Source organism: Dasypus novemcinctus, chromosome 6 (assembly GCF_030445035.2).
Source record: "Dasypus novemcinctus isolate mDasNov1 chromosome 6, mDasNov1.1.hap2, whole genome shotgun sequence".
NCBI lineage: Eukaryota > Metazoa > Chordata > Mammalia > Cingulata > Dasypodidae > Dasypus > Dasypus novemcinctus.
In genome coordinates, this window is record NC_080678.1 from 8,155,589 (window position 1) to 8,227,677 (window position 72,089).

General features: G+C 42.2%; 1 non-coding gene across 1 annotated transcript; it reads left to right on the forward strand.

Annotated features, from left to right (window-relative positions):
• Window positions 1–32,135: 32,135 nt before the first annotated feature.
• LOC131279054 (U1 spliceosomal RNA) lies at window positions 32,136–32,296 on the forward strand. Its single transcript, XR_009186395.1, has one exon. It is a non-coding gene; the product is annotated as a U1 spliceosomal RNA (small nuclear RNA).
• The last annotated feature ends 39,793 nt before the right edge of the window (window positions 32,297–72,089 follow it).

Genomic DNA, 72,089 nt, shown 5'->3' on the forward strand with positions numbered 1-72,089 from the left:
TAAGTGGTCCAGTTAACTCAAGGGACCAGAGGGAGAAAGAAATGTCCTCTGCAGTGCGTTTTCTCCAGGGAAACATCTTGGTTTATCTGAAAGAGCCCTGGGGGCAGCGCTCCCACAGCTTCTTTTGAACACCTGTTCTGCCATCTAACAGAGTGTATTGTCAAATGCTTTGCTAAACTTTTAGTAGAATGCAAGTATTGCCCTCGGCATGGGCGAATCTTGAAATTCTGTCAGCGATGCCCAGTCAGATTGGTCTCCTGTGGCTTGTTCTGTGGTTGATGAGAAATGGGTTCCACCCCACGTCAGGTATTTTCCAGAATCCCCTTCCTTTCCCACCCTGCCAGCCTCTGGACCCGCGCAGTGCCCAACGGTGAGTGGAGGCTGGGAGAACAGGGCCTGTGATTCCATTTTCAGTGCGCACCATAGTGCTTTGTGGATTTCAACTTCAGTGCCAAGTGCATGCCTCACATTTTGCTCCAGAAATTCCTGATTTGGGGTGTTGCATCCCATCACCGGTGTTTAGCTCTTGCACCAGCTAATTCGGGCTGCGTCCCCCTTTGCAGATACTTGGTGTGGCTGTGTTTTTAAATGCTATCCCCCCTCCATCTGAGTTCGTTTCTAAACTGAGAAAGTTTTTACGTGAAAATGAAGAGCTACCTCCGATGCCCTCCCAGTGACCACGCCGCTTCGCCCAGACTCCTTTCTCTGGAAGCCCAGATGCCCTTTGGCTAATGAGGTGACCTTAAGAGAAGTCCTTGCCTGGCTGCTAGGTCTGGCAGCCGCAGTGGTGACAAGTGTGAATTGCATACAGAGCAAATGGGCTCCAGCAGTCGCGGCGGATGCCACTGCCTTGCTAGTGAGTCTGTCCTGCACGGCTCAGGACCCAAATAATTTATCCCACCACATATTAACAGGATTCAAGCTAAGCGTTAACTGCCCATTATCACTTGTCACCGCTATTAATAGTTACCAAATCCTGATGATTTTAGGTTACAGGTACCATATTGTTTCGGTAAAGAAAATAGAGTTCTGGAATTAAAGAATTTAAATTCTGTATCTTTGAGGCCAGTTCCTACCGATCTGCAGAAAAGGGTGTGCGACAAATAGGACCCACTGAAAACTATTCCCTAGAAGATTATTTATTAAACGAAAGATTTAAAGAAACACAAACACAGAGGGAGAAGATCATAGATTTTCTCTAAACACTAGAGTTCCTCCCAAGTCCCGTGCCTCCTTGACTCTGGGTGCTCAGCCCGTGGCCCGCCAGCATCAGCCTTAACTGGAACTCATCAGAAAAGCAGAATCTGCAGCTTCACCCAGTCCTAAAGTTAAGAGTCAAATCCATCCACCTTGAGTGTCCTCTGAAATCTCTTGCCAGGTCATGGCACAACCTCCGTGCTGTTCCTTCACCAGGATGGGATGACCTTGCAGATGGAGACTTCTCCAAGAAGGACTTGCCTTTGGCCTCAAAGGCTGTGCTGGCCAAGACCTTGTCCTTCTGTCTCTCACTTCCGTTTCCCTGCCTAGTGCAGAGGATTCAAGGTCACTCTCCCCCCAACCTTTGCTCATGCCTCCGGTACCCCTGGGGTTCATGATCCTAGCACCCCGAGGAGGAGAAGGAGCCAGAGGGCCTCCCAGGGGCCTGGCTGTGGAGGGCAAGGAGGACACCTGGGAGCCCCTGCCTGGTTCCTGAGGGCTGAGGAGTTTATTAGCAGTGGAAGCATCTTAAATATTTCCTTCAACCTGAGTACTTGGCTTAATTATGGCCCACTTTATTTCACACATTAGTATTCTGTAGGAATGATTGCTACCCCCTACTGGAGCTGCCTCCTCAAGTGCGTGGGTCATGATGAAACTTCTAGAATCGCTGCCCTCACTGGGGTCTATTGTCTTACTCCATAAATTTTATGAGAATCGCTAAGACCACTGCATATGAAGAATGTCACCGAGTGGCACCTTGGTGATCTACAATAATATATCACCTGGGTACCAATCATTTCCAGCGTTCTCCGTGGGCCATCAGCTGGGAGGGTCACAGCGTTTCTCACAAGACTGTACTATTACCTGCTCAGAACATCGGGGCTTTTAACAGTTTAAATATGTGATCAGTTTTTCCTGCGAAAGCGTGTCATTGTACATGATGGTGATACCTTGTGCATAGGAGAACATGTGTGTTGAGTTCATATTCTTTTTCATTTCTGTATCAAACAAGATATTTAGCACCCAGTCTGTTTAACTGATGGGATAAAGCTGGATTCAGTTTGCGATGATTTGCACATCATCCTTCTTTATTACTCCACAGGTTTTGCTCATCATACCATGTGCTTTCTCAAAGGACAGAGACAAATAGCTCCCTTCCACAAGGGCGCGGTGTGAGTTGAATGCATTTTAAATACTACGCTTTATGACTGCAGTCAATATTTTTACATATGGAGCAATTACACAGTAAAATGACACAAGAAATGCACTTTCCAGAAAAAGATAGCTACTGCATTTCTTTGGCAAGTGCAGTATTTAGAAGAAGACGTTCTTCCTGTAACTTTACAAATTTGTAAGCAAAATAAAATAATTGTTCTTCTAAAAATCACATCCTGGGTGTAGATCATCACACAAATATTGCTAGAAATTTTCTTCCAAATTGAGTATTAGCCTTGTTAGTAGTTTATAATTTATGACAGTTTTGCAATTTATTTTAATATTTTTTTCTGGCTGCAAAATTCTTTGTAATTCATGCCTCTCCTGGGAAATTCCCAAAGCAAAGAAAAATATGACGAAGGTGCTAATGTCCCTCAGTCTTACCTGTCGAAAGGTTGTATTTTTGGTTAACATGAGAAGCTTTTAAAGTTTCAAAAACTGCGTCTTAAACTAGTCCAGCTTTTATTCTCTCATCTTAAGATATTTGTAACTTTATTTTAAAAGCTTTCTATATGATCGATGAAGTGCACACAATTTGTTGGGAATACCTTTATTCATACATCTTTAAAATTCTCTGAAAGGCCTGAATTTAAGCTCTCCGTGAGAGCTGGCACCATTTCTTATTTCATCAGGAGCTGGTCTTTGTTTCGATTTTCCTGTACACGAGGCTTTTATATCAGGACCAGATGAAGTGAGGAGATGAGCTCAGCCCGAGCTGGCCGGGGAGGGCCTGAGGCCGACAGCACAGGGGACCCGCGTGATTGATCTCTTAGCCACAGCGCGAAACCTGTGGACAGATTTCCACGCCAAATCAGGTCACAGTTGTAGTTCATTAAGAGAGAACGCTCTGCCTGGCTGTTGATGTGACACCTCAACTTTCCCAGGCAAGGATTCCCCCTGTTGTGCGTGTTTCGGTTTCCAGGAAGCTCGGAAGAACTGTAGCTGGATTTTGGTAAAAAGTCATTGGTTTGTGTCTCAAGGATATTTACAGGAGCAACGTGGATGAAAAGATCTTCCTTAAAAACATTCTCATGTTCTCAATTAGCCAACTAAAGTCCTTTCTCCTAATACGCGGGCTTTTATGAAATCTAAGAATTCACAGTCAAGTTCAGAGGCGGGCTGCTGAAGCCGTGTGTGCACGATGATGTCAGGGGCTCAGAAGTGGAGTTCGAGCTGCCGCAGGGCCCACCTGGAGAGCTGCTCCCACGGGCAGTGCCTGCAGCTGCGGGGCTGGCTGCGGGGCCAGCGTGACCAGGTCGCCAGACCCCACGTAAGTGCACATCTGGAAACATCTGGGTGCCTTTCTGCTTTCCCTCTGGCTCCCTGGAGGGGAGTACAAATGGGCTCAGGATGGGCTGTAAGGAAGGACCCTCTGTTGGCAGTTCTCAGGGGTGGGTGAGGGACAGAGACGGGCCTGGGGCACCTCGTTCCAGGCCCAGGAGACCGGAGCCCCTCTTTGGAGCGCCATCTCCTGTGCCACGGAAGGTAAGGTCAGGGCCTCCAAGGTGAGCGAGCACGGCAGGAAGGACCCGGCCACGGCAGTGGCTGCGCCTCCTCCGAGATGCCACCGTGGGGTTCAAAATCGAGCATGAGCGGCCGGCGGTTAACAGGGCTGAGTGTGTGCATGCGGGGCAGCAGGACCAGTAAGCTGGGAGAGGGCCACAGAGGGGGCAGCAGGTGTGGGGGACCGCAGAGGGGAGGCCAAAGGGTATGGGGTGATTTAACCCAGTGAAGAAAGCTGAAGGGTGGACTCAGAGCAGTAGCTCAGGCAGGAGCTGTGGGCATCTGTGTGTTTTCCTGGAACATTCTCTGCAAAGAAATAGGGAAGTAAGAAAACTTAGACACCCGTTCTCACAATTTCTTCAAAACTGCAAAGAATATGTATGTTTCCTGCAATAACAGTGCCTAGTCAAAAGATGTTTATTAAAAATAAAATTATTTGTCCCCTCTCAGCCTCATATACTCTTATGCTTCCTTCTTTAGTGTGACTTATGAGTCTAAATTCTGTGACTCAGCTCACAGCCGTGTTAATAACCCGAGTTCGACACTCATAAACTCCCATCAAACCTTCTGGCCCAATTGTTTATGGTACCCAGGTTTAATTTTCTCAAAAGGAAAAACCAGTTCTAACAGGTAAAATGGACTTAATTCAGACCCTCGGACCGTGTCCTTCAGGTACCGCCTTCATGGAAAGTGATTTAGTCACTTAGAAAAGTTTATTGTGAAATTCTTGTATGGTTTCAGACTCTTGCCTCGTGCTTCTGTAGATAACATACGACTCCCTGCTGCAGCCCTGGCCTGTGCTTTCCCGGTTTTGAATTAGTTGTTGTGTCAACTTGGGTGGGCAGCCCTCCATTTCTCCATCCGCACTTTGTCCTACCAGCCACGGAGTGCCCGCTAGCTCTGTGGAGGACGCTTGGTCTTTTGGGGAAGTGATTAGGAATAAATCTGGCTAATCTGTCCTCCCAATCTTACTGTCCACCCAAACATTGAAACAATTTGTTTTCCCATCCCTACACCTTTGATCTCTGCAGGTCCCTGCTAGGACAGGCCACAGGCTTGCAGCTGTAATGTGCCCTCCTCCGGGCACTGCCCAGTTGGGAGGGGCCGCTGGCCCTTTCTTTCTTGAAACACTCTGATTTCCTCATTTGCTCTTCACTGTCCTACCTGGGGTTCACTTTTGGAAATTCAATGTGCTCCATGACCTGAGAAGCCCTGTCGTCTCCATTTCCCAATCTGGAACAGGCAGAGGGGACATTGTGAAATCCCCAATGTCCCTGCCAGTTCCAAAAATGTGGATTCTTTGGTTCAATGGTGTTCCCGTCACCAAAGAGCAAATTCTTCCTTAGAATGCACTCCTTTGAATGTCATTTTAACTTATGTTCTTTGCTTAAATCAGTCTTGAATCACAGTGTTTGTTCTGATAAAATTTGATTTACTTTTAATTTCAAATTTTTATGCATATAAATTTGATAAACTGTCATGAAAGATATCACCTTTTGTTATTTATAGTAAGATCACTGGGCTGAGTTCTCCCTTACTCTGTTTAAAAGAGAAATAGGATTTTTGCTGGTTTGTTTTTCTGTTTTGTGATTATTGCTGTAAATCAAGCAGGTGATTTTAAAAAGCAGGTGAATTAACTATTGGGTCCCTGAAATGTCTATGGAATTGTGAAGCAAGCTGGAGAGAAGGAAATGTTTGTGTGGGAGGCATTTTATCAGGATCCTTTTGGTTGCAGGTGCCTGAAAGCCAGTTAGAAATCCTTATGCAAAGGTAGGAACTTGATGGGATTGGCTAAGGAAATTGGCTGGATCGGAGATTTAACCCATGTCATCAGGAATTTATCTCATCTATCTTTTTTCAGCTCCAACCTCTGTTTTCTTCTACGTTGGCTTCCCTTGAGGGCAGCTTCCCACTCCCACCCACCCACCCACTTAACAGAAAACACGGCCGTTCACACCATCACCAAAGAACAAGAGTCTTAGGGGAAGGAGAGCTGACATCATAGATACAGCTGTGACTGGTCGGCTTGGCCACACCTACTGCAGGGCCAGATGGCTGGGAGACGTGGCACCCTGAAGGCCACGGTCATCTGGAACCCAAGGAATGGGTCCTTCTGACCTCAGAAGATGTGCTGATGGATTAGCTTGCTGGGCAGACTGCACCGTTAGCCATCCAGGAGAGGAGCCACCATGGCTTCAAAAAGCTGAGACGCGGGTGATACACAGGTGTTAACTCTTGGTCTTTCTTATTTTAGGTGAAAGTATTTAATGACCTTTTATTTTACTCTAATCTGTATCCCGTGACTTGGATTATATTTCCCTAAACCTGAAGACATTTGGCCGCATTATTACACACTTCACCTTGGCTAATAGCACCTATTCATTTGATCTAGTCAAGAATAATAGGATACATTGCAGCATACTTGAGAAGATCATGTTTTCCTTATAAAATCTTGGGAAATGACATTGGTTAGTTCTGCCATTACAGGGCACAACATAATCCTGTACTAACCCAGCAAACAAACCTCCCTGCTTTCTCTGCTTAATCTGATATTAAATCCGTAGCAAATCACGGGATTCCCAGCAACCGGTGCAAATCTTACTGGTGCAGGGGTGTTCCCTAGAGCCCATCCCCTTTCCAGGCCCCTGTGGGCCTGTGGGTGCGACACATACACACATTTTGGTGAGCTGCAGACTGCATTTGACAACGTTTATGCTTCCTAATACATTCAGCAAACCTATGATTCTTCCTCTCTTTTTACACTGAAGGGATGGGTTTTGGGTCCCCTACCTGTGAGCTGGATTAATAGTTAATGATAGCTTGGGAAGTGGCACAAAGTCTGTGGGGTATGATCAGAGATTAGTCTTTTAAAACACAGCTGAACATTTTGTCCTTGATTTCGCTGCTTGCCAATCTCCCACTGGGTCTCTTGCCAAGGTCTGTTGTTGCACAGCTCTGACTCTCCACCCTGAGGAGGGGGTCAGGATGCCAGGTGGCCATATGGCTATGGAAGGCCCCTAGGGTCGGGCAGCCACCCCTGCCAGAACTTTCCCCACTGGACCAATGGTCATGGGGCACGCTCTGGGGGCTGTGCTTTCCCTTTCCTTCCATGAGAAGGAAGCCATGTGCTCCACTAAAGCCAGACCAGCAAAGGAGGCCGTTTGAACTTCTTCAGGTGGCAAGGCCCTGGGAGGGACCTGGGGCAGGCTGAGAGGGAAGCCCGGGCCATTCCTGGGAAGGGAAGCCATTGTCCTCCCAGTAAGAAGCAACATGCAAGGGACCGGGGACCCGGGATCTAAATCAAGGCCAGTGAGGGCTTAGTGCTTGGTGTCGGCGTGGCGGTCGGCACGACCACGTTAACCGTGAGCCGGGTGTTCCTGGGACGCACTGTCCCTTCACTAGCGGATGCCTCCTTAAACCCTACTTGATCTCCAAATAAAGGCAATAACAAATTTACACTTCTGCCTAACATGATACAAATGTCTTTCATACAACCGAAAATGCATTAACCTTTTCCCCAGAAGATGGTGCAAAGCTCTTGGGGCAGGGTTCATTCTTCTCCTTCATTTACTGGAACTTTAATTCTAGGATGTTAAGTTAATACAACTTACGCTGACAGAAAGGGAGGAAAACATATATACATATATAAGATATACACACCCAAACATGCATTTAAAAAATTAGGAAGAAATACTCATACCAACTATTGTCCTCATCTCTGCACCTGGTCTTGTGTCCTGGCTGGCCTTTGTAAGGCTTTTCTTCCACTACCCTTTCCATTTCCCTTTGCCCTCAGCAAGCCCCTCGGCTGGTCGTGGCCCCTTGCCTGGTGGGGTAACAAGGGCTCTGCTAATGACGCTGGTGATTTTCCAGGGAGTTGAGCCTGATGTGGAATCTGGGATCTGTCTGTTCTTGCTGTGAAGTCCAGACACACCGAGTTCAGGGCTCCCTGAGGTCAGGGAGCTTGCGGTGGGGAAGGGACACTAAGAAAGCAAGGAGAAGGCTGCCACTCCTGCAGTTGTAAGAAAGAGGAACCGGGTTGGGCCGGTTTAAGGCAAAAAGGGATTTCCTGGCAGCATCTGTGGGGCTTAGGGAACTGGCAGGAAGGATGGAGAATCTAGCTGGAAATGGGCGGAAGAAGGACTTCCCAGGAACAGGAAGCCAGAAGGCTTTCTCCCAGCAGAGACTCTGGGCAGGATGCTGCGCTGGAAAAGCACCAACCCTGCTGATTTCAAGAGAAGACTCCCCAGCCTCCATTTTCACATTCCTGGGAAGGTGGGTATGGCTTTTATCCAGTAGGGAGGAGGTAATGATTTTAAAAGAGATCTGGGAGCTAGGAGAAAGGGAATGTGGAGACCCACAAATGTCTACCAGCTCCCCTTCGAAATAATTTTTGGTCAAGTCCTTCTGGAAGGAATTATTTTTTCTGGGAGTCTTTGTTATCATGTTTTCCCCTTGCCTTTTGCTTTGGAGTCGCGGTGGGAACACCTTGACGTGGAGCGCTGAGTCCTCAAGCACTAGGAACAAATCTGTCACCAAAAGACCTCACTGAGCCTTTCACAGGGCCAGCCCTGGGGCTGCTGCTGCGGACACTGCACTGGCCTGCCGTGGCCACCTGGCCTGTCCATGGGTGCCTCTGTGTTCTTGCTGTGCCATGACCATGCTAACTGGGGGGCAGGAAGATGTGTGGCCCAGACGCAAAACAAAGTAGGTTTCTGTGGTCTTCTGGGTGCAGGTAAATGTCCAGTATAACCCCTGTACACTTTCTGTGAAGGTCACTTTCTACTCCTTGTTAGTTTTCACCATAGTTCAAAGAGCAAAGCAGACCCCTAGAAGCTGGGTGGCTTTGGGTGAGTTTCTTCACCTCTCTGAACCTCTGTTTCCTCCTGTGTGAAGTGAAGGGACTTACAATTCCATGATCCCAGGGAATGATTTCAGGGAGTGGGGGGCAGAGGTTGTGCTCGCCTCCCTCTCTGGTCCTTTGTCTCCTGACTCTTCCTACAGCCCTGGGCCCCGTGAACAATGGCTGGGCTGAAGTAGGGGAAGTTGAAGGAATTATCAAGGCAACCAGTCCCACCAGAGAAAAAATATGAGGCTTTGTTTATGAACAAAAACCAAATATTTAACTCAGTCCAGTAATGCAGCAATAGGACAATCAAGTGACATAGTCACAGGATACGGATTGAAGCCAGCAGGCACAATTATCACACGGCATCATTTCATCTGAAACAAATACGAAAAGGTTTTATGCATGCAAACAGGTGATGGAAGTAGACAGACTTTAAATCACCGGCTGCTATTTGAACTTACAAATATATAGAGAAACACATTTTTAAGGTATTTAGACCAGCAAATTGAAGTTACAGCAGTTTGACAAAATATAGAAGTCACAAACCTGGACAAATATTTTCTTAATGGTTTTGCTTTTTCATTCCTTTAAATACCAAGTAATAGTATTTTTAATGTTTTTGTAAACATGAGATGTTTTAATACTTGAAAAATTGTATCTCATAAATAAGCTTTATTATCTGTCAAAAAGGATGAAAATATAACTTTACATTTCTGTTTTAAAGTAATTTTAGTGCCTATTAGCTATAAAGTAACAGTTATATATAATTTAGAGTATGTAGTCACTCGAAACAACTTGACATTTTCACACAAACACAGAACCATAATAATAGTCTTGGGATTTCATTGGAAGTATGCACCACTACAGGATATTAAAATAACTTATGGTGCACTGTAATTCTTGTTTTGTATTTGTCCAAGTAGTTGTGAAGCAGGCTATAAAGTAGTAAAATAAAAACCGAAGCTCCAACTCCAGCTCAGCTGTGTTCTTAAAGTTATAGTCGTCTTTTCACGTGAAGCATGTCCACCTGGTTGACATTCCTTGGCGTCACCCTTGGCATTTTCCTTCTTAATAATATTTTCTCTTTCATTGACAAATTCTGTTTATCTTTGTTTATTATTTGAGATGCTGTAATTACTTCTTTAGGATAAAAAGTGCTGATTGCATGTAGTTAGGGTGTCTGCTTTTAATGGACAAAGAGTAAATTATAATACTTGTTGCTTTTAAGTAGATGTGGGCACGAGGACATTTTTGCTCTGGCTAAAACAAGCAAACACACAGAAGCTGAACTGTTAGTGGTGGCTTTACCTATTGCTTTAATTTGAGTATACAAATAAAATTCTTTAAATAGTCGACCAAATATTTCTGAAAATATTTAAGAAAGTGAAATATATATAAAGGGTATGCATTTAAATGAAGTAGGAGGGCATTAAATCATATTCCATTAGGTTAAAAAGACAGTAGTTTGGACACAGTCTGGTCTCAAGCCTATCTTTGAGGAATCTGTGAGAGGAATATTTTGTTCATATTGTAAACCAGACGTAAGGGCAATATTTAACCTACTTAAGAGAGAAAACCATTTACCGCGCCATTTATAGAGCTGACATATAATTATGCCTGCCTCATTAAAGCACATCCAACGTTATCCTCTTCTTGGCAACACACATCGCCGTATGCCCTTGAATAGAATGAAAATGCATTTCTTTAAAATACTCCTTAATTGTACTTTTGCATTAATTTTGATTGGCCTTTTGCCCACTGGTAAGGGCTCACAGTATCATTTGGACCAACAACACAATAAAAGAAAATTCTTCCACGATAACTAACTCTACCCTTAAATTTTACTCCTGAGAGAAAGGCCAAGGAAAAAATAATTTTTTGTGTGGTTAAAGATGGGAGCCATTTATAATCTACATATTGCAATTAAAACCACTCAAGGATTTGACTTCCGTTAATTTTAATTGAAGTGGTATGAGGGTAGGGATTAGGTGAGCGCGCAGATGTGCACAAAATTTAATATGAACACCGAGAAATGTCTTTTCTCCATAAAAGGACCGGCCAAATGTTCACAGATGGAAGCTGAGAGCACCCTCATTGCCGGCGCAGGAGGGCTCACTTGGGTCGTTCCTGCAGCAAGCGCAGACCCTTTATGTCGGAAACGACGTGCCCCTTTCTTTTCCTTTATAAATTATTCTCTGGCCTGATTAGTTAATGTCTTTAATTTGCATTAGTACACCTTAATGAAAGTAAAAACAAATTAGTCCTATAAATGTACTTTACAGATGATGGTTTAAGGAGGTCGATTTTCAGCTAACAGATATTAATTAGGAATATTAGCCATAGAAGCCTCTGGCGTTGGCCAAGATGTTGGGGACAAAAGTGAAACAGAAAAGAGGAGAAGGAGAAACACTCTTAGGGGATGTGTAGTACTTTTTCCAGTGGAAGATGTAATGAATAGTATGGAACCCTGAGTCAAGAAAGCTCTGGAAAATATTTAAGAATTTCTTCCTAGTATTTCTGAAAACTAGTAGAGTGATTGCCTCCCAATAGGTAGGCAATATAAAAAATCTGAATAAGCAAAAAGATGAATTTATGTATTATGTTTTAAATTTTAATGAAAATTTAATACTTTAAAATATAATAAAGGTCAAGAACATGCCATCTTAAATTTCAATCATTGTTTACAATTTTAAAGCATCACATCTCGTTCTCTGCAGGCTTCCACATGAAGAAATGTGGGGAAAAAACCTGAATATTAAGTAAAATTCTCCAATGGCCAACGTGAAATGATTTTAATTCTTAAAGTAGATCTGACAGAATTTTGAAGGTAAGGAAATATGGCATCAAAGAAAAGCATGATAAAGGTTGTAATGAATGGCCTACAGGGCTAATGTACTTTTCGATCACCCCTTCCTTCTCAGTGTGGCTCATTCATTCTGTACTTGAAAGCTTCACTGCGGACAGAAGACCTTGGACTGGACAAACACCCAGGCCCAGCACTCACCATGACATCAGGTTTTGGGTCAGGCTTTCTGGTCTGCCCTTTCTTGCTATCAGGAGGGTACCCTGTGTTTGTCCCTTGAAAAGGCCATTCAACCCAGAAGTGGGTAGAGTTACCTTAGAGAGAGAATCTATGTTGTACCAATAACTTTAAAAAAAGTTTTCTTCCCAGATTTTAGACCCTTTTAGACCCAACTCTTAGCTGAGTTTAAGAAAGCACATTTGTACCCAGAAGTAACACTAATGTCTCAAAAGAAAAATAAGCCCACATCTTTACTGGCCACTGAGTCAGTCTTGCAGGCCTGGAAAGTGTAAAAGGCTGTGGTTATGTTTCAGTGACTTAGGCTGCTTGGGACAAGGAATTGGGCTAAACTTTTTGACTCCCTGGTCATTACTCAGGCTATTAGTCTAATTAACTTATCTGTTGAAGATTACCATTTCTCATTCCCAAAAAATTGGCAGGACTGATAAAGCTAGATATACTTGGCATAATTATGAGTTCAATATCTCTTTTATGAGTTTCATAATTCTCCCAAATTCTCAAGTTGAAATATTATTAACTTAGACACGGGGTTTGCCTTGGTATCTTTGACACTGGCAAAGAGGATGAATTGAATTCCAAAGGGATCAGAGAAGTCAGAGGAGTCCCCAAATGATTCACCATTTCTGCCCATCTATTTTACTAATTGGATGAATGTTTTAATTTGATTTTTTTCCCCCTGAAATTCTACCATATAAAAATGATCTGGTGGATCAGATTTTGACCTTCCTGCCCTCTTGCAGAACTTGGGTTGGTGTTTTTTTTCATAATTCTGGGACATGAATAAGCCAGATTCTACCAAGTAAGTAAGTGGACTCCAGATTTCTGGTAACTCCCTTGACGGGTCCTCCTCCCCTTAGCCATCTTATAAGAGCTGCGGCCAGGGTGCTTTCTCCTGCAGAGGCACACCAGGCTGAGGATGCCTCATTCTGGTTTCATAACTCTTGAACTGCAACACCACCGTTTCCCCTCAAGATAATATACGAGACTATGTGTCAGAGTCTGAATCACTACAGCTTTCAATCTGGTCTTGTTTGTATAAATAATCATATCACTTGAAAACTTCAGTAGTTAAGTAATTATTGATAATAACCAAACGTGCAGCTGTTCTTCCCTGACTGGCCACACACCTGGTCACTGAGACACCATGTAGATAGCAAGGACTGGTAATCAAGGATTGGCTAAAGCAAGCTAGCGGCCTGGAGATTTGCCAGCATCATCTGTAGTCTTTACCACAATTATGCAAGGGAGGTAATATTGTCTTAATTTCTTGATAAAAATACTGAGGAGCAGAAGGAGTCCCCTTTCTGTAAAAACTTTATGATGTTCCCCATTACTCCCTATTTAAAATTCAGGCCAGGCAATCCTTCTGAGATTTAGCACTAATTGCGAATAGATTGGTGCATTTTCTTTTACCAGGAAAGAAGAGACTCACATAGTTACATAAGACCCCACCCTCTTCCTTGAATGTTGGAATCTTAGAGTAAATTTTATTGCTTAGTAACAGTGCAACAGTTAAGATTAAGTTACATTGTGCTGCTGAAACAAAGAATCCCCCAAATCTCAGAGGCTTAAAACAGCTAAGGTGTATTTCCTTCTTTCTTCTCCCCACCTCAGATATATTACTTGTTCATGGTTTTATATATCCAAGGTGGCCTGGTGTCTATAAGTGCTTGCTATCTTGAACATCACCAGCTCTCATGGCAGAGAGAAAGAGAAGGTGGTGAGGCATACACTTACTCTGAAAGCATTTGCTATGTCACTTCTAATATTCATTGGTCAAAGCAAACCATAAGGCCACAACTAACTTCAAGTGAGAAAAGAAGTGAAATTCTACCATATGTCTGCAAGGAGAGAGAGCAAGAGTATCTGTCAACAGCCCCAATGTCTATGATAGGCAAGAAAGTACTCACCCAGCGGGGATGTTAAATATCTTCCTTCTAGGCACAGAGGCTGCACATAGCACTTTCCTCTGAAAAGCTTCCAACTTAGTTACACTTTCCAAAATTCTGTTTAGGTTAGGGATATTTGGAAATTTGATAACAAAAAGTGCCACACAAAATGTTTACACACACACAAACATGTTCCTTATAAAACTTCTGGAAGTCAAAGGTAAGACACTAATCCCACCACCTGAGATAAACTTGAAATTGTTTGACTTGTGTCATCCTAGTCTTTCTTCAGTGCATAAACATGGCTACCAAATCCAAATTCGATTCAATCATTTATTTCATTTTGAAACCTGCCATTTGCACTTAATAAATTATGACCATTTCTCCATGGGAGTAAATATTCTTAACATATAGCCAAAAGGCAGAATAGATGCTAGTCTACCAGAGAGAAGTGACAAAATTCATTTAACCAGCCCCAATTGGATATTTAGGTTATTTAAAACATTTCTCCCTTATAGATATCATTGTGATGAATACTAACAGACATAATTATTTGCAATTGCATCTGCCTGTTCCTTGAGGATGGATTCTTTGAAGTAGAATTCTTTGTTCAAAGGGTGTTCCCATTTCAGAAGCTTTTATAATATTTTGTAAAATTCTATTTCAGAAAGAGTATACGTAAATGAATACTCCTATCAGTAGTTGTGGAGCGAATTGTGTCCTTCACAAGGACATATTCAAGGTCTAAGCCATTGTCCCGTGAGGTGAACTCATTTGTGAATAAGCCTTCTGAAGATCCTGCTTGGACGAGGCACATTGACTTGGCATGGGCCTTAAACCAATATGGTTGCAGTCCTTAGAAGCAGAGGAAAATTCAGACGCAGTCAGTTAGGAGGAACCAGAGGAGAGAGGAAGATGCAGATGCCACGTGTTGGAGGCAGAGAGGGAGCCCCCACCAGAACTCTGTGGCCCCCAGAAGAACTCATGGCCTTGACCACACCTTGATGTTGGTCTTCTAGCCTCAAAACTGTGAGCCAATAAATTCCTGCTGTTTAAGCCGACCAGTTTGTGCTATTTGCCACAGCAGCCTGGCAAACGCAGGCAATAGTGTGTGCAAGCGCCCATTTTCCCTGACTACCACCCACGCAGGGCATTTTGTGTCCTTTAATTTTTATACAGTTGATATAGGAATGATGATTTGTAGTAATCTGAATTTGCACTCCTTTGATTATGAAAAGGGAGAAGATTTTATTACTATACATTATTGCCTATTTGGCTTTCTTTTTTTGTGAATTATTTGTTTAGGACCCTGATCTATCTATTAATTTGTAGGAGTCTTTTCTGGATTAATGATATATTCTTGTCATATATCTTGCAAGCATTTCCCCCTTGTTTATTTTTTATCTCTTGCTAGTACTATCTATTACTCATAAAATTTGAGTACTATCACCAATTTTATGGTGTTCTTTTGCATTTGTGTTCACAAGTACTATCTCCCACTGCCAGGTTCAGATATCCACCTGTATTTTCTTCTTCTTTTGTGGTTTTATTTCTTATATTTTACTTAAAAACATCCATCAGGAATTAATTTTAATGTTTTCTAAAATGAGATTTAACTTAATTTTTTCTCATTCATCATTGGAACTTAAGCCATTTATTAAATTAGGCTTTATCCTCTGCTTTAATATGCTACCTTTATCATATTAAATTCCTAGGCATTCGTGGCTAAGTTTTTTATGTTGGCACTGTGAATGATCTATTATCCTGCTGTTGCCTCATAGTTTTAGCTGTTGCAGCTTTAGAGTTGATTTTAACAGCAAAAAATATAGTCAATCTCATTTTATTGCAAACATTTTCTTATTATTCCATCTCACTTATTTTCTAGGTTAATTTTAGCATCATTTTTTAATGAGGAAACAAATCTCAGAGTACAAAGGGAATTCAAATAAGTTTGAAATTAATTGGGGCAGATGTAATATAATATGTAATATCAACATATTTACATTATTAATTTTTCCTATCATGAACATAATATCCTTCTTAATTTGCTGAAGCCTTCTTCTCTGGTCCTCAATAGATTTTGCAATTTGAGTTCATACATTTTTGTTAAAAATCATTCTTTGGTATTCTGGATTATTTTTTTTTTCTATTGTGAGTGCACCCTTTTTTGTTATTTGTTCTTTTAATTCTTCTTATATTGGAAAAGGAACAACTTTTGCCTCATCTTTTACAATTTTAATTCCTATTTTTTCTAGACTTATTGAATCGGCTAGAATGCCAACAGCATGTCTGATTTTGTTGGATATTTTGTTAGGGTTTTGTCATTAAGTGCATTCATGCATACTTTTTATTATGTTAAGGAACTATCCTTTCATTTCTGTTTTATTCATTACATCTTAAAGCCATTTATTGAAATAAATACTAAAATTTTGTCTTGATTTGTTGATAACATTAAGTATATTATCAGAAGATCTGGACTAACCCATCCTTGCCTTCCTGGTCAATGATGTATAAAGTTTCTAAAGAGTTGCTCATTTTTCATTTCCTTCAGATTTTCAAAGCTATTATCATATATTTCTGGTCTCTGCTTGTTCTGACAAAGCCTTGTGGTCATCTCCTTTTTCCTTCTAAAATAATATACTTGTGTTATTAGATTAGAATAAGTAAAACAGCTTAAAATTGTCTAAATTATCTGAAGAAAAAATTAACAGCTCTCCCTACTACAACTCCACATGCCCCACCCTCCCCTTAGGTCATGGGTGGCATTGAGCAGTCTGGGCTGCATCCTTCTCTAGCTTTCGTCATAGGTACACAGGGACAGATAGAGAACGATAGAGGGAGAAAATTGATGAAGATGGTTGGAGAGTACGCAGATAGAGAGATGACTCATGATTGAAAGCTAATAGATTCATAGGTAAGTAGATGACAGTTGACAAGTAGAAAAATGGCAGATAAGGAGATAGCTATATGATATGGAGATGATACTAGCTATCTAGCTGGATGATCAATAGCTATAGATGTCTATCATAATATAATATACATATATACTCTCTTTGTTTTGATTTTGTTTTGTCTTGTATAAATGAGATCATGATATTTTAAAATTAATGATGTTTTGTGAATATCTTTCCAAGTCAATGAATAAGGCAGAACACATTTTTAAAAGAATTGTGTAATATTCTATCATGTTTGGTTGTAGTATAGTTTATATCAGATTTTCTCTGCTGACAGTTTCCTGTTTTCTCTTTTTTTCAAACATTGCTACACAGTTAGATAGATGAACATAGATTATGAAATTTTAATTTCCAAAGGTCAATTCCTAGAGGCGAAATCTCTGTTTAAAGGATGTGTTAATTTAAAGTTTTATTGATAATGCTAGGTTACTTTCTAAAAAGTTTATAGTGATTTATTTTCCCATCAACATTGTATGAGGATGTCTCTTTCCCAACTCTTTTGCATTGAATGCTACTGATACCCATAAATTTTGGCATGCTGGTGTGAGAAGAATGGCTTATCATCATTGCTTCAATTCATTTTACCCTGAGCACAGATTGGCTAGTCATTTGATTTTCCATTGTCAGTACAAAATCCTTTATCCATTTTTCTACTTGTTCTTCACTATCTCTCTCACAAATGGATAAAGTCCTTAGTAAATTACAGATACTGAGGTTTGACTGTCATCTGGGTGGTCAAAGATGCTATCAGCTGTCTTTTAATTGTTTGTGGTATCACATGGCATACAGTCTTAAAATATTTACAAATATGCCTTTCTTTTCCTTTATCACTTCTGGATTTGCTATCTTGGGAATGTTTTCCCAACCTCAGTGCTATACAAATATTATCTTAAAATTTATTTTTATTTTATATACTTATTTATTCCTTAGTATAGAAACCAAATTGATCAGCCTAACTTACATAACTTTTAATTAAATTTCAGATGGATCACAGCTTTAGAAAGTGGTCCTTAACAAAGAACTAGAGTTTGGATTTATCCTGTCAACTTTTCTGAGTTTGGATTTATTGATATCTGATTTATTAAATATATTAGCTATTTGCTTCTGTTTCTTCTGGGTTCTAAGTTACAGGCTTAGTCATTAGTATTAACTAAGTTTTCTTTAATAATTAAATTATTAGTCTAGGAATTCCTCTCTGAATTGCTTCACAAATAAAAAATGACTGGATCACATTTTCAGGTCACAACCTTTTACCCTCTGACATCTGTAGATGACCCTCTATGGTCTGTTTGCTTGTTTTGTTCCAACAGATAAATTTGAGGCCTTCTTTTATTACTTCCCAGTGTAGGTAAGCACTGGGTTCTGTAGCTCACTGTCAGTGTGCTCTCTTCCCCTGAAATTTTTACATCACTTGCCCATGAATATATACATAGATAGATACTTTTTACCTGTGGCTTTTGCATGAAGTACTGTGAGATTTTTCAAGCAGTGTGAACCCCCATTATTTTGTTACTGTCATTTTGAATTTTGGAAGAGTAACATACTTGATAATTGCGTCTCTTCTTTGGGGGGACAAGAGATCTCTTCTAAACTCTCCATTTTGATGAGTGTATTTAGAGTCTGTTTTCTATCCTTATTTCTCATGTTCTTTTTGTTTTTTAATCACTTTAATTTCTTTATCCTTTCCTCTGTTTAAAGGAGAATCTCAATCTGTTTTAGACATCAATGGTTACTTCTTTGGCTGCTGACTCTCTACAATGTGGATTTGAATTCTATTAGACTGCTTTTTAAATTTTTTTTATTGTCTTGAATTTGTTTCTTGATTTACTTCTCTCTCTATTCATCTCCTACTCTCCATTCTTGTCTTATCATCTCTCTCCTTTAATTTCCTGTCTTTTGTCATTGAAGACTATTTTTGCACCCTTTGAGGATGCCAAATGAGTTCCAGAAGTTTCCTTCTGATTTTCTGGAGTTCCCATCCAGAAGGATGTTCTTTTTGAGTCTTCAGAACTACATTCACATTGTCTTATTGTGTTGTGCTTTTTCAGCTGCCTTTATGTTGTATTTTCCCCGTTTTATTCCTTCTTGGGAAAAAACATCTCACAAAAACAAAAGGAAAATAAATGAGCTTCTTCTGAATCTCAACGTTTCAGCTACCCTGCAAAGTAAGCCAAGGCAGGGTCCCTTTTCTACTGACAGAGGCAAGGAGATTGTGCCCAGAATTTGGCTGAGTTCTTCACTACCAGTAGATGCCATCTAGTGTACTTCACTACCAGGAGATGCCATCTAGTGCGCTTCCCTACCAGGAGATGCCATCTAGTGCGCTTCCCTACCAGGAGATGCCATCTAGTGCGCTTCACTACCAGGAGATGCCATCTAGTGCGCTTCCCTACCAGGAGATGCCATCTAGTGTACTTCACTACCAGGAGATGCCATCTAGTGCGCTTCCCTACCAGGAGATGCCATCTAGTGTGCTTCACTACCAGGAGATGCCATCTAGTGCGCTTCCCTACCAGGAGATGCCATCTAGTGCACTTCCCTACCAGGAGATGCCATCTAGTGCGCTTCACTACCAGGAGATGCCATCTAGTGCGCTTCCCTACCAGTAGATGCCATCTAGTGTACTTCACTACCAGGAGATGCCATCTAGTGCGCTTCCCTACCAGGAGATGCCATCTAGTGTACTTCACTACCAGGAGATGCCATCTAGTGCGCTTCCCTACCAGGAGATGCCATCTAGTGTACTTCACTACCAGGAGATGCCATCTAGTGCGCTTCCCTACCAGGAGATGCCATCTAGTGCGCTTCACTACCAGGAGATGCCATCTAGTGCGCTTCACTACCAGGAGATGCCATCTAGTGTGCTTCCCTACCAGGAGATGCCATCTAGTGTACTTCACTACCAGGAGATGCCATCTAGTGCGCTTCCCTACCAGGAGATGCCATCTAGTGCGCTTCCCTACCAGGAGATGCCATCTAGTGCGCTTCACTACCAGGAGATGCCATCTAGTGCGCTTCCCTACCAGTAGATGCCATCTAGTGTGCTTCACTACCAGGAGATGCCATCTAGTGCGCTTCCCTACCAGGAGATGCCATCTAGTGCACTTCACTACCAGGAGATGCCATCTAGTGCGCTTCACTACCAGGAGATGCCATCTAGTGCGCTTCACTACCAGGAGATGCCATCTAGTGCGCTTCCCTACCAGGAGATGCCATCTAGTGCGCTTCACTACCAGGAGATGCCATCTAGTGCACTTTGCTACCAGGAGATGCCATCTAGTGCACTTCACTACCAGGAGATGCCATCTAGTGTACTTCACTACCAGGAGATGTCATCTAGTGCGCTTCCCTACCAGGAGATGCCATCTAGTGCGCTTCACTACCAGGAGATGCCATCTAGTGCGCTTCACTACCAGGAGATGCCATCTAGTGCGCTTTGCTACCAGGAGATGCCATCTAGTGCGCCTCTGATCCACTTCCACTTTTGCCACCAGCCTGTCTAATATGCTGACCGCACATGGGTCACTGAAATATTGGATTCCCAGCATGCCTTGCTCTGCGCTCTTCCCGCCTCTGCCCTGGGTCTTAGACTCCAGGACACGCGTGCAACCCAAGGGCCTGCCCCTCTGTCCTGGGGTTTCTGGCAACGCCTGTCTTTTAATTTACATAGAGCCATTGTCGGCTCTTCTCTTCCTGTGTTGGAGTTGGGGAGGTGGTGACTGGCGACAGTGGTTTTCGCCCTGTGGGCAGGGGGCTCTTCCTGTGAACTGTTGCTCAAGTTTGTCATGAGACGAAGCCGGGGCTAGGGGTTTTTGATTGTGCATTCATTTTTCAAGTAGAGCTCCATCTGCCTCGCAGTTTGTGAAAGTTTTGTTCTGATTCTGTCATGAAGAGCCTAATCAATCTTTGCTGCCAGTAGTGCTTTGACTGGCAGTGCTTTAAAAATCACTTTGAAAGTATCTTCTTTGGTATTATTCACTTACTTACATATTTTTTGGGCACTGGTCATGTGCTAGGTCCCTGGGAATAGAAACTTTTAAAGACAAGGTTAAAGACAGGTAGATATAGGCTATATCAGCAGGTGCCATTTTGAATTAGAAGGATACAATGGTGGTATATTTAAAGCACTTAGAACTCTATTTGATAGTAATAGATGCAATATATAAATTTTTCTCTTCAGCCTTACTACCTTACTCCACTCACTTTGCCAGACTTTGCATTCCTTTTTTTTTGCATTTTCTAACTAGGAAATGTGGTTCCCAGTGGGAAGAAGTCAGCACTGGCGAATGTAGAGGTGGAGGTGTCCAGAGTACATATTCTAGTCCCAATAGCTGGTGATTCCACTGATAGTGGGAAATCCTTGATGTGTCCACCCTAATTTGATCAATACATCTGAAATCTTCACAATAAATAACAATAATCTCTTACCAATGTTTTTTCAGAAAGAGGTTAAAAGGGGAAAATAAAGCAAAAGATTCCGAGTTTTAACATCAAGAAGTTTGAAAGCAATAAAATACAGAGCTAGTTTTGTCTGAATAACAGATGGGTGTGCCAATCGAGTGTGTAAGTGCTGGTAATAGAAAAGTGAAGAGGCCGATTGTCAGCTGAACTACGATAAGAGAATCCATGTTTTCGAAGATATGGTGTTGTAGTTCTTACAGGCAGCAGTTAGATAAAGAAAAGGATGGAAGCAGGACAAATTCCCTTTGGGATTCCCGATGACAACGTAACAGATGACTCCAGATGACAATGTAAGAGGGGGAATGGAAAGAAATTATATTAACAAACTGTTGTTGATGGTTCTAATAAGATTTAAGCAACCAAATAACTGAACCTGAAAGACCAACGTATTTTTCAAGATGATTTAGAAGAATCCTAACATTGAAGATGTCAAAAGCTGCAATTATGTCTGAACTCATTTCAAGAATGGATTCCTGGTATCAGATACATGTAGCATGCTATCACATGTCCTGATGAGGGCATTTTAGTACACAGCCAAAATTGGACTCAACTCTTTAAAACAAAGTATTATCATTTGGATTCATTTCCTCCATAAAGTTATTACCAATTCCAATCAGATTTGCAATTTTTTTCATATAACAGGGATTAGTCATTTTTACAAATCAATATAATTAAAAGGAACTATTTTTAGAGTCCTTAAGTTTTCATTGGAGAGATGTGTTTATATCATTTCAAATAACACTGCAAAGTAAAAAAGAATGTTTAGAAAGGTTATACATATTTTAATCTTAGATTTGAAGATCAGAAGCTTAGAAAAACACTAGTGTTGAATAAACCTTCTGACCATTAATTTTCCTTCTTAAAATGGCAATAGATATGTATAAAATCCATGAATATAGAAAAGGCATATGTATCTTAGACTTTGTGTATGCTTCCAATGATAGCTGGAAAAATTCTTTTGTTCTTAAATTAGAAATCTTGCCTTGGTTTTTGATTAATTTTTGTTGTCATCAGCCCTAGAAAGTGACAGAAATTGTACATTTGTAATGTATTTTGGGGTTTTTATTAGGTGGTTTTAATTTATGAAATTGAATTTTTCTTAAAATTCAATCTTCTAAACACATAATGGTTGAAAAATCAATTGTTTAGCTCAGGACTTCTTTTCCTTGCATCTCCTGACATTTTGGGCTGGATAATTCTTTCTTGTGGGGAACTGTCCTGCATATTGTAGGGTATTTAGAGCATCCCTGGTACCTTAGTTTCTCAGCTGCTAAATGAAACCGTACAATGCATTGCTTTAAACAACGAGGATTTATTGGCTCACAGTTTTGAAGCTAGGAGAAATCCAAAATCAGGGTGTCATCAAGCCAGTGCTAGCCTGGAAGACTGTGGCACATTGGGGCTGGCTGCCAGTGATCCTTGGTCCTCGGCTTTTCCATCACATGGAGATGCACATGGCAGCATCAGTTGCCTCCAGCTCTGGCTCCTCCCTGTGGCTTCAGTCTCCGTGTCCAATTCCCTTTGCTTTTGGGACTCAGCCACATTGGATTAAGGCCCTCGTTCATTCAGTTGGGCCTACCTTAATAAAGAGCATCTGCAGAGGTGCTGTTTACAAATAGGTTCAAACCCACAGGAAAAGGGGTTGGGACCTAACATGACTATTGTGGGGAACATGATTCAATTTCCAACACTCATGTATATACACACGCACATATACACACACAAATACACACATACGTAGATACACACTTATACAAACATGCATATATAGATACACACACACACATAGAGAGAGACTTTTTTTCCCTAAAGAATAACACTAAGTGGCAGACATCATACCCTTTTCACTCCTAAAAACTTTAGGGTGTATTTCCTAAGAACAAGAAAACACTCTTACACAATCACAAACAATGATCAACATGAGTAATTTTAACATTCATACACAATCCATTTTCAAATTCCACCAATTTATAATGCCCATTAGAGCTATACGATGCTTTCTCAGGAGAGGCTCCAATCTCTTGACTTTAACATGGATAATTCCCTAATAGTCCTTCAGCCTCTCTCTGTCTCTAAGACCAGTTATTTTGCAGAATGTCCCTCGATTTGGCTTTGTTTACTGCTGCCTTATGGCTAGATTCATGCTTGCATTTCTGGAAGGATCACTGCCATCCTCTCAGTGCCTCTTACCAGAGACACAGAAAGTCAGTTCGCCCCAAAGTAGATGATGATAACTTGGCTCACCTGGTTGAGGCGGTGTCTATCGGATGCTTCATTGTAAATTTGCCATTTTTCCAGTAACGATAAATAAGTAATTTGTGAGAAAAAAAACTTGAGAAGACGTAAATATCTTATTCCTCATCAAAATCTCATCCACGAGTTTTAGCATCAATTGCTGATTTGTTCCTAAACCAATCATTATTTTGAGGGCTGTAAAATGGTGATTTTCCAAAGGCAGTATTTCTTCTGCATTTGTTAGTTGGCATTTCAGAGTGAGGAAGATCTGTTTTAGCCCCTCCTTCTTGATTTATTCATTCGCGTATGTCAGCACGGACTGCAGAGATTCTTATTTTAATCAATAGAGTGTAATTTGTTCCTATTGCTATTTACTTTGCTGCTCACACTATCCTGGATTTGGTCAATGGGCCCTTCCTCAAGCTGGCTCTGGAACGTGTTGCCATGTCTCCGTTATTTTTGGAACACTGCCTGAGTTTCTGGCACACAGAGTTGTCACATTTCTCCAGGGAGTCCTGGGTCCCTTTAGTGGAGAATGCTATTTGAAAACCGAAGTCTGGGGCCTTGCTGTGGCAAGAGATTGCCTTTACTACACTCACCCGAAAGGTCGGGCATGCCCCGGTATAAATCATCAGGGAGAAAATACGGGCGTCAGTGAAGGAGGGCAGGGATGTATTTTGGAAATTGGTTATCACTAGAATTTGCTTGGGATGCCCTGGTGGCCAATTCCTTCACATTCTGGACTTCATTTGCAAGTGCATGCCATCTGGAGAGCCTGGCTGAGCCGTGTTTCTCTCAAGAATGGACGTGGGAGTAGCTTGACCATTTTGCTTGCCTCCCAGTGGGTTCTGTCAGGATCGCCATGGACCCACCTTCTGTGCTCCTGAGAGGTGGAGGGCGGAGGCAGCAGGGACCTCGCCGTGCGGTGTGGGCGCCCGAGCCTCCCCGGCCGGCTGGGAGCCCCTTTAACTTGGCACGGTGGTCAACCTTGGGGGAACTCAGTGCGTGGAGGGAGAGGCCCCGCAGGAGAGCGGTCCTCACTAATTGCATTACGGTTGCATGAGCTATTGCGAGGTTTACTACGGACTCTTGGCTTTAGAACACAGGCTGGTGAGCTCCGGGAGCAGCTGGCAGCAGGAGAGGAAAAAACGACAGTCATTTGAAGCGTCAGCGCGGTGGCCGAGCCAGGCGCGAGCGCTTGGCAGGACGCTGCGCTCCTGGCGAAGGCTGCGCACGGAGGAAGGATCGGTTAAAATGCTGGCAGGTTCCAGGAGGTATCTTCTCTTTCTTTTGTCTGGATTTGATTGCAATAGTTTGGGAAGCTGGCAAAGGACTTGGTTTTGTTCTGAAAATATTGGCCAGAAGCCTAACCCGATTCTTTCTTTCTAAGCTATTTGAACTTGGACTAATCGGTTAGTTCATCGAGATAATTTATCAAGCCAGACCTACAATTAAGTAGATTAAGTTTTCAAAGTCAGCTTTTGACCAGGTTATTAGACAAACTATTGCAAATGGCCAGACTAGCAGGTGAGCCGGTCCCCCTGGGGACCTCTGGGGACTTTATCTTCTTAGTTATTTCAGACTTCTCTCACATGGGTCTTTTAAAATGGCCCTAAATAAAAATTGAGCCCAAGTTGCTAATGATCACAAAACTTTTGTCTAAGCTAGAGAGTTGTTTTCATTACATCTCTCTGGAAATACATATAGACAAACCCACACATGCATCCCTGGGAGACAGCCTCTCTTTTACGATGCATGGAACAATATGTTGGCTGTTTTCATAAGCCAGTTGGACACTCTCATGACCTTTGTCTGTGCTCCAAGGAAATATCCAGAATGGCTGATTGTTTTAGACCCCAATGAACTGCTCATCTCACTTGAGCATTTACCTCATGCCTTGAGAAATTATTTGAATGCCGAGGAATGTACATATTGACAGTGATAAATTTAGTAACAGCTATAAGTTAGGTTAATATTTTAAATGTTTATTATAAGATAAACAGCCAATATTGACTATGTCCTTGCAAAAAAAAAAAAGAAAAGAAGAAGAATCCTGTGTGGGGATGTGGGAACATTCTCTGTTTACTGTGTTGTTGGGAAAATACCTTCAGGTCTTGCCAAGGAACCAGATGCACTCTTGTTGGATTTATGCACATTTTGGGAAAGAGAATAAATATTCTGATTATTCTGAAAATGAGAATCAGTCATTAAGTTGGTAAACTCTCAGATAAACCTCACTTTTGTTGTTAATTTATTCATTTATTTAAAATATTTAATCAGAAAAAATAATTAACATTCCACATCTCTACAGTGGATAAAGGATTAAAAAGAGCAAAACTCTGGGATCTAAAGCATGTGTTATTAATACAAATATGGTATTCAACTAAAATTTCTTGGATAACTAAGTTGATATTAACTCTTTCACTATATTACAACCATCTCCATGTGAGTTAAAGAATTGTGTGGATGATCAATGCAATAAACAGTTGTGTCTCAAGAGAGACAAAATGTCAGAAAAATAATTGCCTAATGACATTCTATGTCAATTATTTCATTTGTATTTAATTAAAAGCAGTCAAAAGAGTTGGCTGAAGTATAAAAATTCCCTCCACTCCATAGTTTTTTTACAATGCCTTAGGAGTTTGTGTTGCTGGGTACATAGGTGGCCTTTTGAAATAATCCAACTGGAATCTATTTACAAGTGAACCCTTGCCAGTATTTCTGTTGTTATTGAAGTTGTATTGAGACAACTTCATATGATGATTCAATATGATTTAATAACATGGTCCTATGGTCAGAGTTGGAGCCTGTGGTGACACGGTGGTTTCTGCAGAGCACTGTCAGGCTGATCTCTGGTCGTGGAGCCAGGTTAAGACACTGATATTTTTAAGAAGATACTTTGGCAAAATGAGGCAATTGAAAACTAGAAAAGGATGAGAGGAGAGCTAAGGAGTTACATGTACATACTACAGAACGAATGAACAACATACACCTGTCACTTGAATAATTTTTACTGGTGTGGAAAGCTGAACATTTTCCTCATTTACTCAGAATGATCCACTATTGTAGCTCTGAAAAAGGTAGCTCAACGCCATCATTCCTTGCTCCTTTTCTCCATGCACCAGTATTATTTAAGGACAGTTTTTTATCTTTTTAAAATCAGAATATGTAACGCTATCTGCTACTGTTAATGGTTCAACACAATACAAGCTTATTTCTTCTTCAGGTCATAGTCTAAGTTTGATTGACTCTTCCAAACAGCTCTCCTCCAAGTGGTCAGTCAGAGACTTCCGTCTCGTGGGTCCTTCATGTTATAGCTACCTAGGTAACATTTGTTGTGAGCGTGAGACAGACACAATGTATTTTTAGCTGCTTTGGTCTAGAGGTGACCAACCTCACATCTGCTCACATTCCATTGACTAAGACTAGCTACCGGGTTGTTCCAGGTATAAGAGAGCCTCAGAATTTCGGAGGAGCACATGGATACGGATGATCTTTAATAGGCTATGCCATAATAGTCAACCAGAATTAATAATTTAAGACTTTTAAAAATTACATGTTGTGGATCAAGAACTTTGCTGTCACTTTTATTTCCCCAGCTGTGTAAGATAAACAAGCCATACATGGAAAATTGCCAAAATGAGATCATGAATTTCCCTAATCTGATACAGTGCATCTGAAAAAATATCTACGGTGATGTTCTAAAATGATGTCTCCTAGTACTACTTCTATTCCACACTGTATTGGAAGTCCTGACCAGTGCAACTAAGAAGAGACATAAGGATAATAAAGGAAAAACTAAAACTGACATTCTTTGAAGAGTTTATGATTACTTGCATAGAAAATCCAGAAAGGTATTTGCTATCAGTTAGAATTAATAAATAAGTTGAGCAAGCATCTATATACAAGGTCAAGGTGAATTTTTTACATTCGCCTGCAACAAACAATAGAAAGCCAAGTTTAGTATTTTCTATGGTGTGCAGCAAATATCACAACTGTGCTAGCTTCATGTAACACATAATGATGATCTCATCTGTGAGTCCGGAGCCTGACAACAGCTCACTGGATTCTCTGGAAAGATGCACTCAAGGCGGTGGCCAGAGCTGGGCTCTCTCCATTCCCCCCAGCTGGGGAGGGGTCCAATTTTAAGCTCACTCAGGTGGCTGGTAGAAGTCAGCCATTCTTGTGGCTGTAGAGTCACAGCAGCTGCTTCTTCAGAGCTACTCAAGGAGCCAGAGAGGTTCTAGAGCAAGGCTGTTGGGACGTGGAGTCCCATGTAACGTAACATATCCGTGAGCATGATGTTTTGCCACCTTTGCCGTATGTTATTGGTCAGAAGCAAACCTCAGGCCCTGCACACACTCACGGGGAGAGGGCGCTACCAAGACTGGACCACAGGAGCTGGGGTTCCTGAGGGTTGCCTGAAAGTCTGGCTGCCACAAGACTTAATTACATTAAAAGCATTGACTACTTAGGAATAGTATAACAAAAGATGTGCAAGACTTCTACACAAAAACTACAAAATGCTATTGAAAAATGTGAGGACAAATAATTAAAGGGGTATATCACGTTTATGGATTGGAAGACTCAATATTATAACAATGTCCATTTTCCCCAAATTGATCGATATAGATTCACTGCAATTGCAATCATTTTCCCTGTAGGGATTTCATTTATTTTTTGAAATCAACAAGCTGATTCTAAAATTTTACATTAAAATGCAAAGGGCTCTCAAGAATAGACAAAATTAATGTTCTTTCTATTACCAGGAAAAAACCCACAAAATTACATTTCTAAGTATGAAAAAAAAAGAAAGGCTATATATATATATATATATATAATATTCCATTTAATAGCATCAAAAAAATCAGTACCCATAAGTAAGATGAGAAATCTTGACCCTTTACTTTATATTCAATTCCAGATGAATTGTAGAAATGAATGTTAAAGGTAAAACAATAAAACTTTTAGAAGAAAATAGAAAAGAGTATTTCCATGACTTTGGGGTAGGTAGATATTTCTTAAGTAGGCCACAAAGGTGTTAACCATAAAGAAAGCAATTGATCAACTGGACTACGTTAGTGGACACTTTTTGTTTAGAAAAGTGACTAAGGCCTCGTGTCCAAAATATGTAAAGAATTCCCACAGATCAGTCGGAAAAGACAGTGAATTCAATTGAAAATTGGGCAAAGATTTGAAGAAGCTCTTTGCAGATGAGAATATCCAAAAGCCTAATAACCACACAAAAGGTGCTGCTCTGCAGTGATCATCAGGGAGATGAAAATCAAAACCATAAGGCCCACCCATCAGCATGGCTGGAATGAAAGATTTGGTTCAAAGTGCTGGTGCAAAAGGAATCTTATCTGCATATATTTGTACAAGCACGTTGGAAAGCTGTTTTGACAGTATCTACTACAGATTAAAATATGCATATGCTGGAATCCAGCAATTGCGCTTCTAGGCATATAAACAACAGAGATGTGTACATATGTCCAATTAAAGATGTGGACAAGAATTTCTGAATGGCACTATTTGTAATAGCTCCAAACCAGTAACAACAAATATGCTTGTTAATAGCAGAATTAAACACAGCACAGCAATAAATGTGCAAACAATATGGACGGGCCTCACAAAGAGAATGAAGAGTGAAAGGACAACCACCCAGGACGGGACACTGAATAATTACATTTATATCAATTTCACAGATAGACAGTTTTTATACTATTTACTCTTGGTTGATGGGAAGTTTAGAGGACTCCTAGGTTTCTGGCAAAAAACTGTTTTGCAATCCAGACTCCATTTACACGAGCAGGCTTGCTTTGTGAAATCCATTGAGTTATGTTCTTAAGGTTTGTATGCTTTTTTGTACATATGTACCATTTTAATATAATTCCTAAAAATGCATGATCGTGTCTGTAAGAGTTTTCTAAACCAAAATGCCATATTCAGAAAATTTTAATTGTTATCCTCTAGTGCTTTTAAAAATGTCAGTGTTGGTGAATTTCACACCTAATTGGAACCCCTATGCATTTTCAGTCTTTTCCTAAGGGGGTGCCAATCCTATTACCATTTAATGCCTTGGCTAGCTGCCATCTTGGGCAGCCTTTCGATGCCAAATCCATGAAGGCTTCGTGGCTTATCCGTCATGTCATTTCATTCACAGTTTCACTTTGGGTCCCTAATCTTCCCACTTTTTAAAGTAACAGCTTCATTGAGAGATAAATCACATGCCATCAAATCTACCCTTTTAAAGTGTACAATGCTGTTTTTTAGAATAGTCACACAATTGCGCAACCATTGCCACTATCTAATTTTAGAACATTTTCATCACTCCCAAAGAAACCTCATTAGCCTTCACCTGCCCCCCCATTACCCTCTGCCCCTGGCCTTGGGAACCACTAATCTAATTTCTGTTGCTATGGATTCACATACTCTGGATGTCTCATATAAATAACCTCATATAATAGATGGCCTTTTGTAACTGGCTTCTTAATGATGTTTGTGGCATTCGTCCATGGTGCAGCATGGCTCAGTACTTCTTTCCTTTTTGCTGCCTAGTAGTATTCCTTTCCATGGTTCAACAATGTTTTGTTTACTCATCAGTTAGTGGGCATTTGGGTTTCCATTTTTAGGCTATTATGAATAATGCTGCTATGAACACTCATGTACAGGTTTCTTTGTGGACCTATGTTTCCTTTTCTCCTGCATATATGTCTAGGAACGAAATTGCTGGGTCATTTGGTAACTCTAGGTTTACCTTTTTGAGGCACTGCAAAACTTTTCCAAACTGGCTGCACCATTTTACAATTCCACCAGCAATGTTTGAGTTTTTAGTTTCTTCACATCCTTGTCAACCTGTTATTGTCTTTCTTATTTTAGCCAACCTAGTATGTGTGAAGTTGCATCTCATAATAGTTTTGTTTGTATTTCCCTGATGGCTAATGTTGTTGATTTTAGGTTCTTATTGGTCATTTGTATATCTTCTTTAGAGAAATGTCCTTGCAAATTCTTTACCATATTTAAATTGTTTTCTTTTTATTGTTGAGTTGTAAGAGTTTTTATGTATTCTGGATATAGGTCTTAATCTGATAGATGGTTTCCAAATATTTCCTCCTATCCCATGGGTTGTCTTTTCACTTTCCCTTAAAGCACAAATGTTTTTAATTTTAAGGAAATCCAATTTATCTGTTTTTTCTTTTGTCATAGTTCTTTTAGTGTCATATCTAAAAACAATTGCACAATACAAGGTCATGGAGATTTACTCATATTTTATTCTAAGCATTTTATCACTTTAGCTCTTACATTTATATTTATGATACATTCCTAGTTAATCTTTAGGTGTGGTATGAGGAAGAGTCCAGTTTCATTTTTTGGCTTGTGGGTATTCGGTTGTACTCATATCATTGGTTGGTGTGATTCTTCTTTCCCCACTGAATCATCTTTGCACTCTTGTTGAAAATCACTTGATGAAATGTAAGGATTTATTTCTAGACTCTCAATTCTATTTTGCTGATCTCTGTGTCTAGCCTTAACACAGTATCACACTCTCTTGAAGATCCCAGCTTTGTAGTAAGTTTTGAAATGGGGGAGTGTGAGTCCTTCAACTTTGTTCTTTTACAAGATTGTTTTGGCTATTATGGGTTTTCTTGAATTTCTTTGTGAATCCTAGGATCAGCTTGTCAATTTCTGTAAAAAAGCCAGCTAAGACTTGGCAGGTATTAGATCAGTTTGGGCAGCATTAAGTCTTTTGATCCTTGAACATGGGGTGACTCTCCATTTATTTAGGCCTTCCTTGGTTTATTTCAACATTGTTTTTGTAGTTTTCAGTGTATACGTTTTGCATTTCTTTTCTTAATTTTATCCCTAAATATTTCATTATTTATGTTGAAAACAGAATTCTTTCCTTAATTTCATTTTTTGATTGTTCATTGTCAGTGTATAGAAACATATTTGCTTGCATTCCTAGTCCAGTTTCTGAATTGAGAGCAGGACTGATTTAGTTGATGCATGACCCCAGCATGTGTTACTTTGTTCCAGAAAAGGGCCCCTTGAGGGACTCCGTCACTGCCTGGTAGCCTGCAGGCCCACTGCTGCTCAGGCTCTGGGGCATCTGCTAAATGGATATTTGAAATTAGAGCCCATACAACAATGAGTATGAGGGGGGTGCATCCTGGAGGGGTCAGAGTGATAACCTCAGCCACCGTTGGCTGTGTTTACCTGGGTGCAAAAGGGGTGGGGCGAGCAACGCTGTCTGTCTTGTCACTTTTGTGATTCTTGACCGCTGGAAAAGGCCTGTGGCAGAGGAAGGTCTTTGTTATATTTAAAGCCTATGAGTATTGCACCTTTTTTCTTAGGTGCCAATGGATGATTGAAGTTATTTTGGGGACATGTGTCCCTTTTCTTCCCCTTATATTGTCTTTTAAAAGTAGTTGTTTAATACTTGGAAAAATTCTGTGTAACTTATATATTGTCTCTGAAGCTTAATAACATAAGGAGCTCAACTCCTGACTTGAGAAGTATTGCATTACCCATACTGGCCTTTCCTTTGGGTTCCTCCCATCCTGTGCCCCAGCTCCCCGCACCAGAAGATGCACTATTCTAAAGGAAAAGGAAATGGAATTTTAAAGTAGGGTTTTATTAGCAATGTATATATGTTTGACAGTGTATTATTTAGTTTTGTTCATTCTTGGTTCTAAAAGGTGGTCTCATTCTACGTGAAGCCTTCTGGGGCAGGGTTTTTTCATGGTTCTGTTCCAAGAGCTGCCTGTGTCGGCTGCTATTGTAAAAGGCTTACCTGGCGGGGAACTTCCGTGGTCACGAGGGTGGTGGTCCCGGGGCGAGGCTGAGCCACTGCGCTGCGGACGTGCTGACCCCTGCGAGTTCCCCAGATGCGGGAAACACAACTGCATAATTTGGGGTAGTGGGGGACTGCGTTCACTCTTCTGAAAAAAGAACAAAAAGGAAATGACCAGTGTTAGAGAGGACACGGAGAATTAGGGCCTCTCCCGCCTGGCTGTTGGCAATGTGCAGTGGTGCAGCCACTGTGGAAGACATTTTGGCGCGTCTTCAGAAAGATTTCGTACAGAACTGCCACGTGACCTGGCAATCCCACTACTAGGTATAGACCCCAAAGTCTTGAAAGCAGGGGCCCCAACAGATGGCTGCACACCGGTGCTCCTAGCAGCTTATATTTAGACACACACAGAGGCTGCTGGTTCTGCTTCTCTGGAGAACCCTGACTGCAAGATCCCCAAAAAGTAAGGAAAGGAAAAGAAAAGGTGGATGAAAAGTTTTCAGAGCTGCTCTAGGATAATATCAAAGTTTTAGCAAATCGTGGATTTTGTGGCATCACAATTCCTGTATGTGGCTACCACTGATGCCAAAGCTGGCTGGTGAAGCAGAGGAACTTGCAAGCAGCTGAACTGAGCCCACTTGCATTTCCTTTCCCATATTCACCCCATATTTATTTGGTGCTTTTTACCATCCTGCTCTGCATTGCTTCCTGCATGGATGTCTCCACGCAATTTTCTAAAAAGTATTTATATATAAGAGAAGCTGACATTTCATGTTCCTGGTTAAACACAATGGGAAGCAAAGGTTTCTTCATGAGATGACCCCCGATGGCAGCGTTGAGAGGAGCGCCAGCCAAGAAGATTCTCTCCCCTCCGTCCCCGAGGACCCTGGACCAGGGCACAAGCACAAACCAGACATCTTTCCATTTTGGTCATTCTTGTTGTGAATCATCTAAAAGCAGGCATCTAAACATTTTTAAAAAAATAAATAAAATAAAAATAAAGGCAGGCATCTGACAGCGTTAGATAATTACGCATGAGCTATCATAGTCTCCCTGACTCAAAACACCTCTAGCACCTTCCAGTGATCCAGAGTGAATTCTGCTATTGTTTCTAGGAGGTTCAATGGGGAAATTTAATTTTAATTTTCTCCCAATGCCTTGAACTTAAAAGGCTTGACTACCCATTTACGAGGGTTAGCATGGCAGGGAAGACACAGTTTACAGTTTTACAAGCAGTGGGCTGAGCTGATGGTGCTTGGGCATCCTGTTCAGGCCATGCCGGAAGATTCTTCTGAGCCATCTCCCTGTAAGGTCATGTCAAATTTGTTTCTCTGTCCTCTCAGCTTTCAGAACCAGTGTCTCTGGCCTCCCGAATTTAAATACAGCTAGTTCAAACTAGCATCATCTTTGCAAGTCATGTGTAATATATTTGTAGGAAGTCATCACTCCATAACGTCCTGAATTTCCTGCTTAGGATGCAGTGGCAAAAGTCATTAAACATTAGCAGTAATAGTATTTTCACTGTAATAAAGTGTTAATTACTTCCACATGTTAATCGAGTTGGGGGAGGGAGTTTTTGCTATTGTTACTCTGCCTAAAATAATTTCCATGTGATAATTTTCCAGGAAATCAAAAACTGAATAATTATGCACTAATTAAGAAAGTAGGGCCTGCTCTAGGAGTTAAGACTGCATTAATTTTAATGTTTTTACAGTCCTTTAATTGGGGAAAGGGCTGTAAATTGGGAGCTGACGCACGGTTCCTCCTCAAGCAGGCCTGCCTTTGCAATCTGCCTCCTATATACGGCAACCCAAGGTCAACACAAGTTTGCAAAATCCCTCTGCTCTTCATCCGGAATGTATTGGTGGGGAAGCAGGCATCGATCACTCTGACAAGCATTTAACTCTCCAAGAGCACATGCGCTCACTTCTTAAATTATTAATTGCATTAAATACATTTTCATATCCTGGACGGTTTGCTACAAACTGTTCCCTGGTAGGGAGGTGCCGTTGCCCCTCAGTGGGAGACGACTTGCCTTCTGTTGTTACAGGGGACTCGGGGGTAGGGGGGTTGGCGAAGTCAAACCAGGGGTTGGCGGAGGAGGCGGCCTTGGCGGTGGTGGGTTCCTGGGCCTGGCTCCTCTTCCTCACCTGGCCACGCTACCTGCGGGCCAGGGCCCAGGTTCGGAGGAAGGCGTCTTCATCCTCGTGGGGCCCTTCATCAGAGGTTCTGGCCGTAGCAGCGGCTGCCTCAGCAACCTTGGGTCAAGAGGGTGGCAAAGAGGACTGGACACTCCAAAGGGGACCCCACTGGTGAATAAAAGCAGGCTTCGGGCAACATGTCATCTTTTTGGAGGCCTCATGTACTATCTCACTCATTCATTTGTTTATCGGGTACCTGCATTGTACGAGATACCACGGCAGGGAAACCCCATCTCCCTTGGCATCTCGGGTGGGTTAAGCATGGGTACCAGCGCAACCTGCTGGAAGCAAGCTGCAGAAGGCTGGATGCCCAGGGCCACCGGGCTGGTGAAGCCGGCATTACCTGCCAGCTGAGCCGGAGGCAGAGCTAGGGCAGGGGATGCTGAAGCAGCCAGCAGCAGAGAGCCAGGGGTACTAGACCCAAGCAAGGAGGCTGGAGAGGGGCTGCTGGAGTCAGCAACCATGATCCTCAGACAAGGTCAAAGGCGCAGCTCAGGCGCGGCTTCCTTTCACGAAGGCATGCAGTCTGCTTTCGCAAGGGGCTGCGTTTTGCCTGTCTGAGATCATCTTAGGCCACCGTTGGACCAGGGAAGTCCAAGAAGGAGGCAAAGATGAGTTGTGTCTCGGTTTACATTTCTCTCTAGTCATCAATTTGGGAAATTAACATACTGAAATGTGGGACTCTAAGAAGCATTTCCCCTTTGTCCTGGGTGTATTTTTTTTTTTTTTTTGGTAGGGATATCACTGAAATATGTCTTTCCACCTAATATTCTAAACTGTAGAGTCTCCACAAACATCTGGACGATGCTGGGAACAAAAGAAATGCTGAGCCAAAGACCTTGACTGGAAGCTACCTGGGCTTGTGGTCGTGGGGCTGTGCAGTGGTGTCGCCGTGCCTGCTGTTGCCATACTTGGGGCCAGGTGAGGCCTCCGGGTCCTGTGTCCCCAGCAAAGTGCCTTGGGGATGACTCACCAGTGGGACCGGGCTTGGGTGCTGTGCCAGCTTCTGGGTCACTGACACTCATAAAATTTTCTCGAATGTGGCACTTTGAGTTTGGCTCCAGAGTGTGTATAATTAATCCAAAGAGACTTTCTCTCTTTTTTAGTCTGAGTGCAGAGTGTGCAGTTTTCACTTTGGCTATGAAGGAGCGCTGTACAGCTCCTGGAAGCAGGCAAAATGACACTGGCTTTTCCAGAAAATCCACATCCCCTGGTAGAAGTCTCCTTGTGGAGAGCCTCCTGTGCTTGGGGGATTTGAAGGCAATGGTGGCTTAGAAAGCCCAGCCCGGAGGGGCCTCCATTCCTTCTCCTTGATGACAGCTCCGAGGAGCCTCATCACATGTTCACATCAAAACGTCCAGCAATATCAGGCTGGTACTCACATGTGGTGTCTTCAGCTTCTTTGACAGGGGCCTTGGGGGCCAACAGTCCAGAAGGTGGACATTCCTTCATTCAACAAACATCCCCTGGGCACTGGCCTGTGCCAGACACTGGTATCCGTGCTGAGGTTGCCGTAGTGAGCAAGTAAAGGTGAATGAGGGCACAGGAGAGCAGTTGCCTGGGTCAGCACACTCTAAACAGGGATGTGGCAGTCACCAGGCCAGAGGTCCTGGAGCGAGAGCTCACCGTGGGGAGCGGGGAGGATGTGAGGAAACAAGTCAGGAGGTCAAGGAAGGACCTCTTGCCCAAAACACTATGGTCATCAGTGAGGACTATGGTTTTTCTCCCAGGGAGGGGTGCAGTGAGAGTCGTTTTAAGTGCAGCAGTGACGTGACCTGACGTGGATGCCGACGCTAGACTGTAGAGGGCCCACGCGAATCCAGGAGAGGTGACGGCAGCTTGCACCAAGGTGGTGGAGGAGGAGGTGGTGCCGAGCGGTCAGCCTGTGGGTGTGTTTTAGAAATAGAGCTGGATTTTTCTGTGGCTTGGGCATGTGGATAAGAGAGCAAATCAGGAAAGGGTGACTCCGGGGGTTGGTGGGCAGAGGGTTGAGTTGTTGCCGAGATGCGTGAAGTGCTGGAACATCTGGTTGGACTTGGAGAACCGGAAGTCTGATTTTGGACAAGTTAAAGCTTAGAAAGCTTATTAGACAAACAAGTGGAGATGTCAGGTAAGCTGTTGGTTGTGTGTGCCTAGAGCTCACAAGGCAGGGCTGGGTTGGGGTGGCAAGTCTACTTGTTTCCCCTCGGCACTTCTAGCCTAGTGCCATTTTTGAGAACGCTTCTGAATTCTGAGGCCCTCTGAGCTTCTGTCTTGGAACTTCTGATGATGACTACCTGAATGGGAATTGACATGCATCTTTAAAAATGTCTATTTAGGTTCAGATTAAGGCAACTCTCCCTAAAATAGAAAGTCTGACTGACCAGACTGCTGTTCTTTGTTTGCCAGCTGTGTTGGGTGGCCGAGATTCTGTCTATCCAGTTAATATCACACTTTAAACATCTGGTTAATGATCCTCTCTCTAGCTCATGTGACTGCTTATCTCACCAGGCCTCAGGAGGCTTCTTCACTGTGGTTCTCATTTGGGGCATACAAAGGGCTTTCTTAGGTAACAAGTTCTTGGAAGGTGGGAATATTGTGACACCAGCTACTGCTGTACTGTTTCCAGGATTTGACACAGTGCCTGCTAATCGTGTGTAATAAGTGGTTGGCTGGTAGATTAAATGGATGAATATGAGTATAGATATAAAAATATAGGTGAGGACTGTCAGCATAGAGGAAGAAGCAAGGTAGGTATGTATGTACCTTTCATTAAGCTTAACAAAAGCGTCCGCCTACCATACAGGAGGTCCAAGAGTTTGATGCCCAGGGCCTCCTGGCTCGCATGGTGAGCTGGCCCATGCTCAGTGTTGCTGCGCTCAAGGAGTGCTGGCTCACGCAGGGATGCCCTCGCCTAAGAGTATTCCCCGTGTAATGGTGCCTCCCTCGCAAGAAGTGGCTTCTGTGCAAAGGAGAGCCATCCTGCATGAAACCGCAGCCTGCCCAGGAGTGGCACCGCACACACGGAGAGCTGGTGCAGCAAGATGACGCAACAAAAAGAGACACAGATCCCCAGTGCCACCTGAGGAGAATACAAGCAGATCCAGAAGAACACACAGCGAATGGACACAGAGAGCAGACAATGGAGAAGGAGGGCAGGAGGGGGAGAGAAATAAGTAAATAAATCTTTAAAAAATTAAAGCTTAACAAAACCCTGGGACTTTGTTTGCTTGTTGTAGAGTTGATGATGGAAAACAAGTAGAGGAAAGGAAGACTCGGGGAAGTTTGGAGCCTGGGTTCCTGTCTGGCTGCTGGTGTGAGAGATCTGCTCCTGGTCTCAGTGCCTGTGTTTAGAGCACGTAGTAAGAGGAAGACAGAGGCAGCCTCAGTGACAGGGGACGGCTCTGCCACTGCACAGTCATAAAACAAAAAGCAGAAAGGGAATGATTAACAAGTGCCAGGACAACTTGGACTTGGAGGTGTCCTGGGTGGTACTGCAGGGAGAAATGCTGGATACTGTATGTCCTGCCATGGCCCACTGAGTAGACTAGGGGAGAGTGTAGACTACAATGTAAACCATTACCCATGGGGTACAGCTGTGCTCCAAAATGTATTCACCAGATGCAATGAATGTGCCATGATGACGAAAGAGGTTGTTGAAGTGGGAGGACCTCGTATGGGGACCTCATATTTTTTTAATGTAGCATCAAAAAAAAAAAATTAAAACAAAACAAAACAAAAAGGAAGAGCCAAATCAAGGACCCCTATTTGGGCTCAGGGAAAGCATGCTGATATTTTAAAAAATGAACTTCTGGTGCACGGAATTAATTTAGATCCTTGGTTTATGACATGATCTCATTATTTTACCATGGATCGCTCTAGTTTATGTATGTATGTGTTCATACTACAACAAATACCCATGAACCCTTAACTGACTGGAGACCTGGATCACTAGACCAGTGACCATGTGTCACCCTCCGTGTGCCTCCCTGTCCTGAGAGTGGCCATCTGGTTTACCCCCACTGTCCAGGCATATCGGCTCCCCGGACAGCCCCAGTCTGGATGATGAATTATACAGTTGCTCTTTTATCTTGACCGTGGCTTCCTCCCACCTGATGTACCGCTATCTCGAATTGCGTATTTATCCTTCCCTTGCTTTTTTAAAGAATAATTTTTTCAAGAATGAGTTTTATCCTGCATCCTAGATGGTTAAATTTGTATTTTTCCGAGGCAGGAGGGAAAGGGAATTCAAAAGAGAGGGAGCATTAGTAAATGTTTCTGTGCTCCTGTAATGAGTGGCTCTGTTGCTGGAAGTGAAAATTTGCAGGTCATAGTCCACTTGATGTACCATTTCATATAACGCATTTATATATTATGTACTGAAGTGATAACTTGTAATAGCTCCAAAATAGGAGCTATGAAAACGGATCTGGAGACAGATGATCTGTGTGCTGGTACTTGCTCCAGGAGGTGTGCAGAATTCCCTCTTCGTATCACCCCCCGGTGACTTGAATTGCTCAGCATTGTAAGTCAGTGCTACCTCCAGGAAAGATGAATCAGGCTTCAGGAGGTGGTGTAGATGAGAAGGCAGCTGGAGGCACAGAAATTAATTTTAAATAACCAAAGAGAAGCATGCACTTAGAAACAGGAGTCATCCAGGTCACTGCGGGGTCTTTCTCAAGTCTGGGGCCGGGCGGTGTTGACCAGGAGGCCCAGCCTGCCCATCTGAAATGCACGCTATAACCTCGCCTGGAAGCCCACATGTCATTCTGGTCCCTAATGTAATCCAAAAAGCGAGAAAGCTTTGTGTGGAGTAGGAGTGGCTTATTAGTGGGAGCATGCTAAGGATTAACTGGGACCTTGGTAGAACAAAGAGACCCCCATTTGTCCCCCGATATCAGTGCCACCTACAGTGCCTTGAGCAATGGTGGTAAAGCTGTGGTGGCTGGAAGGAGTTACCTTTCTCTTCTCCCAACTCCAGCCTGGTCTCTGGGTTTTGCAGTTTGCTTGGAGTCCTCCACATTGAGCAGATGGAATCACTGACTTCAGCAAGGGGGATCCTTTTTGAAATGTGAAAGATTTTGCACGCCTTTAAGAACATCATTTTCTACATTTTCTGGAATGTTCATGCTTGTTGTGTGTTCTTTGGTGCATAACATGCCAGTATGGGAGAAACTGCAATGCCGTCCCACCCTCAAAAAGTCCCAGCCAGGTTTTGCTGTGTGCTCTTTTTTTTTTTTTTTTAAAGATTTATTTATTTATTTCTCTCCCCTTCCCCCCACCCCGGTTGTCTGTTCTCTGTGTCTATTTGCTGTGTCTTCTTTGTCCGCGTCTCTTGTTGTCAGTGGCACGGGAATCTGTGTTTCTTTTTGCTGTGTCATCTTGTGTCATTTCTCCGTGTGGGTCGTCCCATTCTTAGGCAGGCGGCACTTTCTTTCGCACTGGGCGGCTCTCCTTACAGGGCACACTCCTTGCACATGGGGCTCCCCTACACAGGGGACACCCCTGCGTGGTGCGGCACTCCTTGCGTGCATCAGCACTGTGCATGGACCAGCTCACACGGGTTAAGGAGGCCCGGGGTTTGAACTGTGGACCTCCCATATGGTAGATGGACGCCCTAACCACTGGGCCAAGTCCGCCGCCCTACTGTGTGCTCTTAACTTCTCGGATCTGGGCTACAGAAGTTGGCAGGACCCAGTCTGTCCCCAGGTTGCTCCCAGGATGGTAGTAGAGATAGGCAAGCAAAGGACACATGGCTGTTGGTGTCACATTGGCATTGCCAACAGGGTGCTGTGGGCACATTCATTCTCTCTGGAAAGAGAGATAAGAGGAGATGCGAGGCATGTCCTAGAGGAGTCAGGCCTGCAGACAGAGAATCCCTGTATGGCTAGGATGGGGGGGCCTTCTTCACCCGCCCAGCAGCTGACCTCTGCTCTACTACCAGCTTTGTGGGTGGGACTTGAAGATCTGAAGTTCTTTCTCCTTTAAGTGGAACAGACATGAGCCACTAGCTCACTGCCTCTCCACACGTTTGCCACAGTCACTTATTCTATGACGTGATCATGACCTCCAAATGTTCTAAGCAGTTGAAAGGGTATGTGTGTGCATACACACTTCTGCAGAGCTCCCCCCAGCGTGAAAACAGACGCCATGAGTAGATCTCTGGAAAATACGGGTCGCACCTTCCTTGGGAAGCCCTGTCCTGGTGTGATTTCGGGAAAAGGCTACAGACACCATTCCTGGTTCCAGAAATGGTCAGTGACTTGGAGTCACTGTATGAACCAGTCACCCTGGCCAGGAGCCAGGCTCGGTCCTGAGGCTGCAGCCAACTTGGAGCTGCCGGGAGGGCAGGGCACCAAGGAGGCCTTGGACGTGTGCCCAGCCTGCTTAGTGAGACCCAGCCGGGAACACCTGAGGCCCCCGTTGGCAGGGCTCGTGGATGCCTTTTTAAGAAAAGGCAAGCTGCCAACCACCATGAAATATGCAATTGTCCATCTGTTGCTCAAATTTGAAAAAAATTTTTACCTTCCCTTGCCAAAAATTTCTCTAACTACTGTCCAGTGGACTAAACTTACACTTTTGGGGGAGGGGATTAAATAGGTTATTATCATTTTGGGGGAGCAGTTGGATTTGGGAGCAGGGAAAGTCTCCCAGTGGAAGGAAGTAGACAGAGGTAGGATTCTAGATGGATGTCAAAAAGAATACCACCATCCTTCTAAGAAAATCTAAGAACTTTGTAATCACCGACTGTTTCCCATCAAAAATAACCTAGAGAGTTCTAAAAGGCACTCGTTTTCATCCATTATTTCAGACAAGTTCTTCTTGACTCTCTAGGCCACTAGAGGAGTTCTGGCTGAGATTTGCCTCAGATTCACTTTTATTAATGAGTATTTGCATATATATACTTAAATGTTTTTATGTATAGTATATGTATATATTTCTGTATATTATATATAAAATGTATTTCTCTATATATACAGTATTTTTACATACACTTAGTGTATAAATGTGTGTGTATTTATATATAACTATGTAAAATATATATCTACAGTTTGTCTACGGCTATAACAAGACTCACATGTCCTATTCCTAATACTTCAAGAGACCTGCATCTTACTTCTGTCTCATTTCGCTATCTTGCTGCTCCTTCGTAGCAGGTCTTACCTTTTGAGTCAATTATTTTCCTTCCTCTTTTCCATAGGTGAATATTCATGAATATTGAATAATCCTGAACATTGCAGAAGGAAGTCAGACATATCAAGCAGAGGCTCAAATCTGGCAGTCAGTGATACCCAGAAAAGCACTGGCGGCTCTGAGCAAGGAGGAAGGGGCAGGCTTAGAGTGGGACCCCAGCTTCCTGCCAGGTGCCAGGGCATGTGCTGGCGTGGTCTGCAGGCAGAGCTCTTAAGAAGAGTCTCGACAGACAAATGGACTCTGGACCCGGAAGTAGCGGGCTAAGTCAAAGCATGTCTTTTCTCTCCTGAACTGGTCCTCTCTTGTGGTTGTAGAGGTGAAAGCTGGCGGTCAGGCTCAAGGCTGGAGGGGCATGTGCTTTGGATGGCTCCTGGGCAGTGAGGCAAGTCCTTCTGGGGCTCCTGGGGAGCTGGGACAACACAGAATCTGAGGACACAGACGGAGTCAAGGTTCCGTGAAGACTCGCAGGGGGACCTCTCAGCGCATGCGCTGCCTTAACCTTCCCCTACCCCCTGCCCACATGCTGGTCTAGAGAGTCATTTTTACCTTCACCATTTTGGTGTAAAAATTTTTCAGACGTACAAGAGAAGTTGAAAGAATTGTATGGCAAACACCCACCTACGTAGCTTACTTTACTCACTCCGTCAAATTTCTCTTTACTTGTCCAGTCCATTCCTTTTGTCCAAGAGAGACTTGGTCCATAAATTCAGGATTCCTTGTTCAGTTTTTATTTCCTCTCTTTCTTTGAGAATATATTCAAGTTCAAGTCTAGTAAAATTTGCTAGTAAAATGTCCTCTCCTACTGGTTCGACTCACCATTAGATAGCAGCTTCCTCACTCTTCTTTCTTTCACAGATAAGCTCTGTGGAACTGTTTTCCCTGTTCCTACTTCTTCACTTCAATTGTCAGTTCATAAGCTGCTATAATTTACTTGACTTAATATGATATAACTAAAACTGCCAATATTATAAGGGATATATTAGAGTTATCGTCTCTGACCTCTGTGAAGAATTTAACATGATTTAACATTTATCTGATTTTTTTTCAAAGTAAAAACAGCTATAATATTTTCATGGTAAAAACCGCACAGACTTATTTTTGAAAAATTGAAAATTCTGAAACACTGGAAAAAGGAAAGGTTATTACAATTGCCTAAAACAGTAAGAATTGTTATTAGATGATTGGAAGAATTTAATCAAGTTATCTGAGTTTTCTCTTTGTGCAAAGATTTTTAATTGAGGATTCGATTTTGTTTATTGAATATAGGACTCTTCTGGTTTTCTCTTTTTTATTATAATAATTTGGTAAGTTTTATCTTTAAAAGGGTTTGTACAATCTAAGTACATTTTCAAATTCATTGACATAAAGTTGTCTGTTATATCTTTTGTATTTTCTTTTAATGTCTGTGGAATCTGTGGTGATATCCCCTTTTGCATTCTGATATTGAAAATTTGCGCTTTCTCTCTTTCTCCACTTCCCCTTATTTTGATCAGTCTTTCTAAGGGCTTATAATTTTCCTCAAAATGCCAAATGAATTTTATTTATTGTATATTTGCTTTTCATTTCATTGATTTCTACTGTTATCTTCATTACTCCCTTTCAGTCACTTTCCTTGAACTTAAATTTTCTGTTTTATTTTTGTTTCTTTACCTGGACAGATACTGTTTGATTTTCAGCCTCTTTTCTTTTTTAATATGTACATTTAAGATGATGAGTTTGCTTATCTGCACTGGTTTAGCTACACCTCATATATTTTAAAATGTTTTATTTTTAACTTTTTTTTCAGAATAATTTTAAATTTATAATGTCATTAAGATGGTTGTGTATCAGTATATGGTTTACTTTCCAAGCAGTTGGGGATTATTTTAGTTATCTTTTTATTATTGGTTTCTAGTATCAATGCTCTACCATCAGAGAACATAGTCTGAATGATTTTAGTATTTTGAGGTCTGTAGGGACTTGTTTCGGCATGGGGTTTATTTCTGTAAACGCTCCGCACACACTCGGGAAGGATGTGTGTTCTGACATAGCTGGGCACAGTGTTCTGGGTGTGCCAATTAGGTCAAAATTGTTAATCGTTTTGCTCAAATATCCTAAGTCTTTGCTGGGTTTTGCCCATTACATCCATTATTGAAGGGGTGCACTAAAATTTCCAACTATAATTATAAATTTGTCTCTTTCTTCTTTTCTATTTCTCTCTCAAATTTTGTTTTACGTATTTTAAAGCTACGCCTTTAGGTGCATGAAGATTTATGACTGCTATTTCTTTCTGATGAATTGACCCCTTTCAAGTTATGAAACACCCCTCTTTAACTCCATGTTTTGAAATATACTTTTTAAATATGAATATATCCACACCAGGACTTTTGCTTGGTTTTGGTGTGCATAATCAAGCAATTTTTAAACTTTTAAAATTTTATACCTTTCTGTGTCCTAGTATTTAAGATGTATCTCCTGGCGAAGCATAAAGTTGTATTCTTTTTTCTTTTCATCCTGTCAGGCCATCATTTTCTTGTAATTAGAAAATGTCATCCACTTCCATTGTGTAATTACTAATACGCCGAGGCTTCCTGGACTGGGAAGGGCCGAGCAAAGGGTTACCTCCAGATCTGCTTCACTCCCAAGCCCTTAGCTCTCCTTGGCTACACTTTTCCTGCTTGGCCTCTGCTCTACATAGCAGCCTCCTTCAGCTGTTCTTATGGTGAAAAGCTACTCATGAACCCGAGGGCAGCGGACAACAGCAATGTCTCTGTGTTGTTTTCCATGATATTTGAACAAGGAGAGGAAATAGAAGTCTCACTGCTGACTGATAGTCTCCTTGGGGCGGTGGACATCAGTGTTTGTTCTTCTGGATCTCTGACTGGTTTGGAATCTCTCAGTGATGAGGTGTTATGGTTTCAACTCCAAGAATTACCTGTATAAATGATGTCACCCATCAATGGTTAAAGTAATTTCTCTTCAACAGAGAGGACTTTTTTTTTAATGGGTAGTAATTCCCTCTTCCTGAAGAAATTCAACTGCGAAGTGAAGCAGGGCACACTCTGACCCTCCCTAATGGGAAAAGGTATACCGGAGATGGCTGGAATGGAGCAGAGAATTCTCAAAGGCCAGAATGCAGGTCCATTGCCAGTGATTGAACACAGAAATCCCAGGAGCACGGTGCGTCCCACCTCACACCAGCCTTTGGGGTGGCTGGGAGTAGGAGCGATGTGACAGGGTGCTTAACATTTCAGGTGGAAGGAAGTCAGTTACCTGTTACTCACCTGTAGTGGGAGAAATCAGGATGACTGCTGCACAAAATGAAATGAGATGCTGCTTGCTGGGGAAGGCTACTAACTATCTCTTGAGAAGGAATTACTATACATGGACTCTCTGTCCCATTCTTTAAGTAGCTTCAGGGCATCACCTTCCTTGCTAAGCCTGCTTAGAAGGAAAAACTTCTCCTGTGTCTTCTTAGAACAGTATCTTTTCCAAGGTGGATTATTATTTGCCCATCCATACCCTGAGTACTAATCCTTTAATGTAGAGAATGATTAGGATGAGTAGAGAGGATAAAATGGGATTAAGAAATAAGGCTCATGACTCAATTATTAACAGTAGAACTATGAGTAGAATCGATAAGACCACACGTATACTAATGAAGCCAAAAATATTGACACCACTGCCAAGACATCGTTCCCCAATCATCAGGCAGGAGCCGTCCCATGCCTACACACGATAAAAAGGACTTTTTAAATAAAAATGCCAAAAGTAGTTCCTGAAATTTAACTGCGAGTTTCAGAGTCAGAAACACCCGTTTTGTGTTTGAGTTTAGCAATAAGGACTACGGAGGGCATTGCGTTAGGACCAAGGTTCTGGAATTGCATGCAGTTGTGTCTCAGTCTCTGTTTCTATAACCGTTCTTTTCTGAGGAAATTGTGGATGCCAGTAAAAGTGAGGTGTGGCAGGAATGTCTTAGAGGAAGTCAGGATTTCAGTGGCACGGTGGGGAGAGCATGGACTCGTGCGCCCGAGCCACCTGGACCAGATCCTGTCCAGCGAACTCCCAGGTTCTGTGAATTTGGTGTCAGACCTTTGAGGTCTTGGACTACCAGGTCTTATTCTGTAAAGTGGGATAATGTCCATAACGGAGGGAGGTTATAAGGATCAATCCAATGAAATAGGTGAGCAAAGGTGTCTGGTACATAGTTGCATATATCAGATGTAACCGCTTCTCCTTGACTCTAAGGACTTGTGCCAAGGTTACTTACATTGTGGGGTTGTAAGGAGCTACAAAAGACATGACTTGGGAAAAAGCTGAGGACTGGAAGCTGGGCAGTGTTCTAGCCCTGGCTTTTTCCCTTTAATTGTCAGTGGAATCTTAGGCTTACCTCCCTAAATCTCATTTTCTTCATTGGCAAATTGGAGGGGTTTGGACTAGATAATCACTTTTATTGCTTTAATATAATACAGTTCAATGATTTTTAAAAAATTCACACTTTCACATAATAATAGAAGCACTTGGCATGTTTAGTGGAAATGAATAAAAAGGCTTTTAAAAATAGGCACTGCTAGGATAGTTTGAGATAATTGAGGCTATTATAGGTAGAAATGAGTCACACAGAGGAGGGGTTTTTGTTATTTTTCACTTAACAAATGGGAAATTCCCACTTTTAGAATTTTTGCAGGGGATTTCATAATTACATTTTAGCTATTGCCAGTTCTATGTAACAACAGGTCCGGTCTTCCCGTTGAGAAGTGGGTTGCTTATTTGCGTGTGTCTAAAGAGTGTTCACTACCAGTGCCCAAATGAACAAATGCAACTCTCATTATCCCTGACTTTAATTGGGCAATCAAAACTCCTCCAGGGGCAGGAGGGGCAGAGAGGTGAATGAAATGCTTGGAAGAATTCCTGTCAAAGCTAAGTGGGGTGAAGGCATAACCTGGAAATTCACAAAAGAAGTTCAAGTGATGGAGAACAGGGAGCACATGTACTAACGCATCAGTGAATATAAAAATGAAAATTAAAGCAGTGAGAATTGATCAGGCCAACAATATTTTATAGATACGATAATACAGTTGGCTGGCAAGGGCATGATGGTATGGGCAGGCTTCTCTACTTCCCTTCAGGGTCTAAATGATTCTTCTTTTCTGGAAAGCGGTGTCAACATGTATCAAGACTATTTAAATGATGTCTTCTAAAAAACAATCAGTGATTTCTGTCCAAGGATGATCAAGAGAGAGTTTTAATAGCAAGACCAGAAACAATGGAGACCACAGGATGATAAGAACTTGGTTGAGCAGAAGGATGTGCAGGAGGAGTTTTGAAGGTAGAAGAGCCTAAGCAACCTACTAAAGCCGGAAGGAACTTCCTCTTAAAAGAAAATTCATGACGCTGGTGTGCAGGAGGGTGGAGGGTGGTGGTTGGAGAAGGGACTGGAGAAGAAAGAAGAGGCTGGATTATGCAGGGATATTATTAAGGAACTGGAACTTTTTTTTTTTTTTTTATTTACTATGAGTCCTTGGAAGGACTTTCTGCAAGGACAAGATAACTGAGGATGTTTTATTTACTTCAACCTTTACCATCCTTCTGTTTGCTCTTTGGAGAACTGGTGGGAGGGCACCAAGAGTCAAACTAGTGGGACCAGGTAGGTGGCCACCACAGTGACTCAGGAGAGAATTGACAGTAGCCTGGACTATCGCATGGGCTGTGGATATGAAGTTTCACTAGGGTGTGTTTTGGGAGTAGAACCTTCAGCTCTTGTTGATGGATTGGATCTCAGTGACTGTGTATAAGGATGCGATCAAGGAAGACACCTTGGTTTTTGGCTTAATAAACTGGATAGATGCTATTTTCATTGATGGAGGCAAAGCTGGGTTGGAAGTACAGGATTTGGAGGAATGGTAGGAGAATGAAGAGTTCCATTTTGTACTTGTAGAGTTTAAGTTAAGGTATCTAAGTAGAGATCTCAAACAAGATTGGGAATAAAGTTTGGGGGTAGTATTAGCACATAAATAGTATTTAAAATCAGCTGGGAAACTAGCAGAGAGAGAAGATAGCATGAAGGCTATGGGATGTTATGGTGCTTCCCATTGAAGCTAGTTCGAGAATCTGATTATGACTCAGAATACAGCAGGTCCAAGGTAATAGAGTTACTTGGGTTTTGAGAGTTAAAACTCATGTGTACTGCATTGCTTTCACCATATTGTAATGCCCTGCTCAACATGGGTTTCTACGTTTTAGAAAGGCCTCCCATCAGCTGGAATACATCCAAAATATGTTGAGTAATTTGGAAAGATTTGGAAACTTTTCCATATAAAGCACTGTTAGGGAATCAGAAGCGTGTAGTTTGGAGGGAAGGTGATTTGGAGAAGAGATCTGAGATTAAATTCTGGCCTCCAGTGCTATCAGCTGTGAAAGAAAGTTTCAAAAGGCAGTTTTTTACTTCACTATGAAGAAGAATTTCCCTTTCCTGCTCTTGTGCTCCCCAGCTGACATTTATTAGGTACTTTCTATGTTCCAGCCTCTTGACAAGGTGTTTTGTGTGTTTTGTCTCTCTTAATCCAACTGTTGGTATTACCCATGGAATGGACTACTTCAAATCCAGACAGTACTTCATTATCAGAAGTAGGCCCCTTAAATTTATTTCTGCAAGATGTGAATTATTTTCCATGTAAAAAAAGATTGCGAGGTCAAATACATTTGGGAAATGCTGGACAAATATTTTGGAGGTGGTTTATTTACTGCAGGACTTTTCAGAAAGTTCAAGATGCTCATGTGCATTGTCTTTGTCTGAGAAGGAAGGATGGTATGCTTTCCCAAATAATTCACTTTTTAAAAATTTTTTTACCAAGCATCCATGGAATTATCATTCTAAGGAAAACACAATGGGAAATGCTGTTTCACGTTCTCATCGTTTGGTTGACACCAACCATTGCTGTATTTCTGGACGGTACATTTACCTCTTTTTCCAGGGGAAATATCCTGAACTGCAAGAGAATCAGCCTTAAGAATCCAGCAGGCAGAAAGTTCAGACTTCAACTGTAAGTGTGTTGCTTTACAACCATGTGCGATTCCAGGGATCTTTAAGTAAATGCCAGGCGATTCCCTGTGAGCCAAACTCTGAACCTGAGGAACGAATTGCAGATTTGAGCATTGGAATCTAACGAGGCCTGAGAGGCTCGCGGAGGGGCGGATCCGGTGCCTCTGCTCTGGGTCCCAGGACAGATTCTTCAGGAGACACCACCTTGGTGCAACTCATTTGGTGAACTTTCACTTCAAAGGCAGTCTGTGGGTCTTTAAGAAACAGAAGCCCCGCTCCCTGAGCATCTGAGTAATTGATATACACCCTCCCTCCTCCTGTTCAAATAAACAGTGGGACTTCTGGTTGGTGTTCCATGTACCTGCTGTGGAGGAAAATGGTGGGAAAGTTAACAGAGACGGATTACATAACGGCTAACAGAGACATTTTTCAACTTTTTTCCCTTGCTGCTCCAATTTCTCTTTTGCCATTGCATTAATTAGAAATTTAGGTAAATGACATAAGTGCCCCAATTTTTTATATCTGCCAGGAGAACAATTAGGCCATTAGAAGTAACAAATGGTCTGGACTTGGGCTGCCTGTTGAAAATTTTCAAGCTACATTATTTCTGACAAGAAAAAAACAAATAATAGTTGTTTTGGCCAATTTTTACCATAAGCAATGTCAGTTTTAGCAGATGCAGCCTGGTTTGGATTTCTCTCCACTGTCATGCCTCATTAAAGTGTGCTGACTCTCGTGGATTCCCGTCCCTTTAGGTAAACAGTTATTTACATGAACTGCGACATTTTTCTTTGGTGACACTCTCTAATTGTTCAAGCAACCAAGGGTGATATATTAAACACTCGGCAAAAGGCTTCACCTGTGAAACAAATTGCTTTAAATTAACTATCCCTTCAAAAGAAAGGCAAAAGCTCAAAATGGACAAATTAGACCCTTCCCGGGCACATATGGTACGTGCTTCAAACACGTCCCCACTGGTCCCGACTCCAGAGAACAATTCTCCGTGATGGAGTAGAAGACTCCCCAGCTCATTTGGGGGCTTCTGCTGGCGTTTCCCCGCACTGCGTGCAGAAGGCATCTGCAGAGGCAGAGTGCCGTGCGGTCCCCTCAGCATTTGTGACTTCACTAACTCCGTAGCCTTGGCTTTTTTTTTTTTTTGAGTTTAACTCTTTCTGCGGCATATGTTGATACGGGAATCTCCCTGCAAATCTGTCAGTCCTCTCGCTGCCCTCTGCACGTGATTTCTGGCAGCTTCGGTGGCCCTTGAGTATCTGCTGATTGCCATCGATCGGCCACAGCCACGCGGCTTCAGGGCAGGGCCCGCTGATGTCCTCTGCCTTGAGGAGAGAAGGTAAGGTGAGACTAATCACCAACACAATTCTGGAAGGTTGGGTCTGGTTAGGGCGCTGGGTCAGGTGCCTAAATGCAACTTACTAAAATTCAAAGTCAAACGTCCACTTTCAACAAACATGTGAGATGGAGGGGAAGAGGACATGGCTCCCTGGCCCCCCAAATCCACACATCCAACAAAAGGTGGTGCAGAGGAAGTCACGTGGACCCAGGGGACGGCCACAGTGGGTCAGGGAGGAGCAGGGCTCAGGGAGTGCAAAGCGAGCAGATGCCACTCTAGATGGGAGCTTGGGGTGGAGCTGGGCTGCCCGGGGCTCGGGGAAAAAGGTGAGCAGAAAACTGTGGAGAAGCTGGACAACTGCCCAGTCTCGATGGCACGAAAACGTCTGTGTGCGCATCTCTTAGGCAGAAGACTCTGGTTTGTGGATTTTCAACTCCTCCTCATCCATCTTTCCCCATGTAGTAAATGTCACCGTTTAACATCCATTTGTTTAGTATAATTTGAATGCACAAACATTTTAAAAGTGCGAAACCAGAGTATTCATCCAATATATTTGGGGCAGTTTACTTCCTACTCATTTGCTGCTGCTTTTTGTGATAAACATGAACAAATAGAGTGAGAAGTAAAATGGGGATGCTCGCTACTGTACAGTGCCCTCTCTCAAAGGAAATGGCAGGGTTCTTCCTTCGTCTAGGAAAGAGTCTCTATTTCTTTGCCCAGTTCTTAAAATAGCGAGACCTGGGAAATACATGCGTTTTAATGCGAACTTGCGGGATCTTTTTTAATTTTCAGAAATATGTAGCATTTTATGATATAAGAGCCAGAGAAACACCAGGAAACTAGAAGAGGTGATGGGAACTCAAACTCCCTCCTCCCTTCTGCTGCTCCGACCGCCCCCGCAGCCCTTGGGCAAACCCCGTCCTCCACGAAGCCAGGTGGCCTGGGACAGTGTGCGAGGCCAGCTCCACGAGGGGCTCCCCTTGGCCCACCCTGGGGTGTGCGCGGCTGACCCAGCGCAGACATGTGCACCTCCTAGAATCCAACTCGTTTTTTCCCAAGGGTATTCTTTACCAGCAGAAAACAAAATCATGAAACAAACCAGCAGCAACGAAAAACCCCAAGAGTTTTGAAGCCACAAGATCTTAACTAATGGGAAATAAACTAGCAGTGTAGAGGTTTTGCTCCTCAACAAATTGTTCTTTCTGTTTTGTTATTTTTAAAAATTATCATTATTCTTTACCAACTACTCAATGCCCACCAAGCGAAAGCTGCCCCTTTCGCTCGCCCTCCTTTGCCTGGTAATCTCTAATCTACATTCTGCTTCTGCTAATTTTCTGTTTCTAGATATCTCATATGACTGACATCAGGCACTGTTTATCCTTGTGCACCCTGCTTATTTCATTCAGAATAATATCTTTAAGGTTCATCCATATTGCGGCACATCTCAGAACTTCATTACTTTTTATGTCCAAATAATATTCCATTTTGTGCACGTACCACATTTCAAAATGAAACCTTAGACATAAATATCAGTGCGATTTTGCTCAATTTGTTCTCATGCTTCTAGAATATCAGAATGCACATGTGGATGTGGAACTAGCTAATAGAAGGAATTTGCCACAGGGTACTAACATTTTCCCAAGAACTTCTGTCTAACTGCTCAGCTAGAAGCCAGCACTGCTGAAGATCCAGCTGGCATGGTTGGATCGTAGCTGCAGACTTGTGGTTTGTCTGTGGGCTGGTAGCTAAAATAATACATACATTTGATTTGCTGGAATCAGGTTGCCTAGGGGAAATTTACTCCAGGTTTGCCTTTAGCTGTTGTCCACAGCCCTTTTCCATCTATGCCTACTCAATTTAGGGGACACCCCTGTACTTTCGTTTACTCCTGGGCCCTTGGTTTCTTTTGTTCTAGACACTACTGTATTTTCTGGAAAAAGCTATTAAATGCCTTTTTATATTTGTATTAATTGAGCCCTCTTTAATGAATAGTTATCATTTTTGAGAAGTAGTATATATTTTCCACATAAATATTTTAGATCAAAATATTTCACAAAGCCAATATTGCCTTGTATTCCATCAACATGCTTCTTCTTGTTCATCTTTATGGATGTCCATGATTGGTGTGTGCCGCCTCAAAGAGAGAGTTGCCTCTCCCCTCTTATTAAGAGATGGGAGTTTTGGTATCCTTACCTCGCATGTCTGAACTCCTTTCAGGGTTGACTAGAATTCATCAAAAATGAGTGCTTTCATTTTTCATAAGACCTTTGAAATTTCTATGAAAAAGGAAATGTGGGTAAAACCTGAGTCAGAATGTGGAATAGATCCTGCAAGGAGTAAACTTAAAATCTAAATATGCACAGACTAAGGAAACAGAGTAGAATCAGGTTTTATAAGTGATCTTGTCTACCTCTTGGAAACTGCCCAAAGGAAGAAGCTCTAGTAAAAATGTTCTAGGAAGAAATTGCTCAAGGTACGCCGGGCGTAGGCACCGATCGCACACAAGTTTCTGGAGAACCAGGAGTGCAGTCACAGCCACGCCATTTGTGCGTCAGAGATGGCCAGGTCACTCAGTGACGGGATGTGACCCACCCACGCCAGGGGCCGCCCCAGCCCATCAGGTAGGTAATTTTGCTTGCACTTTCCTTTACATCAGTGACAGCTAGCTGCTCTGCAGTTGATTAACCATGGGTGCTGTGCTAACTCATTTTGCTCAAGCATTGCTAATGTACCACCTCCTCTCCTCCAGTCTTTTCATTGTGCAGAGCCTGGAGGAGAATTTAAGACTCCGACCATCATCTAGTGGCAGATTTGGGCCCAGGCATTAATTTTTTTGCCTCCTTTCAATTCATCCATTCTTAAGTACTTCTTGCATGCCTATTGGGTTACAGGACACATCAAGATGACAAGGAAGAAAAATAAAAACAAATAGATACAAAAATGATAACTATGTTAGAGATAGGTGGATAGAATGAGCCAGGGGAACTTGATCAGTAATGATAGATAAAAAGAGGGAAAAACAAAACATGAAGGAAATATGATATTGATGGTAGAAGTAAGAGCAAATAAATTTATTTGCACAATAAATGAGAAAGTCATAAATTACAGTATTAAATGGCAAAGATTTCAGACTGTCAGAAAGAGAAAATCCAGCTACATATAAAACTAAATGAGGATAAAGATATAGTAGGCTAATGCATACCAAAATAAATTAGGCATGCCCCTAAAATAAAAGAAAATCATGAACTGGAGTAAGAGTATTTATTTTGTACTGAAACCCATTGTAACCAACAATTAATTTTGTAACAGATTGATAACATGAGACTATTTCAGTCTCAGATTTGGCTGAAGCCCAAGAATGAGGGGCCCACCGTTCCCAAGGTCAAAGTGAGTTGTCAGCCTCCCCATGAAGGAACTCTAAAAAGCAAAGAAAAACAAATTCTATTTAAATTTATTTAAAAAAATAATATAATGCCACCCATGAAGCCTCATGATAGCAACGACTGTCAATATGCAAATTTATAGCCATTGATATTTTTAATATTAACAGCAATAAAAAAAAGTAAGCTATTCAACCCAAGAAGACAAAAAGTTGCATCTATTTTCCTTAGGACAATAGGAGAAGAGAACTGATACAAATAAAGCTATCTATTAGAATATTATAGAAAAGTCAAACAATGTGACCAATGAATAAAACCAAGTTCCAATTCTTTGAAAAGAAAAAAAAAGCTGGTTCTTCTGTTGCTATGACCAAAATATAAGACAAAAAAATCACAAATACGTAATTTTGGAAATGAGGGAGTATATATAGCTGGATGCAGAGATGGTAGAAAATATGTCTAAATTCCTTTGATGATCTTGATTACACAATAGTTTTCTGGTGATATAAATGATTAAAACTGACTCAAGAAGACATGGAAAAACTTGAATGTTCCATTTCACCATGTGAAAACCAAAACAAAGCTATACTATTTACTCTCTTCCCACCCCAAATCTAACAATTACCAGTGGTTTCAAGAAAGTATAAATATTCTCAACTCATCTTATAAAATTAAAAGTTTCTTGATATACACTCTTGAAAAGATATACAAAGGAATCAATTTTAAATTTAAATCAAATATAAATTTAAAGCAATTTTACTTGTGGAACTAAATGTCAAAGTTTTCAATGAAACATTACTCAACTGAAAGCAAAAGTGTATTTAAAAATCACAATTAGAGCTAGCTTTTGTTGAGCTCATATTCCCTGCAAGTGCTTTGTATGTGAGACTGCCAGTGAATTCTCAGGGACAAGCTTTAAAGAAGAGGAGTGTCCGTGACTTGGGGAGGTCAAGTAAGGGGTTCTTTGTCTCACAACGAGGAAATAGTAAATGTGAGATTTGAATGCAGCTCTTTCTGCTTTCAGATTCCAAACTATCGCGAATGATGCATAGCGATTTAATAGAACTCACAGCATGCAAAAGTGACTCATCATTAATAAACTTTTTAGTTATCTATCACATTTCTAAGATACAGGAATAAGACTCACATGGTCATTTTATTGGATGTGGAGGAGATATTTGATAAAATGTAACCTTTGTTCTTGATCGTAATACCAAGGCAAAGGGGATGTTTCTTTAATGTGGAAGCACGATTTGTGTGAGATCACTGAGGCAGATTGAATCCCGCACCCCAACAAGAGGTGATTGACCTTACTCTGCATTCCTGGGAATCCCTTTTTAAGAGAGGCTTTGAAGATGTTATTATCATTTAAGGTGGGTCTTCCAGGAAATTCAGTGGCAGTCAGGAGAATCCCCAAGCCAGCAGCCAGAAGTCCAGGGCGTCACAGGAGGACCCCGAGGGCATGGCCATGTGAGGAAGGCTGGCACAGCCAAGGGGCCCCAGGGATCATGGCAAGCGAGCCCGGGATCGCTCCGAGTTGGAGAGAAGGCACGGCCTGCTGAGGGCTTGATGCTGGGTTTCAGCCTCCAAAACTGTGGCTGTAAACGCCTGCTGTTTAAGCCGCGCCTCTTGTCAGAGCAGCTCTGGCAGGCAAAAACCACCATCAAAGCTCAGCTCTCCCGCACCCGCCCTCATCCTGTCTTTTGGCCCTAGGACCAGCACCGATGATCACTATGGTTACGGTTTTAAAAGACTACTTTGTAAGTTTTAGTAAATAAAACGAAAGGCCAGAAAAAATGACACATATGTGGAGGAATATAGGAGAGGAAACTAGCATTATTTGCAGTTGACAGTATTTTATCGTTTGTGAAACTTAAAGGAATCAACTGGGAAATACAATGAGAAAACGAAGCTGATTTTTAATTAATAATTAAGCATTTTAAGTAAAATTTAACAAATCTGAACGGTTAGGTGCAGAAATCAGTAGATTTTTACTTAATACAAATCAATTGAAAACATATAGTGGCAAAAAGATCTTGTTGATAAAACAGAAATATTAAATATGTCTGAAAAATCTTACACAGTGTCCTGGAAAAGTATTAAAATTATGAAACTTTGCCAAGGGACAGAAGAGAATACTTAAATGAATATAAAGAATGATGTTCCTGTATGGGAAGATTTAGTAATGCAGATGTCAACTTCCTCTAATTCATCTACAGATTCAATGAATATCCAATTCTAATCCCAGTGGAGTTTGGGGTGGAACTTAACAAAATGTTGTTAAAGTTCATCTGGAAAAATAAATGGCTGAGAAAAGCCAAGGAAATTTTGAAAAATAAGAATAATGAGAGAGGACTTGACCTCCTAGACGTTAAATGCTGGAGTGATTAGAACAACGTGGTCTTGGTGCTGAAATAAGGGATCAATAGAACAGAACAGAAATTTCAGAAAGAGACATAAATAATTTAGTATATAATAAAGATTGCATTCTAAAGGAGTAAGAAAGGGATGTATTATTCAGTTAATAGCATGGGGTGTCTAGTTTGTTGTTTCTAACTTTGCATTTGGAAAAAGCAAAGTTAGAACTCTACCTTCTCATTACAGCAAAACTAAGCACTAGAAGGATTAGGATTTTAAATTTAAGGACGGTTCTATATTAGGAAGAGAAAATATCTAAGTGATAGCTTAATCTTTCTCTGTGTGGAGCCACAAGCAGAAATCTTGAAGGAAAATAGATGGACTTGAATTTATAAAAATGTACTGGCAAGTAAAAAAAAAATTACAATGTGAACAATAAACTGTGAATGATTTTGGCAACATACATTACATTCTAAGTGTTAACATCACTATTATATAAGGAATTCTTAAAATCACTAAGGAAAACATAAACCAGAAAGTCTGCTGTTAGGAATTTATTTCTATGCTCATAAAATCTCTCTTTTCTCCCCCCACCCACCCTCCACACACACACACACACACACATACACACACATAAGCATTTCATTGTGGTGCTGTTAAAATGAAACTAAAATTAAGACACACTAAAATTAAGTGTGTCCATCATTGGGGAACCAATTAAATTAATTGTGGCACATCTATATGCAACTGTGAAAAAAGGATATGACTTGTGATTACATGTTATTAAATATCAAAGTATGGCAAAGAATTGTGTGCACATGTTTATCCCATATATATTTATATGAATATTATTTTAGGATAAGAATCAAAGGACACTATTTTCAGTGACTACATTTGACAGGTGGGACTGGGGCTACTCATGGGATGAGATGGAGGCAGTGCTGACTTTTCTACTCTCATATATACATGTATAAAGATATATATATTTAAAAGAAACATCAGCAGAAGTTGATGGTTGCTCTTTTACCCCATTTTGTTGTCTATTTTCTGTTCCCATGATCGATTATGGTCCTTTGTACCTGAACAGACACAGGCATTTAGAATTTTTTCTAAGCATCCCATCCTCAGCTATTTTAGACTTTGTTTTTCTTAATGCATGCCAAATTCACCTTTGATATTTAAGCACAAATACAGAACAAAGTGGGGTGTACTGACATATTTTATTTCTCAAAAGAAACAGATAAAGTCCACTAAAAACATGTTTTAATTCTTTTGCACCTCTAGAACTAAACATCCAGGAGAATAATGTTCTTTGTAAGTAGAGAGGCATGGACCTTTGGACAAGCCTGCAGCACTTGCTTGGTAGACTTGTCGATCGAAGGGATGTCTTAGCTTCCTGGCGCTGTTGTAACAAGCGACCACAAACAAGGTGGCTTAAAAAAATCAGAAATTGATCATTTATTCTCCCCCAGTTCTGAGGCCAGAAGTCTGAAATTAAGGCATCGGCAAGGCCACTTACTTCTCGTGCCTGTGCCTCTCCTCACCTCTGGCCATCGTTGGTGTTCCTTGGCTTTGTAGGCATGGACCAATCCCACCTCCATCTTCACATGCTGTTCCCACTGCTCTTCCTAGGTATTCAAATGCCCCTCTTCAGGGACATAAGCCATACTGGATTAGGGCTTGCCCTAACCAATACGACTTCATCTTAACGTGATCACGTCTGCAAAGACCTTATTTCCAAAGGGTCTCAGTACCAGGTACCTGGGGTTAGGCCTTCATTGTATCTCTTTTGTTGTCATAATTCAACACACAACAGGACTTCTGTAGGGTCAAACCATGTGGGACTTCTCCAGGCTTTTTATGGGCTTTGAGTGTTGGCCAGTATGGCCCCTGTTAGGAGAACTGGAGCACTTGGCCATCTTCTTCCCAAGAAGCAATGGTCTTAAGAGTGTATCAATTTCTTTGCATAGTTTCTAAAGCCAGGCACTGCGGGAACGAAGCCCCGGTGTTTCAGGGCTGGTCAGCTTTCACTGTCTAGTCTTCTCCCGATGAATAATTGAAACCTGTTTTAGTTTTTATTTTTTATCTAATTTCATGCCTTACGGTAAGTCCAAACTGAGTACTTAATCTTGTTAAGAAACATCCACAAAATATTTTTTACTGGAAAACTTATTTCATAGGTAATTGTACCCTACTTTAAAAAAAAACTTTTATTTTATGCCTTTTTGTGAAATAATTAAAAACATCATTTTACTTTTGATCTTTTGGGGATTAAAACTATATTTAATCATGCAATGATTTTTTTTATTATTTTTGTTCTTGTGTTCTAGCAAATATGCAGTGGTTTTTCTCTCCTCTTTGTACTTGCAATAACATATTATTTGACCATGAATCACTTTAATGGATTGAAACATAAGCATGTGAGTTGAAAAATAGATACATTAGTCAAATCAATAAATAAATATGAAAATATATTTCTACGATGAAAAACCATCTTGGCTACTGTGTCCTCCAACTTGGACAGAGAGAGCTGAAATATATGACCATAAAATATAGCTTGCCATGTCAACTAGCCAGTGCCTGCAGCCTAGAAGGAATTTTGAGCACTGGGTAAGTAGTATTTCATCAACAAAATCATAAAATAAAGACATTAAAATGAAGGGATGATGGAGTACTGCAGGACGTTTGTAAAATCAGCCTTCAGTCTGAGGCTGGAGTAGTTTAGTATTAGACATTGCGTACTTTTCATATAAATTTGCTTACAAATAGCATGCCTTAACAAGCAGTATTACCAGGCTGCCCCTGTAGCAAATATATTTCTACTATTGTTGCTAAACAAACTCTTCTTGCACTCTATGGGATAGCCAGGGTAGAAATGAATAATTCATCTTTGCTCTAAAAAAGTACAACTCTTACAATCTTCACCCAGAGTATTTGTCTTTGTTAATTAATGACACAACATAGCTCCTTCTAGCTATTCAAAAGCCAGCTACCCAGTTTTTATATACTTCTCCTCATGTGTGCTTGTCTTTATTGGATGAAATCCCCTATTAGTCATAATCAATGTTCAATCTCCAATTTCGTAAGATAATAAAATGGGCTACGTGGATTATTAGTAGTTGCATTGTGTAACTTATCAGTTATTTGTCAGATGAATGTTGGAATATAATTAACATGCATTATTTTAACGAATACAACTGAGAAAAAAGGATTTTAAGTGACTTGCCTTCTCAGAAGCTGTGTGCAAAATAGAGTAAGGAAATCTGTATTTGCATTTATTTACATAGCAGTGTTTTTTTCTCCTAAAGCTCATTAGCATTAGTTAGGATCTATTAATTGCAAATTGCCATACTTTGTTTGATTATATTTTTGCACATAAAATGATCAAGCAATTTTAACTAAGATTTGGTAGCTTCTATTGGCTGGGGGTAGTTTTTTCATAGACCAGATGTAAAATTAGGTAGGGGAATTCTAGAGTTAGAGTTAGATGATGTTCTACAGTTCTTTTAGGCTATGCCCTACTTAGAGTTGTCACTTCATCAACCGTCATCAAATGGCACAGGGACCACTGCCAAGGAGAGTGGGGGTGTTACTCAGCGTCCCCCAAGAACCCTCTCTGGACTGCTCTGCCGGCACCGTGTCCTGGGCCTGGGGCAGATGTCGTCTGGCAGAGCACAGAGGCGCCTTTGAACCTCGGCCAGCAGGAGGAGAGCATGCAGGGTGTGTCTTTATGTTCCCCTCCTTTCTTGAGCTTACAGCAGTGTCATTTTGCTATTCTTTTTTCCTCCACACTGCCTCCTCCAGCCAGGCAGGCAAAACCCCCCATTCAGAATTTGGTTTTTGATGTACACATTGTATTTCCTCTTCCCTCAAGCATCGTGAAGTGACCTGTCCCAGGAGTTGGACTCTGACAAGTAGTTTTTGACTGATGACTCACATTCCACGGTGCTCCTGGTGTCCATCTTGGGAGATTGGGTGCTCTGGTGAGGGAAGGTACCCCTCCCTGTCCTTGGATTGTTTGGGGTGCTGGGAAGAAAGGAGGAGGTGAATCTTGGTGGCTCTGAGACATGACCAAGACAAGAAATCATGGCACCAGCTTGCCCTGAAATTTCGTTCCCATCCCTGCCAAGCCACACCGTATGATTTCCAGAAAAAAGGGTCAGCAATGCAACAGGGGGCTTTAAGGGCATCTCTTTCATCCTCTCCACTGTCAGGGATCTGAATGGGTGGCAAAACCCCACAGCCAGAGGTGAGGGGGCTCTCCTTGCCTTGACCTGCCCCGTGGCAGCCCCACCCCAGCAGAGCAGGACCCCCGGGTGTGCTGCCCGGCCAGCTGGTGGCTGACAGCAGAAACGGGCTTCAGCTTCCTTGTGCGCTTCAGATTAAAGCGTGCCCGTCAGGCACCCGCTTAGGGAACGTTTATTCAGGGCAACTGTGTGACACTGAGCCCCTCCCCTCCCCTCTCCTCCCCTCCCCTCCCCTCCCCTCCCCTCCCCTCCTCTCCCCTCCCTTCCCTTCTCTTCCTTCTTCCCTCCTTTCTGCCATATGCCCTGATAATTCTCTGGGCAGTTGTTTTTGGTTATGGCATAGCCCACCCAAGTGAAGGTTCCAGAAGTGGTAAATAAAAGTCAAAACTAATGCAAGATAATTGTGGGGAAACCATTGTAGTATATCTGCAAATATCCAGGAAGCGTTTATGGAATACACTAGCATATCATTTTGGAATCCATAGCTCACACTTCTTTTTCTGTTCAATTGATTTGTTTTTATACACAAGTCCATCTAAGGAAAAATTATTTTTGAATACCAGATACGTGAGCACCGTTTAAATGCCAGATGGGGACCAGTGTCTGCATAAACATTGAAAATAATGTCAGTAAAATTTTAGTGACTTATTGTATAGACCACCCCGTGCCAACAACTGCCGGTCCATTTTGAGCACGGGCCATTCCTGGACCAACGTCATGCTTTATTTACTATGTAGACCTCAACATGCTGTTGTCATTAAAGTTTCTAATAAATGCGATTGCATGTTTAATGCGGTAAATTGCCTGTGCCACCGACGCAGGCTTTCTTCTGCTGAGGAAGTCTGAGGGTCATTTCTTATACAAAGCCCCTTCCACTCCCAGAAAAGCCAGACAGCTGCTTGAGCTGTATTTCTTGTGTCTGTGCCCTCATTCCCTGAGTGTGAAAACTTTATTGCTCATTATCTACCGGGCTGTGATGAAGTGACAGATGATTTATTGGGAGCCAAAAACTGTGTTTCAACGGTGAACGTTTTTATCCTTTTGTATTGCAGCCCTGCCAACCTCCCCTAACTGCTGAGGGAACGAATAAAGAAAACTCGCTGCTGCAGGGGCCCGCTCTCTCGCTCATGAAGGTCCACACTGCAGATTGCACTCTGTTCCTAATTTGATTCAATTCCCTTTTGTTGCTTAAAAATTCAATTTGTTTAATTGAGCTGTTTGACAGTAAAATCCGAATTCCATGCATTTTAACCGTTCATATTAAATTTCCCTCTGTATAGTACTTTTATTAATGTGCTTTATAGGAGGAGGCTTAATTTAAATTTGGTGACCTCACACGCTTATAAAAAGATTTGAATTCTTGTTGTTCCTCAAACCTAAATTAAAATGAATCAACGCAAACCAGGGGTACAGTTGCTGCTTCTTTGCAAAGTTTAATGAATCAAGGCGACAAAAATGCAGCGTGAAGCTGTGAAGGTGTGTGTGTTTTCATATTTTAATAGATGACCTAATCTGATAGCAGAAGTAGAAGTTTAAAAGGTCTGCCTTAGAACAGTTAAAAAAGCAAGCCTCTATCTTCCATTAAAATGGGCGGTGAGCTATTGTGTAATGGATTTTTCATTGTCTGCTTTTTACAGGTTATACATTTATTGACATTTAAATGGCTGAACATCTTTTCCTTTAGGATTAATAAGATACACAGAAACCAACGTAAGATTTTTAAGGTTTACTAAACTTTAATCTGTAAAATTTAATAGCAATATCCTAGTCATTATGTGAGTGTAGAACACCGGGTGACTTTACAAACACTTTTTAGCAATGAATTATGTTACGAGACTGGGGTAGCTGTGTATCATTATGTCCAGGTAAATGCCAGGATGATGACATAATTGGTAGTTGGGAGTAAAATACAACCCCTGTAAAATGTTACTAAGGTAAACGTAGAAGGATTGTAATTCATTATACATGACCAGGACTCAGAGTTATTTATCATTTCATGTAATATAGACTAACCTGGTCTCGCCAGCCATTGTTTTCCTCTTGCCTTTGTTACTTGCTCCAGCGCTGTGCCCATGTCCTACTTTCAAAGTCGCTAATTCCTTTCTATTCAACCACTTTCTAGGATACTCAGTGAATTTAAAGTCTCTTTTTATGCACTAGAGACTCAGTGTTCTGGAAATGTTAAATCCTAAAAACGGACCTTCATAAGACGGATACTGCACCAATTTCAGACAATGATAAATTTATGACTTTGGAGTAAAGGTCAGATGGCTATTTCAGACATTAAAACAGCCCGATTGCACAGTGCCGGCGCCTAAAGGAAAGACATTTTTGCACACCCGGTGCCTGTTAGCTTCTGCTAAGGACATATAGTAATGGTCTGGAAGTCAAGAAGCCCATTTCCTACCTGTGCGGCGCCGTCCCCTTAGCCCTAGGCTACTGTTTAACTTTTAACCCCCTTGTTCACACAGCGAACATGCATAAAAGTACTAGGTACCACATAAGGAAGCAGGTCTGGCAACATTTGTTTTATACCGTTTGCTGTAAGACACATTACTCATGTTCTCAGACATTTTCTGCTGTCCCAAAGAAAGGAGTCATTTTCTCTAAATGGCCACTTTTGCTCTAAATTCGTTCAGTTTCAGGTCATCTTGGCCACTTCGACATTAACAGGGCATCTAACTAAGAGAAGGCGTCTGGGATAAAATGCCTTTGAAACGGCTTTTGTTTGGCCATTCTTTGGGGATATTTGATTTCATAATATTTCATCGAGCCCTTCCTGCTTGCACTGACCGCTCCGAGTCACATGCGAGAAGAACTGCTTCGTAACTATGAGATAGTTCTCTCCTGCCTACCGATGCCGAGCCGCTGCCGTGAGGGGTCACCGCGACCTCGTGGTGCTCCCCTCTTGCGTTTTCCTTTGGCACAGAAGACCCTGCACCCCGAGGCTGTGTGGTGCACTGGCCTGCTGGCTAATCAGTGGACCTCTTTGGAATCAGCGCCCTTTGCCCCGATGGGGGCCATGGTTCCAAGCTTGGCGTCTCGTCTCCATGGAGACTGACCGCAGTGGTTAAAGAGAGGCATACGAGAAGTTTCCTAGAATCCAAATCCAACCTCCAGGTGAAGGGGGGGCCTGCTACAAGAGGGTGCTTGGACTGAGGCCACCTGTGAGCCAGAGAAGCAATAGAAAAATGGGAATTTTCTAACCTTGTTTCCCTGCTTGTATCCTGCATGAATTTTATTTGGTTAGTTCCCTTTTTTCAGATTTTTCCTGAAAGGATACCATCACAAATTACATAATAACAAAGAACGGGATTTGCTGGGTGAGATTTTCTCCATGACTGTTCCTCAGTCATGCCAGTGTTCTTTCTGTCAGTTTTATCCAGAATCCTGCGAATGGGAACTGGGAAACCCATAGGCAAAGTTCTTGTGCTTTCTAGAAGGGGACTGGGCTCTTTAAATGAAAGAAACAAAGCAGACTGATCTTTCAAGATATGGGGGAAATATGTTACAGAAAGGAAAGACTAAATTACCTTTCTTTTTCTAGTAAAATCATATAGGATAAAATTCAAGATGGAAAAGCTGTTGTCTAAGTCTGCTCTGATCTGAATAATAAGCTTTCAAGGTCCTAATGCATAGTCAAAAGAGATTAAAGAAATAAAGATGAAGATCGTAGAGTCGGATAAAAGAAATTTGAAAGACATTTCCTAACATCCCTTGTAGCTCTCCTTCAGAAGTATTATGACAGCACAAGCAAAAAGGAATGTTCAGCCATCAACAATTGGAAACGACTCAGTGCCCATATTTGTAAAAAACCATCAATTGTACAAAACACAGTCATACTTTTTTTCCCCCACCTGCTCACTCATTGCTGAAAGAACAGTAGAGAAGAAATTGGAGACTGAAGCATCCCACCAGTTTGGCAACTGAAAGTTGGGTCTAGATTTTTATCATCTTCACTGCAATCATAAGCCTATGGAGATTTCACAGAATTTGTTTATTTCTACAATCATCTGAACATTTTCCCCCCTTTCATTTGTATTCACCAAATCCCCCCTACCCTAGAAATAAGCTTAGGGACAATATAGTATTTTTATTTTTGGTAACTCTCCATGATATTACCTTAAGTTCTCTGTACATGGTAGGATACTCAAGTCTACTTTAAAATAATTTAGTCAGTGGACAAAGTTAATGCTGAAATTTAATGTAATTTCTAAGTTCTCAATGACTACTGATTTAGACAAGTTGCGGTGACGGGGACCTAAGTAATTAACTGTGCTAGATGCTGAGTAGTGATGTTTGCTATATGTAGATTCTGAGCTGTGGAAGCTTAGAGAAGGAGTAGGTGGTGATTTCCAGGGTACCCAGGGAAGGCTGTGTGTGAGATGGGCTTTGAACAATGAGGAACATTAGAGAAGACTGGAGGTGAAAAGCATCCCAGTCTGAGGGAATAAAGAGGTTAGTGATGATCTCATTTGGTAACTTGGTGTCAATAGCCAGCAGATGTGCTTTGTACTCATTAACTTTATCAGCTTTAGAAATGACATCTTTCTCCTCTACTGTTAAAGAAGACAAAAATAGTGAACTCAAATTATTTCTCACCCATTCTTCCCTTTGCTGTACAACTGTTGAAACTGTTTTTACATTAGCACATTTATACTTGTTAACTTTCTGTTCTCTTATCCTAATTCTCAATTTTAATAGTTTAATACTGAGGGTTCAATGCTCATTACCAGCCATGGATCTATTGTTTTCCCTCTATTCCTTGATTGGCTGAAGGTCTCCCTCCAGGTGTTTCCGTACACAGGCTGGAGGTGTTATATTTCCTGAGTTCTTGAATGCTTGCTTCCTTTAAAACTTGAATTATGATTTGGATAGGTACAAAATTCTTGAGTTAACGCTTTCTTTCCATAAGGATTTTGTAGGTGACTCTACTGTTATTAGACCCTGAATGAGCCATTGTTGTTTTTTTTTAGCATCGATTAATTCTTAGAGCTGACTTGATCTTCTTCTCCTGGATTCCCAAAGGGTCTTTATCTTAGAGGATCAATAACTTTACTAGCATGTGCCTCAGTATCGATCATTCAGTATCATTTTTCTTGTTCCACAGCGTACTCTTTCAATCTGTAGATTCAAGTTTTCTTTATTTCTAAAAAGTTTTCTTACATTATATCTCAAAAGTTTTTTTTTTCTGTTTCTGTTTTTCAGCTCTCTGCTTCAGAGATAATATTTATGTGTTTGTTGGAGATATATATTTTTTTCTATCTTACCAATATATTCTTTTCCCTCTGCTCTTTTAAAACAACTTTATCTAGTTCCATTTTATTTGCTCCATTCCACAGTATTGTCTCTTCTTGCTTGTGCTATTGCCCGTGTGGTCTTCATTTCTGTGTTGATTTTAATTTTACATCTGTTCCCTTTTTCCTCTTGTTTCTTCTCCTACTATTACCTCACTCTGTATTTTCTGAACTCCTGTAGCTCAGCTTTGAGATTTTATATTAAAGAACTAATCATTTCATTAGGTTTCAGAAAATTCATGGGGCATATTTAGTGACAATTTTCATCTGCTCCATGGAAACCTCTTTCTGGTGAGTGTTTTCATTTTCCATTTATTTTCCTGTTCATTTTCTCCCTTATTCATTTGTTAAAATGATTGCTTATCTTGGAATGAAGTAAATTATTCATGGGCCAGCCTCTTCAAGGAGTTTAAAGTTGGAGAAGCCAAGAGCAATGTTCTGGCAAAGCACAAGTCTTCTAGTTCATCAAGGAAGTCCCTTAAGACAATAAGTTGTTTTGGCATTTACCTCTCCCCAGTCACAGAGCTGGACAACTGTTAGGCTGTCCTTAATCAGTCTCTCCCTCATTCTGCCTGTCCAACAGATGACTTGCTACAAGTCGGGTGCGTTTGCATGTTTCCTCACTCAGCCACTGTCACTCCTGCTTCTCCTTAGTGACAAACAGAATCTGGGGGAGAATTCCCTAAAGCTGGCCATTGCCGGTTCTCGGGGCTCCAAAGTGGAGAGTGTAGATTTTGCCCATTTAGTATGTCACGTCCTATAGAGAACTGTGATCTGATGGCCTTGTTTGAACTCTGCAGCCACAGCCAGAGTGCCCAGGGATCTTTCAGACCCCGAGTCTTGTCTCCAGGGCATTAGGTCATCCTTCAGGTTAGGGTGGGGTTAGGCATGAGTTCTGATTCTATCAGAAACAGAGTTTGCATTGTTTTGTTTCTCATGCTTGTCACCTCAGGGGTGATTTCTCAGTGGGTATCAAAGCTGTCTATCTACCTGAAGCCAACACTTTAAAACTGGAGCTAGATGGTGGCAACTTAGTTCAGTCTCCCAGGAAATGGATGGGATTGTTAATAACAGCTGTTTTGTGTTACTTGGCAAATGCTTAGTAAGCTTATGAAGTTACAAAGTTCAGGTTTTTATTAGCTTAATCTAATACTTGTATGGCAAAACGTCACTGCAAGTATGATCTATTCTACAAAATAGATTCATCGATTCACTTAATTATTCAACAAACATTTCAATATGTTCTCTCCCAAGTACCACATTAGGTGCTGGTGATAAAGTGGTGAGCAAAAGAAACAAAATCCCTGCCCTCATGGAGCTTAGGTTCAGTAGGGAAGATGACCAATAATCAAATAAATAGATATATAACATAAGGACAAGGAGTCACAAATGCTAAACCACTAAAAGAGCAGTGAGTAGAGCATGAGAGAAGTTCTGTTTTAGAAATTCCTGCCCAGGAAGGCCTGCCTGAGAAGAGCATGTGTTTATATATACATATGCATATGTGTGTGTGTGTGTATACATATACATACATATATATATGTAAAGAAATAAATATTAAGAGACAGGCCGAGGTAGAGATATGTTGCTGAGCGGGGAGGTCTCAGTCTCGCTCAGGCCCAAGAGTTGGGGGGGGGGGGTCAGCTCCTACCGAACTGCCGGCGGGGGGTGCTCCAGGGATAGAGTACCAGGGCTCTCCAGGCGTGGGGGACGCGCGGTTAGGAAAGAACCACGGAGACCGCCTGAGCGCAGGAACAGGTCTGCTTTATTACGGAAGTACACTTAGCTATATAGGGTTGGGTAGAGGGAGGGGCGTGATGAAGGGAGGGCTGGCTAAGGGGCGGCTGTGGACAGGCTGAAGCTGATGGATAGACCTGAGGTAAGCAGTTACTGGGGAAGAGGGCAGATTGTGGGTTGGCAATATGGGCGGGACTGGCGGGAAGGACGGCGGGGGCTGGAAGGGGAGGAGGGGTGGAGAAAGGCGGCAACAATTGCTCCTTTTATTTTTAAAAGGAAATAGAGGCAACAGAGATAGAAGATAGAAATTCTTCCTTCTGACTGCTGAAATCCTCAGTTGTCCCTTAAGGCCTTCAAGTGCTTGATCTCTTCTGTTGATTGCAGATGAAATCAGCCATAGATGCAGTCAACTGATGGATGAATTAAATCCAGAAATATCCTTACAGTAACAGTCAGGCCAGAGCTCGCTTGACCAGACACCTGGACTCCCTAGACCAGCCAAGTTGACACATGAACTTAACTGTCTCAACGTGCAAGTACCTGGAGATGAGCCTATGCTTGGCAGGTCTGCAGATCCTGGAGGATGTTGACATGGGGAGGGGAGGTGCCTCATATGTGTGCAGAGATGTGGGAATCTTGGTGTGCCGATCCTCCAGAGCTCAGTCACAGGCAGCTTTGCAGGCCACTTTGAAGGCTCAGGGAGTTCTCCTTTAAGTGTGATGAGAAGCAACTCTGCTGTGCTTGACTGTTTGCAAATGGCCTTCCTGATTGCCCTCCCTACATCCTTGCTCTTGGGTATTTCCCTCCCATGCTGCCTCTGGCTTGGCCATGAGCCTTGTTTTGGACACTAGCACAGCAGTGAAAAGGGCTTGGGTGTGGGCCTTGCCTTTTCTGGCTGTGCTCTGGTACCCTGAGACTCCCAACGAAGAAGCCCTGGCTGGCCTGCTGGAGGAGGCGTGCCTGGGAGGGTGGAGGTGAATTATCACAACTGAGAACCCCAGCCTGATGACTTCCGTTCAGCTCCGGCTGAGCCACCCGCTGATAGCAGAGGTCATTCAAGCTGGCACAGACTAGAACCTCCCAACTGATGGACATGATCTTGAGGAATCATAAATATGAAGTTTTGAGGCGGTTTTATTATGCAGGAAAGGGTGATGCAGAGCAAACAAAGAGGATAGAGTGGAAGCAGGGACACAGCTCAGAAGACACTGGAGTAATCCAGGTGGTATAGATGGTAGCTTGGCCCAGGATGACAGCAGTGACGGAGGGAGAAGGGATCTGATTCTGGGTATATTCTGAATGTAGAACCATTGGGGTTTGCTGGTGAGCATGAGAGAAGGAAATGAGTTCACTATGACTTTAGAGATTTTGGCTTGAGGAGCTGTGTCATTTGGAGTTCTATGAAATAAATGTTTTATGGTCAAATAAATTCTGGATTAAATAAAACAATTTTTTTTTTAAATGAGGGAGTTCCCTGGCATTTAGTATGATAATGTTCATCAGCCATCTTTGAGAACGAGTAGAGTGTGCAACAGTCCAATGTTGTTTTACCCAAGTGAGTCCAAGGAGCACATTTGGGGTGGGCTGCTGTAGAGATGGTGGAGATGTGATGTGTCCACTCACAGTGATTGAAGCTGGCCATGTGCCTGACACACCACAAATACACCATCTCATTTAACCCTCAGAAAACTGCCTACAGTTGTGTTCTCGGAGGCGAGAGTCCTTGAGCAGGCTCCCCTGACTGGCAGTCACCACAGTTCACTTCCATTGGCAGTCTATCTGATGCCTGAGCTCACATTCTTCCCCCCCCCCCCCATTGCTCTCACTGAGAAAGAACCATAATTCACTTGGGTTTTCTTGGATGTGGTAGATGGGCATGTTTGAACCATGTCAGGGTGGGAAAGGGTGAGTAATCACAGGAAAGCAAACACTTCTGAAAGCAGGGACTTTTAGGAAGACTGGGAGGTTGGCTTGCTACCCAGGGGTCTTGGTGCTATACCTGCTGTATGAGTCCCTTGCTTTTAGCTTCCTACCTACTTGGTCACCAAGGTGGGGTAGTTGGGGCAAGAGCATGGCGGAGGGGGTGGGGGCGGCGTACAGGGAGGAAGGGAGTGGAAGTGCATGTGCTCATTGCCTAATGCGACCTGCCTCTCCTGCCACTTCTGGTCTCCAAACCTGGAGGCTCTCCATTATCCAAGTGATCAAATGATCCCCATGCTGAGCTGCCCTGGCTCATCTCTCCAGCTTTCTTCCTTTTCTGCAGGGACAATTCAGTCCTGGTGGACTTCCTACTGCTCCCAGGTTCTGCACCCCAATCTGACCTCCATCATTTTGCATCAGCCTTTCCTCCTGCTTGGCAATCCTTCTTATTGATATCTGAATTAGGGTACAAAGTAAGTGTCACTGTCTCTAATATCTTGCAAGGCTATCGTAATCAGATTTAGCCACTCTCTGCTTTGGGCTTTCAATGTTAGTTTCTCTACACTCTAATCTATTGATTTATGTCATTTGACTTCTAGTTCATCTGGTAGACTAGAAAGGCTGTGTTGTGGGGGAGAACAAGCTTTGGAATCAAACAGAAGTGAGTTTGAATTCAGACTCCACCACTTGCCAGCCATAACCACTGAGTACTGTCCAATACCTCTGAGTCTCAGATTCCTCATTTAGAAAAGAGAGTTAATGTCGATGCCTACAGAATAGCTCCCCTCTGAGTCTGCAGTAGACCGTTAAGGTCGGTAAGGGAAGGGGATGGGTCTTTCTTATTCATTCCTGTATCCCCAGCATCTAGCAAAATGCCTGGCACAGAGTAGGCACTTGGTAAATATTTGATGGGTGTATGAATGAATGAATTTGTGAGACTGTGGTCAGAAACGAAATCGATAATTGACACAGTCCTTGGCACATGGCAGGCTTTCACTACATATTAACAGCTGCTGTTATTACTCGAGTCACCGTGCTATGGCTCCGACTCTTGTGTGCGTCTGGAGTTTGGCGCACCATTGTGTTCACAACCAGACCCTTCCTTGTGGTAAGTGCCTCAAACCACTGGACAGAATTCCATAATCATCGCAGCCGAAAACAAACCTCAGGCAGAAATCACACAGATGAGCTCTCTTCTCTTCTGCAGCTTGTGACTGTCTGCGACCATATTATAATATTGTGAGCCAGCAGCTATTTAACATGCATATTTTTATTGCGGAGTAAAGATAGACAGATAGTTTAGCTTTATTGAGCATTTATTATGTGTTTCTTTTATATTATGCTGGATTTTATTTTGGCTTGCTTTGTTTTGTCCTTACAACAACCCTGTGAGGCAGACGCTGTTATCATTCCCCATAAACAGACAGCAAAGCAAAGCACAGAGAAATGGCATAATTTTCTCAGGGGCGCACAGCTGAGAAGGGGTGGAGCTGAGATGGAAACCCAGGTGGGATGATAGCAGGAGGTGCCCAGGAGGGATCCCAGCCCCTGCAGCAGGGGAACCTGTAGCAACTTGGAAACCACTGAGAAGTCTGAGGGATCTGTCCCAAGAGCCCTTAGGGTTATTGGCCGTAAAGGGCCCTTACCTGAGCTTTGGAGGCTGATATGCCTGGCTTTGTGAAGTATTTGCCATTTGACCTTGGGAAATCTCTTCTCCTAGCTTCCGTTGCCTTGTTTTAATAATGGCCACTGCATTATCTACCTAACTGGGTGGCGCTCAGGACTTCTGAATGTGATGGTGATGGCAGTACCCTGGCCAAGGAGAGAGTCAACAAAAGTTGGTTCCATTCTTTCCCAAGGGTCAGTCCTGATGGAGATTTGTCCCTGGAAGGTGGCTTGGGGCGGGTGTACCAGCACGTGCTCAGCTGCGCTGGACTCTATGCCTCTTTCTTTACAGGCTTACTCCCTTTCTGAGGGGTTTGCAAGATGCTGGAAATAGAGAAAATCACCCTGATGCTTTGCCCTCTGCAGCCAGTGGAGGGGAGGAGGTGGCATTTGGCCTGCTTGGGCACCTCCAGGCCTCCTCTCCACGTGGCAAGGACCATTTGACCTCATTGTGAGAGCTCAGTGCTCTCTCATCTGGGTACCTGCCTTTTTGCAGGAAAGTTCCAGCATCAACTTCTCTTTGTTGTTAAATCTTTGCTTCTGCTTTCCATTACTCCTGTGTAATGGTTCTCAGAGGTTGGGTGTGTGTATATGAGTCCAGCCAGGCACTGTTTCCAAACCAATTATTGGGTCCACCCCATGCCCCAAGTTCTCAGTCAGTAGGTGTGGGGTGAGGGCACAGTTTCTGGATTCTCATAGAGCAAATGCGAATGGTCTGAGCTTTCCTCCTTGAAAATGCCACTTGGACGGAGCGGCTGACTTGTCCCACTTTGCCTGGGACTTCCCCAGTTCAGCACTCAAAGTCCCCTGTCCTGGGAAACCCTTCAGTCCCAGCCAAACAGGGCTGGTCCGTCACCACAGATATATGTAAATTCAGTTTTTAGGGACTCGTTGGGAGCATCTTCCTGAGCTTGTGGGCAGGCTCTGAGTCCCAGCGCTGGTTTACCTGCCTGAATCCCCTAAAATCACCCGCCATCAAATTCCTTTTTGCCATGCTCAACCCACTGTTGGAGGAGCACAGTGGCCACTTGGTGGACCCCCAGATGCAGCATCTTTCCCTGGAATATAGCTGTGGGTGGTCACCATCCTCTCCAGTTACCCCCTCCGCTCCCAGGGTACACTTGTCCCATTGCTGGTCCAGCTCCCCTACCACCTGCCCCGGTGAGGATGCACGCCAATGTCCACTGCTGGCTCCTCCAGGCTCCCTCGACCTTGGCCAGGAGGTTTGTATTGTGGGGCCACATGAGGAGGGGTGACAAGCATAACTCCTTCTGCCGAGAACAGGGGCTCAGCTTCTTTGCTAGCTCTGGTTTGCCCATTTGAGCTACTGCCAAGCCTGTTCATTTGAAGAGTCACAGCTCTGCTAGTGTCTAATTTGTTACTCATTAAAGCAGGTTGAAATAAGGCACAGTGTGTACTAAAAGGTGCTATATAAAACTAAATTAAATATAGTTTAGTACAAGTGCACTCAGCCAGGTGTTCCCAAGAAGACCTGATAATTAGGACTCTAACTTGGTACAATGGTGTAATCTAGCCCAGAAAAGATGCTTATTATAGCCATGCCATTCATATAGGCATTTAAGAAAATGTTTTAGG